General features: G+C 51.9%; 3 protein-coding genes and 1 pseudogene across 10 annotated transcripts; 1 reads left to right on the top strand and 3 right to left on the bottom strand.

Moving 5' to 3' along the window:
- Window positions 1–3,234: 3,234 nt before the first annotated feature.
- Window positions 3,235–6,130, bottom strand: FOXC2 (forkhead box C2). Its single transcript, XM_050773664.1, has one exon. It carries the CDS (start codon window positions 5,621–5,623, stop codon window positions 4,118–4,120), a length of 1,506 nt encoding a protein of 501 aa, XP_050629621.1. The 5' UTR covers window positions 5,624–6,130; the 3' UTR covers window positions 3,235–4,117.
- An 11,187-nt stretch (window positions 6,131–17,317) lies between these two features.
- On the top strand, window positions 17,318–42,863 carry MTHFSD (methenyltetrahydrofolate synthetase domain containing). Of its 7 annotated transcripts, none has more exons than XM_050773728.1 (8): window positions 17,318–17,387; window positions 19,323–19,429; window positions 20,778–20,891; window positions 24,555–24,668; window positions 26,487–26,577; window positions 30,914–31,026; window positions 31,336–31,461; window positions 40,563–42,863. In XM_050773728.1, exons 1-8 carry the CDS (start codon window positions 17,348–17,350, stop codon window positions 41,031–41,033), a joined length of 1,176 nt encoding a protein of 391 aa, XP_050629685.1. In that variant the 5' UTR covers window positions 17,318–17,347; the 3' UTR covers window positions 41,034–42,863. The 7 variants fall into 7 exon arrangements, with proteins under 7 accessions (XP_050629685.1, XP_050629686.1, XP_050629690.1 ...); XM_050773729.1 differs by lacking the exon at window positions 20,778–20,891 and adding an exon at window positions 20,632–20,745; XM_050773731.1 differs by having other exon boundaries at window positions 17,321–17,387; window positions 19,326–19,429.
- Window positions 42,864–45,109: 2,246 nt separating this feature from the next.
- On the bottom strand, window positions 45,110–46,042 carry LOC126944330 (60S ribosomal protein L7a-like; annotated as a pseudogene).
- Window positions 46,043–56,595: 10,553 nt separating this feature from the next.
- FOXF1 (forkhead box F1) lies at window positions 56,596–60,539 on the bottom strand. Of its 2 annotated transcripts, none has more exons than XM_050773737.1 (2): window positions 59,512–60,539; window positions 56,596–58,154 (listed from the first exon to the last, which is right to left on the bottom strand). In XM_050773737.1, the coding sequence occupies exons 1-2, from the start codon at window positions 60,491–60,493 to the stop codon at window positions 57,994–57,996; spliced, it is 1,143 nt and encodes a 380-aa protein (XP_050629694.1). In that variant the 5' UTR covers window positions 60,494–60,539; the 3' UTR covers window positions 56,596–57,993. The 2 variants fall into 2 exon arrangements, with proteins under 2 accessions (XP_050629694.1, XP_050629695.1); XM_050773738.1 differs by lacking the exon at window positions 56,596–58,154 and adding an exon at window positions 58,172–59,282.
- Between the last annotated feature and the right edge of the window lie 8,773 nt (window positions 60,540–69,312).

Below are 69,312 nucleotides of genomic sequence, written 5' to 3'. Positions count from 1 at the left end.
TGGGGGTGGGGAGGAGGAGTGAGGAGACCTTCACTAGCACACAGGGTTCATTTTCACCGGTGAGCTGGGAGCTCTGTTCACAAGCCTCCCCCTGCACCAGCAGCAACCCCCACGCAGTCACTGGGTAAAGGGAAGGGGACGGACCCCCGAAAGATTTATGAGCCAAGCTCAGAAGTTCCCAGGACCCTGTGTTTTCTTCTGTGTCTGGCTTCTGATCTTCATGTCTTGGTGGCAGGAGGGTCAGCAGCATAAGTGAGGCCCCATGGCAGCAGCCCTGGCTATGCCCAGAAGGGGAGTGCAGCGTAGCCCTGGCCGCCTGGTCATTTTACAGATAAAGAGACCAAGGCCAGGGAGGGGAAGCAGTTTGTTCACACAGAAAGATGTGACTTTCTCATTCCTAGCCCAGCGCTCCAGCAATTCCTGGACAAAAGTTACAGGAAGATTTGCATCTTCAGGGATAGGTCACCTATTCCAGAGCAGTGACGGCCTTTCGACCACAGACCCAAGCCCAGCCTTCGAGAGGCCCCGGCACGGCCGGCAGGAGGCAGGCAGTCTCTCTACCTGGAAGCTGTGAACGTGCGGTGGAGCCTCAGAGGCTACACAAGATGGCCCATTCAAGGAGGCCACTCTGGCTGCAGCCTCTCTGGGGCTGAGAATGTATGGGACGCTCAGAGGCCATGGGGGTCTCTCCGGGTAGCCCATATCTGTCATAACTGGACTGTGCTTAGAGTCAGAGGCCACTCAGCCAAAACCCGCCAGGGATGCAGCGCTAATTCAATGGGAAGGTGTCTGCCATGGTATTCGGGCGCTTTCATTTTATTTGCAACATCTTTGTGATTGGCCCTGCGATATCTTCTGACTGGGTCAGGAAGGTACAGGGTTATCAGACAGACTTCGTGCAAACTGCATATGCGTGGTCTGCAGAGCCGCCCCAGCCCAGAGTCCCTGCAGCCTGTGGCAGACACTCTGACCCTTCCATCCTCAACCTCCTTTTCCCTTCCCTTGAAAGGCCCAGAACCTCCTGAGGACCAGAAGGCAATAGGAAAAGGTGGCAGATGAGTGGATCAAGAACAGCCAATGTCCTGGGCACGTGCTTTTTGTACACTGGGCAGCAGACGAGCAGGGTGGCTGCCAAGACGCAAAACTGTTGGCGAGAACGTTGGCTGTTCACAGCATGTGCTGTGGAATCTTCCCACTCTGCTGGGAGCAACAGATGCCCCAGGAGCCGCTAAGCCCCCAGGCCTGAGGTCCACACAGGCACTGCAGGAGGCTGGAGTTGCAGGAGACCGGGGCTGCACAGAGCTCTGAGCCAGCTCACAGCACAAGGGGCTGCCGGCCTTCTAGCACTTACCGCACCTATGCCTGTCCCCACTGAGACGGAGGAAGCCTTGAGTGACAGGGTCCTCAGATGAGTCCCACAGTCCCCAGGCCGCTACACACTAAGGGCCTGGTTCTCCACTCTGCTGCCGCTGAAGACCTGAATAAAGCTCCAGATACAGTCCTCCAGCTGCCCACGTTCCCCAAGGAACGGAAAAGCCCCCTCCTGATAACCTCCACAAGGGCCACTCACTTGGGTTTCCGGCCCCCACACAGCAGGACTTCTTTAAAAAGGCTTCCTAAAGGTGCAAAAGCCCCGCGTGGTTTCAACAGCAGGGCTGGGGGCTCTCAGCCACACCGTCGCTCTCCTTTATTTTCCGTGTGTCTCTCAGGCCTCGCCACTAACAGGACACCAACGGTTTCAAAGCTTACGAGGAGGGCAAGCTTTCAGAAAGACTTCTTTAAAACGTCTAGGGAAGGGAAAAAGCCAGCTCGCTTAGGGTCTGGAATACGCTCCTCTTCTCCTGGGGCAAATAGCATGAAGCGAGCAGAAGTAAAATGAAACCGTCACGGTAGACGCGGGCAAGGAGCTTGGGCCACCTTCTTCTGCAGCTTGGAGAGGGTCTCTCCCCACCCCTACTTCCTTAACTTCCTCCTCCTGTTCACTCAACCAAAGCCCGCCTGGCCTGGGGCCTGCTGAAAGTCTAGCACCCGGACGCCCGGGCACCCGCACATTATGAAAAGGAATGAAACAGCCTCCAAGTTTTAACTGTGTGCCACCTCTGGGGCCACACATTGAAAGAGTCTGTGTTGCACATATGGGGAAAATTATTATGCTTTAAGCTTCCCCTAATTCTGTTTCAACACAGCGTAGAGATAAAGTACCATGCTTAAAACAACAACAAGAACAACACCCGGGCTACGTTCAACGCCACGGCATCGAGCAAAATCGCCTTTAGCAAAATCATCAGGTCTTGAAACGTTAAGCTCACAAAGAACTTCAGCATTGGCAAGGTACAGCTCACCTGCCGGGGTGGGAATTGATGAAGCTTTGGTCCCCAAATTCACACATACAGGCCAGCAGGGGAGTGGTGGGCTTCAGCCATTGAAATAGATAATAAAGCCATTTCCTCAGCTACTTTTCACAAAATCTATGTTGCTATTAAAAATGTAAAAGATGAGATATTAACATTGAAAAGAAAAATAGTCTCTATTATTTAACATATTGAAAAACTTGAATTTAGAACTCTAAAGGCATCATCAATTATTTTTGAAGGGTAATGAGATTTCAAAATTTTTCACTGCGATGAGGGTATAGATTTAGACATGACATTGAGAAGTAACGAAGTCTGAAATTCCCCTCTGATCTGGCTGCTAAGAGGGACGGATATTAAATGCTGGAAAATCCATCCCCTTCAGACCTTCATTGGCCCAGTTCAAATTCTCTGGAACACCATAAAAGCAGGCAAAGAAGCTCGAATTTTATAAAATCGGGGGAAAGCAGGACTCACCCTGGTTTGCAGTTAGCAAATGGGAAATGTTTATTCTTCCCCTCCTTCACCTCTTAAATTGGGGACGGCTGGACACTGAGATGGAGTGGCACTGTTTTGACAGTTAGCATGTTTTTCTGCATTTAACAAAATGCATCACAGCAAGCTCACGGTCCGGTCCTTCAGGCAGCCCCCTCCAACTGGGCGGTTTCTCGAAAAGAAAAAAATCCTAGAGTGGGATTTTAAAATTAATCAAAAGCCTTTTTCTGTCACTAAACAAGACAGCAGGTGTGTGCTCCTATTCTCTGGTCATTTTTATGTGTCTACACATATACCCACCTGTGTAACAAAAATAATCAAAGCAGGCGGGTTTGCAAACACACCTCGTTTTTAAAAAATGCAACAACACAAACACTGTCCAAACTTTGGGCAGAAAAAACAACATGGGTTTATTTTAAGGTAAGTACAACAATTAAGACCACATAAGACAAACATAGATGAAGTTAGATTTTCTAAGTGTTTTTTTTTTTCTTTTAGGAATACTCAGGGTGGAACCTACTATACAAAACCATCACACTTTGTAAATAAAAAGTATCAGATACTTGACTTCTTTATCCACCAACAAAAAAATAAATTATTTTCTTGTTTTGTAAAAGACCTACAATGGGAAAAAGAATTATATCTCATAATTGTACAGGAAACAAAACCCACATCGGTTTCTTGAATTCAATTTGGCAGTTAGAAATGATTGGGCAAGATGAAAAAATTATCCAGTGAACTCAACTTTAAATATTATATTAATGGCTCTGAACAACAACAACAACAACAAAATAGCCTGATTACAAATCCACACATTTGTACAGCACGGTTGGAGAAATTTAAAATTACACACAGCACATACATTATCTATAGACACCCCCATACACCTATGGGGACCCCTACAGAGAGTCCCCAGGGGCTCGCTGTGGGATTTGGTCCATAACTTAACTTTTGAAAGCTCAGATAGAGCACAGCACAGCCGTCCTGGTAGGGGAGGGGGATTTTAAGACCAATACTCATTTTTGTTGGGCTGCGTCCCTTTGGAGGGGGTTTTCTGGGATCCCAGAAACGGGGCGGCGAATTAAAGTTACCTGCGCGCTTCACAGATGGCTGGGGGCTAGCGTGCCCGCTCTCTGCTCCCGGGTCTGAGAAAAAGTTGGAGGACATGTTTTGTTTCTTTTTTGCGTGTCTGCAACCCCTTAATTGTCTGGTTGGGTCGGGGCTGAGAAGCGAAGCCGGAGCGGGCCGAGGAGGGGAGGTTCCGGGACAGGTCAGTATTTCGTGCAGTCATAGGAGTAGGGGGCTGCGTGGCGGTAGAGAGACGGCGTGGATCTGTAGGGTAGCTGACAGCTGGCATTGCCACTCACCTGGGACTCCCCGAGGGTCGAGTTCTCAATCCCTAGCCGGTGGGAGTTGAACATCTCCCTCACGTTGGGGAAAGTTTGCTGCTGGGCCGCGAACGTGTGGCCGGGGAGGTGGTTCAGCTCCCCGCTGTGGTTGAGATACCAGGAGGCCGCCTGGGCCGCGGCGGCCCCGGGCTGCGGCGTCGGCTGGGGCTGGGGAGCCGGCGGGGGCGGCGGCGCCTGCGGGTGGTGGTGGCCGTGGTGCTGGTGGTGGTGGCCCGCGGCGGCGAGCGCGCCCTCCTGGCCGGCGGCGAGGTTGAGAGCGCTCAGGGGCGACGTGGGGCCGCTCGGGTGGTCCGAGAGGGCCTCGTCCAGGGCGGGCGGGACACACATGTGCGCCGGCCGCTCGGCCCCGGTGTACAGGCTCATGGCTCGCATGCTGCACTGGTAACCCCCGGCGGCCCCGGCCTCCAGGCCCTGAGCGCACGGCTGGCCGTAGGCGGCGGGCGGCGCGGCGGCGTAGGGCAGCGCCAGCGGCGGCACCACCAGGCCCGCGCGTCCGGCCCCCGGGCTCAGCTCTCCACCCGGCGGCGACGTTCGCAGGGTCATGATGTTCTCCACGCTGAAGCCAGGCAGCCCGTTGGGCGCCGCGGCGTGGTGCTCGGGCAGCGAGCCGTCGGGGGAACCGGCGGGCGTGGAGGCCGCGCTGCGCGGGCTGCCCTGCAGCGCGCTCTCGGGGCTCAGCGTCTCCACCTTGGTGATGACCGGCAGCGCCGGAGACGCCGCCTCGCTCTTGATCACCACCTTCTTCTCGGCTTCCTTGGGAGCGTCCGCTAGGTGGGGGGCGGCCGGGGCGCCCTTGGACGCCGCCGGGGGCGGCTCCTTGAGGTGGGCCCGCTCCTCCTTCTCCTTGGACACGTCCTTCTTTTTGAAGCGCCGCCGGCGCCGCAGGAAGCTGCCGTTCTCGAACATGTTGTAGGAGTCCGGGTCCAGGGTCCAGTAGCTGCCCTTGCCGGGCTTCTTGTCGTCGCGGGGCACCTTGACGAAGCACTCGTTGAGCGAGAGGTTGTGGCGGATGCTGTTCTGCCAGCCCTGCTTGTTCTCCCGGTAGAAGGGGAAGCGGTCCATGATGAACTGGTAGATGCCGTTCAGGGTGATCTTCTTCTCGGGCGCGTTCTGGATGGCCATGGTGATGAGCGCGATGTAGCTGTAGGGCGGCTTCACCAGGTCCTTAGGCGCCGCGGGCTGGTGGTGGTGGTAGGGTGCGTAGGAGCGGCCCATCCCCGCGCTGTACTGCTCCGGGTGGCCCGAGTAGACGCCCATGGGGCTGGCCATGCCGCCGTAGCTGCCCGCAGCCCGGTAGTAGTTCTGCTCGCTCAGGTAGGGCACCACTCCCAGGGCGTTGGGGTCGGACACGGAGTAGCGCGCCTGCATGCTGCTTCCGAGACGGCTCGCCGGCGCCCGCGCGCACGGACTGCGGCCGGGGGAGCGAGGGGGGCCCCGAGAGCGAGAGAGCGCGAGAGAGCCAGAGGGGGAGAGGAGGGGAGCGGGAGGGGCGGCCCTGGGCTCCTGGCAGCCTCCTGGGCGAGGGGGCGCGGGCGGCGGCGCTTGAGCCGAGCAGGGGCGCGCGCTTTCAGCGGACCGGGCAGATCGGCATCCTGGAGGGCGCGCCCCGGGCGAGCGCAGCGCCAGCCCCGCTCCTCGTTGGCTCCAGGACCCGGCGGCGGCAGCGCGGGCAGTCGGGCGGCCGCGGACCCAGCGGAGATGCCGCGGCCGGGGGACCCAGGTGGACCCTCGGCCCGCGCGACGAGGGGCGCAGGAGGCTTTCCAAGCCCCCAGCGAATCGGCAGCCCCGAGGGTCAGCGCGCCGGGGTCCGAGCGGCGGCCCAGCCGAGCCCGGAAAAAGAGGCCAAGTCCCTTTTAGGGATTGGGAAAAGTTTCAAAAGTCTTCTTGCTGAAAGCGAGTTTTTACTTTCCTCGGGCCACGCCCCCTCCCGGAACTTTGAGCCAATCACCCGGCAGCTGAAGGGAGTCGGCGCCAATCAGGGCGAGGAGCGCAGGAATCCGTCGGCTCTAAGACCCGGCCGCCTATACCTCCGCTGCGACTCCGTCTTCACTTGAAAAGACTTTTTAAAAAGTTATATCTTATTAAAATTTATTTTATGATCACATTTTGGTGAATGGACCCACATGCCCAGAACAAAAAATAGCCACTTTCCTCTGTTAAAAAAAATCACTTTGAAATATAAAATAGAATGGATTGAGTAAAATATCTCCCCCAAAGACCTTGTAAGTAGCAATGATCCTGGGACATTTTTCTTATTAATGAGTGATGAAGCGAATAATTAGATTTCCTAATTATGGGGGCCCAGGTGTAATGGATTCGAAGCAAACGCGCTGGTTTGGAATGGCAGGGCCTCCCCTGGATGTTATACTTATTTAATCAAATAATTAATCATCAGCAGGGAGTTTCCAGGCTCGAGGTCGTCAAGGATAACCTATCAAGGTTTTAGAGGCAAACCCTAGAAACTAAGTTTCTCTCGCCCCCCGCCGAGGAGCCAGGCCGCGGGGTGGATAGAGGGGAAGGTAGCAACGTGCTGACAATCTAATCCTCTGAATTTGCTGTGAATTCGGTAAATCATCCGCTTCACTGCGAGCAGTTTTGTGGGGTTTGGGGAAAAGGGTGAAGTGACTCTGCTATTTCCCCCTTTCGTCTCCCGCGTGGACACTCGCAGCCCACCGACTTCAGCTTCGAAGCTCCTCTCCCTTTTCCCAGATAGAAATTCCCTCTAACAAGCTGACCCCGCGCTCCCAGAAGACCGGGACAATGCAGCGACCCACGGGGGCCAGGCAGAGCCGAGTTCCTGGGCCCTGCGAGGAGAAACCCGAGCCTGCTTTCCGCGGGGGCTTCGCTCGAAGACGCGCGCAATGAGCGCCGCGCGCCGCGGGCACCAAGCGTGGACGCTTTCCCCGGCCCAGGCCGGCGCCGGCCGCTAACACCGACCCCAGGGCGCTGTCCCTGCCTCCTGCTCCTGGCAACTTCCCCCTGGGAGTCTCCAAGTTGATTTTCTATATGTTAGCCTTTTTTTGTTTTGTTGGGTTTGGGTAGGCTGAGTTGGGGAGCGCGCTCCGTGGGGAGACTGGGTGAGCGATTGATTGCAAACGGTTCAAGATCTCTTGGGGATAATATTATTCGGGAGGCAGACCTGGAGCGACTTGGATCTCCTTCAAGGATTTCTCCTTCCCTCTAGGAATCCCGGACAGTTTGTTTATTTGTGGACTGATTGTTTATTTCTTCCACACCTCAATAATCAGATCCCCTTTTCCCACTTCCCCTGAAGGAGTGAGACACTCCTTTAAAAGGGCTAAATACGGGCAGAATTTTGGAATTTGCTTGTCTGGTTGGGCAGTGAAGAGGGCTTCAGACAGAACATTTGTGTTTCGGGTTTCCTTGTCCCTTCCCGGCTGTTCATCGGCTGCGTATTCGATTCTCAGCAAAAGGATGTTAAGAGAACCCACCAGGCCTCTTCGCTTCGGGGAGGTGACTAGAAGGCAATCGGGGTGTGCTAGTCATTTCAAATAAAAGAACAGAAGACAAAAATGTATATGCATTATCTTTGTCTCCTGATCAATTCAAAGCCAAAGGGAAGCTACAAATCAGGTTCCTTTACCTTGAATATTCCACTTCTAGAAACATTGTTTTTATGAGTATTCTGGGCTTTTTTTCTAACCTGATGCTTTTTCTTCTTTCTTTGAAACAAAGTGAAATAAAGCTGCCCAGTTCTCAGCTCAGAGGCAAATGATTTGAGCTTTCTGCCCCAACCCTAAACTCCCACCATGACTTTATTATTTTTTAATACCGCTAGTATTTCCGCATGTAGCTTAAAAAAAAAAAAAAAAAAAAAAAGGACTCCAGTAAAAAGTGCCCTTCTCCTGCAGCGTACGACAGGCACACTGAGTTCGTGTCACGATTTTACTGGAAATGCAAACTATTGATCAAGAAACACTCCTCAGCCTGTAGGCTTCCTGGAGGAATATTATTTACTCTGCTTTTACGAGGTGTGTGTGTGTTTGTGTGTGTGTGTGTGTGTGAGAGAGAGAGAGAGAGAGAAACAGCTTTATCACAGCAAAACCTAAAATAGCTAAGGACTACGAAAAAATAAATTCCAAAATGGCAGTTGCTGCCTGCGTTTGTATTTACAAGGATGTCCAGGTTTAAACCAATGTCGTCTGGGGAAACAAACAAAAAAACCCGCCTGAATCGAGTCGCCCAATATATTAACCATCCTCCCCTGCCCCAGAGAAATGAAAAGGGGAGAGGAAAGAAATTCGTACAATCAAGACTGAAAAGGTGAGAGAGACACTTCCCTTTGCCCCTGGAATTAGGTTTCTTCCCTGCTCAGAGGGACTCCGGGAAAGATGTTTGTTCAGGTTATTAAAACAACGCCTTTCACACACCTGGACTTTGCAAAAACCGTATTTCCGAGCTTTTCTTTAACCTGCCAAAGTATTTTGGATGGGGGGTTGCTACTTTCTGGCTGACTTTCCCCCTTCTTGACCTCACAAGTCAGTGAGCCGAATGCGGAATCGGGTCCCAGAGGGCCTCGCGTGTTCCTGGAATAATAAGCGGCGATAAAGACGAAAGGTATTTAATTCGCCTTCCACCCCCACCGCGCTGCGCTCCTCCCGGCCCGTGGCCGCTGCACCTGGAGCGGCTGGGCGGACTCCATGGGTGTTGGCGTCATCTTGTGGCCAACCAGGGAACTACAACGATAAAAGGAAAAAGAAAAAGACCGCCCGGTCCTCCCTGCTTATCATGAAGGTGCTGACACCTTGTGGATACCCCTGGGCATTGCACGGCAGGAATGGAGCCTTCAAAAATCCGTAAAAGCAAGGAAACCGGATAAACTGCGCCGCGTCGATTAAAACTATTTCCCATAGCTTTGCAATCTGTCAAGAACACGATCTGTTGGGAAACAAAAATGTCTTTGCAACTGCTCGGGGAGCAAGAAATTTTCTCTAGGGAAACTTGCTGAGGTTTTCAGCAAATCAAACCTATGCCTCTTAGGTGGCTAGAAATGTGCATGTTTTTCCCCCAGAGCTGTTGAACAAATTGCCTCGTCCTTGTTTTCCTGCTGCAGCTGTCCTTCTGCCCGAGGTGTGGCGTGAGCGTCAGGGAATTCATCAGAAAGCTATTTGTGCTGGGCGTGTGTTTAGAGGGTTGTCTTGAACAAGAGGAAGACTTTGAAACTGGCAGCAGGCCAATTCCGCTTTTGCGGCACAGCAGAGAACCCAAAGAGGGGACAAGTGAAAGGAGTTTTGTTTCTTCTCTCACGATTTCCCATTCATTCATTTCAATATCCTTCAAACATGTCTTTTCTGGGGTCACGAGGTGCCTTGGTTTTAGGGAAAGGGATCGCGTGGCAGAGGAGTCCCAGGCTTCCAGAAGGGGCTTGGGAGGAGCCCTTGGGTTACATAAAGTCAGCGCCACCTCCTAAAAATCCATCGCAATCCGGCTTCTGGAGATTCTCTTTTGTGAGACAAAAAAAAAAAAGTGTCTTTTCTAAAACTCAGTTCAAGCTCATTTTACTGTGCGTGAGTTTTCTGGTGAGTGAAAGCCACACGGTCCCATCGACAAATGGCAGGGCCAGAAAGGACTACAAAAGCGGGTGGGTAGTGAGGACCACTCTCGGTTAAAAGGATTAAAGAAACTCAACAACTAAACACAATCCTCAATCCTAGGTGGAAGAAAATTTTAAACAGCAATCAAGGACAGGTTTGAGGATACTTGGGGAAATTTGCATCTGGGGTGTGTATGAGATAATAATCTTGTATCAAGGGTAAGATTCTTGCGTGCGATAATTATACATGGTCAAGTAAGAGCGTGTCCTTGCTTTTAGAAGGTATGTGTCAAAATATTTGGGACTGATATTCATCATCTCTGCAACCTTTAAAAAATTTACCCTGCTGGGCGTGGTGGCTCATGCCTGTAATCCCAGCACTTGGGGAGGCTGAGGTGGGAGGATTGCTTGAGCTCAGGGTTTCGAGACCAGCCTAGGCAAAATGGTGAGACCCTGTCTCTACAAAAAAAAAAAAAAAAAATTAGCCGGGCATGGTGGTGAGCATCTGTAGTGCCAGTTATGTGGGAAGCTGAGGCAGAGAATTACTTGGGCCTGGGAGGTGGAGGCTGCAGTAAGCCATGATTGCACCACTACATTCCTGTCTGGGACAGAGCAAGACTCTGTCTCAAAATAAAAAAAAAAAAAAAAAAAAAAAAAGAAGGAGAAGGAGAAGATTCAAAAGATTCAACCAAGGTGGGGTCAAGGGGAGAAGGAGGGCAGAAGGCCATGAAAAGGTGGTAAGATGAGAGCAGTTGTTGAACCCATGGTGCCTGGGTATTCATTGTATTGTTCTTGCAATTCTGTAAATTTGAAATTTTTCAAAATAAAAAATGGGAGTAAAACACCTTTCTTACTCTGAACACTTGAAAAGAAATGTGACAGTAAAGAAAGGTCTTTCCATGGAAGGAATTTGCAAAATGTTTAGCGAGGGCCTAACTTAGTCCAGTGTCTGCTCTCCTCCTTTCCTCGAAGTTTCTGGAAAACTACCATCAATAGCTATGGAGTTTATCACAATAATTCGTGGTTTAAAAAAAAAAAAGCACATTCTCTGAGGAACTTATCTGTTTTATAATTCAGGCATTGCCACAATTAACCAAAGATGCCAGACATTCAGTATTATAGATGTTATAGGATTTTTTGTTTTTGTTTTTGTGTTTTTTGAGACAGAGCCTCACTGTGTCACCCAGGCTGGAGTGTAATGGCTCATGGCTCATGGCTCACGGTAGCCTGAACTCTTAGCCTCAAGCAATCATAATATTAAAGATACATATATGTTTCTTTTTAAAGAAAGTTAGTCTCAGTGACTTCATCCTGAGCCAACCCCAGCTTAGCAGGGGGCTCTGCTCATCAAAGTCATTCAGGAGCCTGAGTTTTCAAAGACCACCGCTCATCATATTGGTTCCTGTCATTCTGGCAGGGGAGAGAGGTGATCTGGCCCTGGAAATTAAGTCTTCCAGCCTGGGAGTGACATGTATCACCTCTATTCACAGCTCATAGGCCAGAGCTGGTCATATGTCCCCAACACACCCAGGGGACAGGAAGATCAGTCTTCCCTGGGCCCAGGCATCTGCTTGGCAGCCTCATATCCTGTCTTTCCAGGTGGGTAACCACTGTCCTCTGTTCTCTGGAGCCCCAGTGCACTGCCCAGTACCTCAGTACAAGATGTATGTGCAAGAAGTGCTTATTGACTGAGTGTACGACCATTTCCAAGATTTCTCTCCTTAGTAGATAAGGGGGAAAGTGATGTATACAAACCATGTGCCATGCACTGTGCTAAGCATTTTGGCCACGACCTCTCATTTACTCCTCTTTTAGGGTAGGTACTATTAATACCATCATTTTGCAGGTGAGGAAACTGAGATCTTAAATAATAAACTAAGTGTTGCCGCTGCCAAGTGATGAGATCGGGATCTCTTAACCCACTCCTTTGTTGCTTCTTTGAGATTAAGAATTAGGGACTTGGGCCCAGGCACAGTGGCTCACGCCTGTAATCCCAGCACTGTGGGAGGCCGAGGCGGGCGGATCACCTGAGGTCGGGAGTTCAAGACCAGACTGACCAACATGGAGAAACCCTGTCTCCACTAAAAATACAAAATTAGCCGGGCATGGTGGTGCATGCCTGTAGCCCCAGCTACTCGTGAGGCTGAGGCAGGAGAATTGCTTGAACCCGGGAGGCGGAGGTTGCAGTGAGCTGAGATCATGCCATTGCACTCCAGCCTGGGCAACAAGAGCAAAACTCCATCTCAAAAAAAAAAAGAGAGTGAGAGAGAGAGAGTTAGGGACTTGGAAATTAGAGGAGATTTAAAAAGTTAAAAGAAAAACTTCTATATAAATAAACACAATCTATATGGAAACCTTGTAACTATATAGACACAGTCAATGGTGTATCCATGAAGCCATGACTTCTGACCACACACAACTTAATGTGTATGAGATCTGAGTTTTTTATATCACTCACTTGAACCCCTGTGATTAACCTTGTGGGGTACATGGACTCACTGTAAAGGCCTGTGGAAAGCAGGCTGCCCCTGGGGCGGTCACACAGGACTTCACTGTTTGGACAGGGACAGGGTGAGAAAGAGGGGAGGAGGACGATTTAATTTTCACCAAATGCGCAACCTGTAGGATGGGTGTTCTGAGCCCCAGGGAATAAGCCAGGCTCAAAAGCCATAGTCTGGAACAGCTTCAGCCAGTGCCTCCAGTAACCACTGGGACTAGGGCTGGGGCTCACAGTGGCATAACTGAGTGGGACCCCAGTGGGTCTCACTGAATAAAGCCAAGAATGCAGAGCGCTGCCCCAGGGGAGTCCAACCACCACTGTCACTGGGTGCTGTCCACCTTCAGGAGCCCGTGAAAGCCAAGAAGACGCCTGGCCCCGGCCCCCACCTCTGCCTGTGTGCACCCCGACACGGGGCCCGCGTGGCCGGCCCAGCCGGGACCCACCTCTGCCTGTGTGCACCCCGACACGGGGCCCAGCCTGGACCCACCTCTGCCTGTGTGCACCCCGACACGGGGCCTGCGTGGCCAGCCCAGCCTGGACCCACTGCAGGGCCTTTGTGCCTGCTGTGCCCTGGGCCTGGTCCCTCATCTCAGTTCTTTGCCCCCTTGCCCCCTCCTCCGAGGCCTCCCCCAGCCACCCGCTCACCTTGCCCCCATGACCTCCCCACTTCTCCTCGCTCATGTTCTCGGTGGCACAGGCCCCCCGCCTGGTGTGGTCTCATTCGGTCTTCTGTCTGTTGTTCGCCTCACCACGCCCATACAGGGAAGACAGGCAGGGGCCTGGTCCGCCCTGTGCATGGCTCTGCTTGACACAGACTCCATGTTCTTAATTATACACTGAACAAATGGGACTTCAGAGATAGGCACCCCCTCCCCGGCTTCACTGCCTCCAGAACCGGAACTCACAGGCCTTGTCTCCCATTTGTGGTTCAACCCCAGAATTTGTTTCAAACATTTACCGGCACTTATTTTATAAAGGCAGACACTGCATAAGAAATGGGGACTCATCGTCAAGTGCTCCCTGGCTCCCAAGCTGTGTCAGGCGCACGGGTGATGACAGGCTGAAACTTTATTTTAGGCCATTGCACATAGAGAGCTCTCCCTGCCTTCCACGTGCTGTTCTCTGGGCTGCACGGATCCGGCACTTCACCATCACCAGTGTGGAGAGGCGGATGCCAACGGTGCTTCTATCTCCACCCCACAAATGAAAAGCAAGGCACGGAGACGTTCAGTGACTCCCCCAGCCTCACGCAGCTGGAGAGCTGCAGACCTGAGATTTGAACCGCTCAGGCAGCACGGTCAAACCTCTACCGCGGTGCAGTCCCTGCCACAGGACGGTGCAGGGAGGGAGGGGCCAGGCTGAGCAAGCCCAGAAGAATCAGAAAGGGGAGGCGGAGGCTGTGTGAGTTTCTGGAAGAAGTTAGTAACAGACTGGAGGCCCTTTCAGGTTCCAGCTTGAGCAAATGAAAATAACAATACCCACAGATTGCATGGAACATGCTTACACTAAAAATGAAAAAAAAAAAAAAAAATCACTTTATCTGAAGTTCAAGTTTAACTGGGAAACCTGTATTTCATCTGGCAACCTCTAATTTGAAAAAATTCTTCGAATATCTTTTCAGTTATCAGCTTATTAAACAATCTTACATTTTGTTAAGTTGGTTGGTGCAAAAGTAATTGCGGTTTTTGCCATGACTTTGAATGTAGATTGAAAGTACAATTGAAGCCACTAGATGTAGTTTCGGAGAACTGTGATGTTTACAGTAGACCGTACAAGCGAACACAGCTTGGAGATTCACAGCCACGCTCTTCATGCCTAGGGAGACTCCCCATTTCCACGCTATTCCTTCCAGCCAGGTTCTAAAAGAGGGCTGAGGATTCATCAGATGCCTGTGACAAGCTTTGCAATCCTCCATGAACCTGCACAGGAATAGTTATAGCGGGTTTATGTGTATTTGCTAAAACATAGGGGCAACTGAGGGGTCCTGCAGTGGATGAATGGATAAATAAACCGTGGGACACCGAAATGATGGAGATTATTCAGCACTAAAAAGAGAGGACTGTCCGGCCATGGAAAGACATGGAGGAACCTTAAATGCATATTACTAAGTGGAAAAAGCCTGTTTGAAAAGGCTACACAGTGTATGATTCCAATTATATGACTTTCGGGAAAAGAAAAAGCTATGGAGAAAGAAAAAAGACCAGTAACTGCCAGGGGTTAGCAGGGAGGGAGGGAGGGAGGGAGGGAGGGAAGAAGAGGCAGAGCACACAGGATCTGTAGGGCAGTAAAAATATTCTGCATGATACTCCAGGGATGGGCACATGCCATTATGCATTTGTCAAAACCCCAGAACATACATAAAGCCTGAGCTCTAATGTAAACTATGGCTGTTGGATGGCAACAATGTATCAGTGTAAGTTCATTGATTGTAACACATGTACCATTCCACTGCAGGATGTTGATAGTGGGGGAGGCTGTGTAATAAATGCAGTGGCAGGGGTGGTATATGGAAACTCTCTGTACTTTCTGCTCAATTTTGCTGTGAAGTAAAACTTTTTTCTTTTTTTTGAAACAGAGTCTTGCTCTGTCACTCAGGCTGGAGTGTAGTGGCGCAATCTTGGCTCACTGCAACCTCTGCCTCTTGGGTTCAAGTGATTCTCCTGCCTCAGCCTCTCGAGTAGCTGGGATTACAGGCGCGAGCCACCACCCCCAGCTAATTTTTTGAATTTTTAGTAGAGATGGGATTTCACCATGTTGTCCATGCTGGTCACGAACTCCTGACCTCAAGTGATCTGCCCACCTCGGCCTCCCAAAGTGCTGCGATTACAGGTGTGAGCCACCACTCCCGGCCGAACCAAAACTTTTCTAAACGATAAAATCTACCGAAAAAAAAAAAAATCCTGAAGTGCCCAAATGCAAATTTACATATGTGACTGAGTTTTAAGTATTTAAGTTAAAGTTCAATTGCGCCTTCTTTTTTAAAAAAAATTTATTTTAAGTTCCAGGATACATGCGCAGGATGTGCAGGTTTGTTACATAGGTAAATGCGTGCCATGGTGGTTTGCTGCTCCTGTCAACCCATCACCTAGGTATTAAGCCACACATGCATTAGCTATTTATCCTGAGAGCATCTTCCTTGCATAAAAGAGCCCGTTGATTTTTTCTAAGGGATCTTTTATTACTATTTATTGTTTTTATTTATTATTACGTTTTTCAGAGAGGAGTTCTCGCTGTGTCACCCAAGTGGAGTACAGTAGTGCCATCATAGCTAACTGCAGCCTCAAACTCCTGGGCTCAAGTGACCTTCTGCCTCACCCCCTCAAGGAGCTGGGTGTAAATGCTTTTTGAGGCACTTCTAACTCGAAAACATGGTACAGAGGAACTGAAGAGAATGTCCTTCCTAGCACCACCTGCTTTCTAAAATTGCCACTGGCAGATTGTCCCTGGCGTCTTGTTACCCTCTGGGGGCCGTGCCAGGCTGTCCATCTGGGGAATGGAATCCTGCACACACTTCCACCGCTGGGACCAAGGCTACTTGCATAAAAACACTCTCTGCAGATCCGTGCTTCCATGAAAGGGGGAAAGGACATCCAACCTCTTTGAGAGATTTTATCACCTCCAAAATGAGGTTTGCACTCCTTTTGCCAGCCTGGTGAAAGACAGACCCACCCACAAGCAGAACTAAGGGTCCTCGGTGTCTCTATATATTAATGTTGCGGACACCACATAGAAAGAGAGAGAGAGAGTTATGATGGGACCCACAGGAGTTGCAAATAAGCACGTTGTCAGGGCTACATCACTGCTCTGTTCCTTCCCAGCTGGGAGACTCAGGCCAAGCTTCTTGAACATGTCTGAGCTTCTGTTGCCTCCTCCGTAGAAGGCGGGTCACATTTGCCTCTGACGGTTTGTTGTGAAACATATTTAGCTATGACTTTTAAGGCGCTAAGCTCAATGCCTGGCATATCGTAGCACTGCTAATTACCATCATTAATTATGTCCTAAGGAGGTCAAACGGCACAGTACCAGTTACCGGCAGACGTGAGTAAGTCGCTTGAACACGGAACACCATTTTCTGTATTGGTCAAGTGGGCAGGCATTCAGACGCTTTTGTCTGTCTCACAAGCGTGTTGTGAGGGTCTCATAAAGTTTTGGGCATGTAATTTCGAAAGGTGGCAGCCACGTTTCGAGTGCTTGTGATGTGCCAGGCACGCGGCTACGGGGATGCCTTCATTCGCTCAGGGAGCGGTTCCTAGTGGCTGGTCCCTGACGTGTGTGTGTGCTGGGTGGGGCTGGGGGATGTCTTCTTCCTAATAAGTGAATGCACCGCCAGGATGAACGCCCTCGTTTTCTTCCCGCTGGACTGGGGCCTGGGAGGGCATGGACGTGATGGTCTGTGCAGCCTGGTCTCCTCGACCCTTAGGGTCTTCCCGACCCTTAGGTTGGCAAACATGAAAGACATAGACGAGCAGACGCAAGCTGCCACGTTCGTTCTTTCTCAGGGTATGCAGAGGTCAGGGTAAGAATCCCTGACCTCTCGGGCGTTTCTCAAAGGATGGCCTCTGGCCGTCCGCAGCGCAGTCGCCGGGGCTGGGCTGGCTTCGAATCTCCATCTGCCTGACCCTTTAAAGAGCTGCCGGCTGAGTCCAAGTGTGAGCACACAAGGGTCTGCAGGGTCTCAAAGGAGGGAACCGCGTCCTGCAGGAGGAGCAATCAAGGCCGGCTTTCCGGAGGAGGCGGCCTCTAGGACTGGAAGAGGAGGTGGGATGTGTTTCAACCGGCAATGGGCCCCGAGAGGCCAGGGACTTGTTCTTTCAGTAACTCCAAGGCTTGGCAAAACGCCTGTCACGGGCGGCGCTCGACAATGACCAGCTAACAGCACGAACGACATGCCCGGGAGCGTCCCTGACGGTCCCCGGCACGGGTTTTACCCGCCCGCGCATGCGCGCCCGGGCCACGCCTGCTCAGCCTCCGCCCCTCCCGCCGTCGCGCAGGCGCGAAGCGGGTGACGTCACTACGCGCCAGACTCGGCGCCGGGAGATGTCGCGCGGTGACTGCGTCGCCATGGAGCCAAGGGCGGGTGAGGGGCGCGGCGCGGCGCCCGGGCGGCTGGGAATGGGGAGGGACGGCCGGGACCGGTGAGGGTCGAGGCGGGGCCACGGGGGCTGGCAGAGGATGGCGCAGAATCACCGGAGGCGGGCGAGGGGATCGGAGAGGGTCTGTGCTGGGTTCGGGTCCAACCAAATAAAGATAACGGGAAGACAAGGCGGGAGGGACACCTGCCGTTCACGTCGGGGAGCCTGTGGGCCCCGTGAGGTCGGGGAAACTGAGGTTCAGGGGCAGGATCGGAAGCCGGTTTGACTTACACGCGGGGGTCGCTTAACTGCTGTGGTCTTAACAGATGGTTGTGGAAGCCTTGTCCGCGCGGCCCTCTCTGGGCACTGGCGAGGCTTCCTCCGGTAGAGCCCCTGGCCTGTAGGAAGTCACTCGCTAGTGGGGGAAGGGGTGGATGATTGCTCGCAGGATTGCCTGGCAGATACCCATACTACTAGTACAAAAGGTGTGCCAGGGTCTGTTAAATGCCGGAACCCCAACTGTGAACAGGTCCACTCCCACCCATACTACGTGTGCAGGATGCACACAATACATAGACGGAGGGTGATCATATGCCGTCATGGTTAGAGTGACTTTTGGGATGCCTGTCCTGTGCCAGGACTGAGCTGGGACTGGAGACTTAAGGGTGAATGAGACCCACGCTGACCCAGCAGGGCCCACAGCCTGCTGGGGGAGCAAACAGACAATTACAGAATAGGGTTCAGGCATTTCACACATTACTATGTGTCACCTTTTATTATTTTAATTATTTCTCATGTTTTTGTAACTTTCCAAAGGAAAGGCCCTGCCCTTTTCTTTTGCAATGACCCCTCCCCTTACCAGTTAGCCCATTGCTTTATTAGGGGGAATCACTGTTATGGGATTAATTGACTCCAGAGCAGGGGTCACAGTGTTACATTTCTTGTGTCCCACAGGGTACCCTGCACAGGGCTGGGGATATTCCAGGCCCTCTGGGATGTTAGTGAAAGTGAGGCATGCGGTAACCTTGTAGTAATTGTTCCAGTTTGGGAAAAAAAAAAACCCAAATGGTATGAGTACTCCTTAGATTTCTAAAGGAGGGTCATCTGCCTGAGACAGCACTCAAAGAGTGTTTCCTGGGGGAGGTCGAATCTAAGCTAGACCTGAGGGAGAGCAGAGGAGGTACAGGCCTGAAAGGGAGAGGGAGGTAGGCAGGTATGTTGGGGCCAGGGAAGAACAGTCCTTGAGCCACTTTTTGGATTCAGAGTGAGGAATGACAAGAGATGAGGCCAACATGGTCATCTAATTATTAAGCCCACACTAATAAAGGGGATTGCAGTCAGTTATCCAAAATAATAGCTGTCTTAGAGATCACTTAAAGGCAAGCTTACCTGACTTACGGCAAGAATAAGGGAATCATAGTTATGTCAAGACTGAACAGACTGAGAGGACAGTTTCTCTACATCAGCAGAACCTGAGTCCCCAAGCAGGGACTCTAGGAGGGCTTGGTTAGAAGGTTTGAGTTGTATTTGGCTCCCCTACTGCTTCAAGGTTAGTATAACTGGATTAAATATTAGAGCTATGTTTAATTTACTGTGAACTTTAATAATTGTTCGTGAGTATGTGGTGACACATGCCTGTAATCCCAGCTACTCAGGAGGCTGAGGCAGGAGAATCGCTTGAACCCGGGAGGCAGAGGTGGAGGTTGCGGTAAGCCGAAATCACACCGTTGCACTCCAGCCTGGGCAACGAGAGCGAAACTGCATCTCAAAAAAAAAAAAACTTACTACATTTTTCAATGTAGAGACCAAAAACCCTCTCAATCTGGTCTGGCATAGTCATGAACTCCTATGTGGGGAGCTGAGCGTGTAACTGGAGCAGGCTTTCAGCATGGGCTGTGGAATTCCTTTGTTTGTTATTAAGTGGGACTCTTCTGTTGCAGTAGGTGTCTCCAAACAGGACATTCGTGAGCAAATTTGGGACCACATGGAATCACAAAATTTAGCTGACTTTCCCCGACCTGTTCATCACAGGATTCCCAACTTTAAGGTACTGACACATTTCTGGAGTCTGGAAAAGGAAAACAAGATATTCCGAAATGACTAACACTCGTAATAAAATTCTCGTACTGCATCATGGTGGATTAGAATGTGGTGAGCAGTGAGCAGTGGTGTGAAATCAAAACCATTTGGCCAGGGCGTCCTTAGCGTTTGGAGACATTGTTTACCCTTCACCTGGGGCCTCTTGCCTCTCTGTGCAGGGCGGCTTGGTTGTCTCTAGGTGAAGTGGTGCTACTTGCTATTTTCTGTATGATACAAAGTAAAATATTTATCCTGGCCAGAAGCATGTTATTGTTGTGATGGCTTTTCACAAAATTGACCCTGCTAAGAGCGTTAGGGAGTGAAGGGTACTGAACTGGAAGTCCAGGCTCTAGCGCCTTTGGAAAGAAATGAATGCCTTGCCAGCCTAATGATGCTGGGCCTCAGTTTCCCAGCTAATCAAAATGTAAGACAATCAAAGATGGCTGTTCCTAACAGGGTTGACAGAAAAAAAAAGGTTAGTTGAAAGAGGCAGTGCAACAGTTCATAATCTTTGGCATGCCTGTTTTCCAAGAGAAAAAGACAGCGCTTGTCAAAAATGCTCTCTCTGGCCTGAAGGACTTAGCTGTTTGCTTGCTTCACCCCATTTTGTCGGGACTGTCTCTCCCCAAGCCTGGCTTCTCCACAACAAGCTCCACCTTCTCTGGTCCTCAGCTGAGGTGGTTCCAAGACTGTCCTGTCCCTTTGAAAAACTGCTCTTTTGATGATTTTCTGTTGTTACTGTGTTTTGTTTTAATACTTCTGACCCCAGAGAGAGAAAGGTGTCTTGGCAGAGGAAAAGATGAAGGATGTAGAGAATCATGTAGAAATCTTTAAAAATGAATGAAACAGGAGAGAGGTGGGGCTTCCAGGTCATGCTGTTGCTTGATTTTGGTGGTGGTTACACAGCAGTCTTCATTTTGTGAAAAATCATCACATTTTGCACTCGTGATTTGTATTCTTTTTGGAGTGCGTGTTTTATTTCAGTTAAAACTCAAGTGGGATTAGGCTCCTTTTCTCAAATCCCTTTCCTTACTTAGACTACTTCCTTAGATGTTTCTTTGAGTGACTGTTAATGCCTGTCTGGGTGAGATTCTGGGCCAAGCTGCTTGGGCTGCAGTTGGCCTGAGAGCGTGCTGTCATTTCAGTAACGTGCGATTGCATTGGAAACAGGGCGCTTCTCATGCTGCTGAGCAACTCCCATGCTTGCAGGCGTTCAAAACGGCCAGGACCATTAAAGTAAATCCTGACGCCCCCCAGAAAAATGCTCGCTTCTTCGTCCTTGAAGTAAGTGCACCTCTGTCTATTTGCCTAACTAGGGGTCTTATCTGGCCTGCCAAAACATCAAAGACCTAGACGTTTTTGCCAGAACACAGGAAGTTAAAGTGGACCCTGATAAACCACTGGAAGGCGTTCGGCTGCTGGCGCTGCAGGTAATTCCGCTTCCCTGAGCCGAGCCGAGACCTGGCCGCCAAGGGGGACACCTTTTCCAGGTCGCTGGTCAGCGCACACGTCTGTCTTGTATTTAGAAAGTCGGTGCTTCTGATTCCCTCCAGTAGAGAAAGTGTCCTTGGTGGTGATTTTTCCAAGAATAGTTCAGAAACCCTTTAGCTGTTTAGCATTCAGTCAATCGGGAGTCCCAAATGTGTCTAAATTCAGAGATAAAGGATGTTCAAAACAATGGCTTCCGCACAAGAGAGGGAACGCAGGCAGAACCTGTGATGGTCCAGAATTGAGGAGCCGGCGCTGAAATGGTGACACCACTTTGCCATTTGAAATGAGCATGCTGACAAGCTGGCTGAACACAGAATCATTTGCCTCTGGATGACAGACGTCACTTGTCATGTTCTGAGACTATGAAGACCAGGGGTAAGAACTGGAGAAGTTTCTTCTCAACACTGTTGAACTTTTTAAATTCAGGCATGCTCTTATAATTTTTATTTTTTTTCTTCCTATCCAACCAAACACAGAAACTATGGCGTGGAAACATTCTCAGTTTTGATGTGCTTCATCAGAGGAGGGAGATTACAACATATTTAGTTCTTTTTGCCATAGGTGTAGTGTTATAATTCTTTGAAACATGATCCATCACTAGTAAGAAGCCTGATGTGCCCTCAAAATGTATCCATTAGAGCACTGTTTCTCGACGGAAAACATAGAGGCCCCTTTTCAAGGAAAAAAAGAAAACTCCCCCAGGGTTGGTTTAAATTAGTTTATTATAATCTAATTCAATATGATAAACATAAAACTTGATATAAATTTTAACGCAGATAGCTTTTATACAACTATAAAACAAAATAAGCATATAAGTTAAATACAAACAAAACTATAAAATCAGTAAGATTCAAATCACCCCATTAATGTAATGTAATGGTTAGTGTGGTTTTGCTGAAGCAAATCACAGCTGATAACATGAGTATAGTACTGGCCATCTCACGGCAGCATCGTCGACATTCTGCCTTACGCTGCCACGCGTTGTGTGCTGACACCATTCTCCCACCCAAGTGGTCAAGTCAAATTCCTGAGAAGCCCTGGCGAGAGGAGCGCTTTCCACACTGCATGGCAAAGAAAGGGGAATGGCAGAGTGTATTCTTGCTGGAGCTGAGAGAAGGGGCCTGCCCTGGGTCCAGGCTCGTGTGGGACATCGTTTTGTCTGCTGATGGCGGTTCAGTCCCAAGAGAGACTTCTATGTAGGCTCTTCTGGAAGCGTAGCTTCCTGTCAGCCTTATTTTCTCAGTTAATGAATCATTTGAATAAGCTAGAAGTAGGAATAGCAGCAGTAGCAAGGAAGGACAGTAGTCAGCAGTCGCTGCATTCGAGGCACAGTTCTGTCTAAATGTTTTCCCTGTGTTATGTGGTTTAGCTCTCCAGTAGTCCTGTGGGAGCCATCTCTTCTCCTCTGTGACACTTGAAACCACATGCAGAGAGGCTCCACCTCAGGTTACCACACGTCAGTCTCGGTACAGCCAGGATTCTGACCCAGCCACCTGACTCCAGAGCCAGTCCTTGCAGGTGTGAAGTTCAGGGTGTTCTCAGCTGTCAGCCCCTCAGAGCAAAAATCAGAAACCTTGACCGTGTGGAGGTCAGCCTTAGCCAAGACGGCCTGAAAGAGGGATGTAGACCTGCGCAAATCCCTGTTGCTTCATGCCATCGTTTATTCAGGCTGGAGAAACAACTGCATAAACAACTGACCTATCTCCCAGGCTGCCTGCTGGGCACAGGATGTAGTGGTGAAAGACACCAACACACATGTGGTCCCTGAGTTCTGGTGCTTACAGGGTCCTCAGTGGTTTTTGGAAACTTTAGGGACTTAAGGATCAGCTGGGATGCAGGTAAAAATCCAGGTTCCTGAGCCCCAGCTGTGTGTGGGCAGGCAATGGTGACATGCACAGCCTCAGGCCACACCTAGAGGCACAGCGGCCAGTATCTGACCGCACAGTCCCCAGTGTGGGAGGCATGCACAGCTTCCCAGGCTCAACCCCAGACCTGTGAGTCTCTAGAGTGGCATCAGATTCTGCTTCATCAATACTCTGGGGGTGCTCCAAGCACGCAGGCTTCAGGACCACTGGCTTAGGTGCCACTTGCCAGCTCTAGCCACATGGTGGTGTCACTCAAGGAGGTTTGAAGACTGTCTGTTGGCCATGCCAGGTTCCAATTGGTCTCTGGAGTGAGGTCTAGACCTCGGTAATTCTTAAAGCTTGCTGGTGATTCTAATGCACACTAAAGGCTGAGATCCACTGAGCCAGAGGATGAGCAGCTTCTAGAAAAGAGAGAGTGATCCCCATAATGTGGTGCACAGGACTCCAACACTGCCAATGAGGGGAGCCACACTCCACCACTCACAGAAAAGCAGCACGTGGCAGTTAGAGTGCTGTGTTGAAGTCCTTTGCTCTCGTGGTTGACAAGCCTTTGTTGAAATAGGCCAAACAGATGTTATGGGTCTTTTATTGGTCTTGCGATGTCATCTCCTGCTCAAAAACTAAAATATACTATTATTTACATGAAAGATTTCACAGATCTTGTGATTGCCTTGTGGCTTACCCTTGCATAATCTATGAGACATCTCAGCCAGCGGTTTTCAAACTTCCGTGTGTATGAGAGTCACTGGAAGGCTCATCAGAGCTCCCCCAGAGGGGCTGATTCATTTCGAACAGGTGCCAGAAGCACTGATGCGCTGGCCCAGGGCCCTCCCTTTGAGAAGCCCTGTTGTAGAGGTTCTCACAATAGGCATTTGAGAACTAAGTAGAAGTAAAGGGCTATTGGCATGTGTCGGTGTATTGATTATCATGACTACTGGTCTCTTTGACTGTGATTTGCTGAACAGCCAAACTGCATAGAAACGTTTGAGTAAGGTAGCTATGCCTTGCCAGTTTCCAATGACAACATTACTGTAACTCTGTTGCTCTTGGTGCTGAGCGCAGAGAGGGCACAGGAAAGTTGAGGTTGGGATTTTGTCAGAACCAGCCTTAGTTTGGATTTCTTTTTTTTTTTTTTTTTTTTTTTTTTTTTTGAGACGGAGTCTCACTCTGTCGCCCAGGTTGGAGTGCAGTGGCCGGATCTCAGCTCACTGCAGCTCCGCCTCCCGGGTCTACGCCATTCTCCTGCCTCAGCCTCCCAAGTAGTTGGGACTACAGGCGCCCGCCACCTCGCCCGGCTAGTTTTTTGTATTTTTTAGTAGAGACGGGGTTTCACCGTGTTAGCCAGGCTGGTCTCGATCTCCTGACCTCGTGATCCGCCCGTCTCGGCCTCCCAAAGTGCTGGGATTACAGGCTTGAGCCACCGCGCCCGGCAGTTTGGATTTCTGTTGTCAATTTTTACCTGTAACGATTTTGAATGGCAAGTGAAGTCAAATTAGCAAGTTTAGTAAACACTGTGGCTCTTCAGGGTAAGGAGGTGCCGAGTGGTGATTCTAAGAAAAATCGACCCCACATATTATTTAATTAGGTTTTCAAATAAGTAATTTCCTTGGCACACACCAAAAAAAGAATGCAGATAATAGTAATTTGCCTCTCCTCCTGAAATGGTAAAAGCACATATAAGAAAGTCCTATGGAATAATTTAATTTTGTAATTTATTGATTGTCTTTTCTTTAAAAGAGCAATAAAACATTGTTGGTTCCAACACCACGACTGAGAACGGGGTTGTTTAATAAGATCACACCACCCCCTGGGGCAACTAAAGACATCTTGAGAAAATGTGCCACCTCTCAGGTAAGCGCCAGAAGCACCGTCCCCACCTAGGAAAGAACTGTACCCTGTGAAGGCTTCTCACAAGTTAGCATAAGATAGCATCACGCAGTTGGAATTCATTTTTAACAGGGCCAAAAGAACAGAGATATTAAAGTATTCAAGAATTCTGTCATTAACGGAGCCAAGTAGGAAGACTGAGTAAACAGATTCTATTTCTGTAATTCAATTTCTATTTTGCACCAAATTGGCAAATTATAAATTCCTTATTGTAAGAAAAGGGAAGACGAGTGATCTGGTTCTCGGCGCTGCCCAGTGTTAACCTGCGATGTTTAGTATTGTGGAGCTTTTTCTTATCCCCAGCCTGTTCGTCAGATGCCGCCAGAGCGACTGGGGAGATGGGATAGAATTTCCAAAACGTGCTCCACTGGAAATTGCCTCACCAGTTCTGAATGAGTAATTGCTGACAATTATAAATTTAAGATTTTCTTGAATGCCTCGCAATTTAGTAAAACCAAGTGTACAAGTATGACTTTAGGGTGCATTATAATACAATTGGTCATGTATTTTACAGTTAAGGAAGTCGAATTTGGTGGCTTTTTTAAGAATCCTAAAGTAAACTCCAAGTCATTTAATTTCTAATCTACTGAGAATAAAAAATAAGGCAATTCAAGATACCCTTTTTTATGGGATTCGCCACTTAAGCCTAATGTATAAAACTGGAATGTTTTATTGTTTACTTATTAGCACCCTGCTTATTCCAAAAATAGAATTTGATATGATTTATAAAAATACATACGATAAAGTAAAAATATATATATAGAGAGAGAGAGAAAGGAGCAAAGGAAAAATAAAGGTAGAAAAATGGGACAAAACCATGGTGATGGTCAGCATTCACAAATGCAAGCCGTCTGCTCCTCTGCAGTCGGTCAGTGCCTGCCCCCGATGGCTCCTGTGAGATGATGAGAACACAGGGTTGCCTGCAGTGGAGGTTTCCTGGACTAGGCCCCTGTGTGACTGTCGGGAAACCCCAAGCCACCCGTATGCACTGATCCTTACGGAACTTGTCATAGCTCTGCACTGACAGACAGAGCCCACTGCCACACTGAATGATCAGTTACTGCTGGATACAGGACTGAAAATGGCTTTTTCCTGAGATTTACATAAACCATGTTACGAGAATCATGAATGTATTCAACTTCCCTATTCTTTACATGCAGAACTACATTAATATAAAGCGATACACTTTTGGAACATTTTGGGTGAAGGGATAATTTTTTAGAAGTGAGTATATCGTACATAAAAATAGTGCCCTTCAGGATTTTATATTGAATAAATATGTCATACAGTGTTTACTGACCATGTCTTATGTGCTAAATGCATATGTTTTGTTATTTAATTCCAACACTGGCCTGACAAGGCAGAGGGTGGTGTCCCTGTCTTACAGGGGAAGAAACTGAGGCTCAGAGAGCTCCAGCCTGCTGGGGTCCTGTGGCTCAGAGGCCCTGAACCCAGTGCCCTGGGACTCTGCCCCTGTGTTCTCACCACTGTGCTTTTCTGCCTTATGGGGAGAAACGATTTGTTAAATGTTATGAAATTGGCAGCCTATGAATTTGTGCTGTGAGTTCCCCTTGGCCACCTTTCTGGGAAAGAGACGGGAACTGCCCTAAAGCGGTTTCTGGAATGCGGCTTCTCCTGAAACGCCACATGCGCGGTGCTGTGTGTGCCTGCGTCGGTTTTGTCCGAGAGGTTGATTCAAACCCTGAGCGCACTTTGATCATGAATTACAAAATGAGGAAGCAGCTGGCGTTGAAGTTTTCCGATCCATGTCTCGGTGTGCAGGGTGTGAGGAACTACAGTGTCCCCATTGGCTTGGATTCCAAGGTCCTTGTGGATTTAGTTGTGGTGGGATCCGTCGCCGTTTCTGAAAAAGGTAAGACTAGCAAATGGGAACTCTTGAGTGTGACAGCTCTGCCTGAAGGCGGCTGCGTGCCAGGCTGTCAGTGCCAGGCTGTCAGTGCCAGGCTGTTTGTCTTTCAAAAGTCGCCGGTGATTTCTGCTTTCTGGATGCGCTTACCTGGTCTCCGAAGCCACTGCATTTTTCAGTGGTGAATTGGCTCAGCGCCCCCACTCCTGGCCCCAGCCCAACACATGTACAGCATTTTCACTTTTCTTAGCGGGGAAAACAAAGTGAGATAGCTCTCTCTTCAGGTGGTGAAATGTTTTCTGTCTGTTCTTAAGTGAGCTGGAGCTGAATTTCTTTTCAGTGTGTCAGTAAATACTTGGTTTTGGAGGGACTCCAGCAAGTGGAAAAACAGTACCTTCCAAGCTTTGTTTTTATGATGAAGCAGCAGACCCCTGAACAACGTGGTGTGTCGCTGAGACTTCTGAGGCCTGGTGCTTTGCCGTGCTGCGTGCGAGGCAGGCTGCTCTCGGTCCCCAAGGCCAGGGGGCCCTTGCCAAGAGGGCAGGGTCACCGCACCACTCCTCGCTATCTCCAGCTTCAGGACACCCTCTTTTCCCAGCCACCACTGGAGCTGATGTGGGGACATTATTCTTTGCTTTCATTGCATTCCCGTTTCCGGTGCTTTGTCTGTGTCATCAAGGCTGGGGACTCAGGAACACACTGCTCTGGTGTACCTGCTGCACCTGCTGTGTACCAGGCAGGCACTGGGTGGTCTACCTTAGTACACGGTGTGTGGGTGGGGCAGACACGAGAGCTGGACCAGGACAGGACTTGACATGATCAGTGCTTGACACAAGCCAGGACTGACGGGAGTGGGAGGGGGAGTCTGAGGAGGGACCTGCCGGCCTGGAGGGGGCATCTCCTCAGTAGTGGCCTCAGGGCTGGCTCCTGCATGCTGGCCACTGTCCAGGCAGAGAGGGCTGAAGGGTCCTCAGGCAGCAGGCCTTTACTAGGTTGCGGCCCCTTCTCAGAAGCCTTGAGGCCAGATGATGGGACTTGGGCTCTAGGTGGTGGGAAATCAGCAAAGGTCCCGGACCTCTTGAAAAAGATCATCAGGTTCAGGGATGTATAAGAAGAAAGCAATGCTTTGTAAGTTTCATTGTTCACCGGACCCCCTGTGTAAAGTAGTGAAGTAGTCATGTGTCTGCTTCGAAAATTGAACAGCACAGAAAGCTCTACCATACGTCTTCCCTGTTCCTTCCCCAGCTGCCCCATTAGGAGTTCCTAGTGTAGATGTCGTACATAGTAGCATGCGTGTGAGACACAGATCTCTTTTTTTTTTAAGTTCCGGGGTGCATGTGCAGGATGTGCAGGTTTGTTACATAGGTAAACGTGTTCCGTGGTGCGTTGCTGCACCTACCAAGCCATCACCTAAGTATTAAACCCAGCATGCATTAGCTATTTTCCCTGATATTCTCCCTCCCTCTGCCCCTGCCCTGACAGGCCCCAGTGTGGGTTGTTCCCCTCCCTGTGTCCATGTGTTCTCATTGTTCAGCTCCCACTTATGAGTGAGAACATGTGGCGCTTGGTTTTCTGTTCCTGTGTTAGTTTGCTGAGGATAATGGCTTCCAGCTTCATCCATGTCCCTGCAAAGGACATGATCTCGTTCCTTTTAATGGCTGCATAGTATTCCATAGTGTATATGTACCACATTTTCTTTATCCAGCCTATCGTTGATGGGCGTTGGGGTTGATTCCATGTCCTTGTTATTGTGAATAGTGCTGCAGTGAACATACATGTGCGTGTGTCATTATAGAAGAATGATTTATATTCCTTTGGGTATATACCCAGTAATGGGATTGCTGGGTCAAATGGTATTTCTGGTTCTAGGTCCTTTAGAAATCAGCACACTGTCTTCCATAATGGTTGAATTAATTTACGTTCCCACCAACAGTGTGAAAGCTTCCTATCCCTCCACAGCCTTGCCAGCATCTGTCGTTTCTTGACTTTTTAATAATCGCCATTCTGACTGGTGTGAGATGGTATCTCATTGTGGTTTTGATGTGCATTTCTCTAGTGATCAGCAATGTTGAGCTTTTTCTCATGTTTGTGGGCCGTATAAATGTCTTCTTTTGAGAACTGTCTGTGCAGGCCCTTTGCCCACTTTTTAATGGGGTTGTTTGGGTTTTTTTCTTGTAAATTTGTTTCAGTTTCTTACAGACTCTGGATATTAGACTTTTGTCAGACAGATAGGTTGCAGAATTTTCTCCCATTCTGTAGGTTCTCTGTTCACTCTGATGACAGTTTGTTTTGCTGAAACACAGATATCTTATAGCAATGGTCCCCAACTTCTTGGCACCAGGGACCGGTTTCATGGAAGACAATTTTTCCATGGTCCACGGAGGGGATGGTTTCAGCATAATTTAAGCACATTACATTTATTGTGTACTTTAGTTCTGTTATTCCTGCATCGTAATAAATAATGAAGTAATTACACAACTCATAATGTAGAATCAGTGGGAACCCTAAGCTTGTTTTCCTTCAACTAGACGGTCCCATCTCAGGGTGATGAGAGACAGTGACAGATCAGCAGGCATTAGATTCTCATCAGGAGCATGCCACCTAGATCCCTGGCACGCACAGTTCATGCGCGGGTTTGCACGCCTATGAGAATCTAATGCCGCGGCTGATCGGACAGGAGGCGGAGCTCAGACAGTAATGAGAATGACGGGGAGCGGCTGTAAATACAGACGAAGCTTTTCTCAGTCATTGCCCACCTCGTGCTGTGTGGCCTGGTTCCTCACAGGCCACGGACTGGTACTGGTCTGTGGCCCGGGAGTTGGGAACGGAACCCCTGTCTTATAGTTTATAGGTATAGATTCATAGACATCCCTTTTCCACATTCACAGAAGGGACAGTGGCACACACAGAGCTCCGTGCCTCGCTGGAGAATGTGTCTTAGAGCCCCTCCTGTCAGCACAGCAGGCCGGCCTCCTCGGCTGGTGTTGAGGAACTGCACGGTGTTCTCTCGTGACTGCCCCTCAATAACTGAAGCCCACCCCGGCCGATGGATGTATACTTTATGAGTTATTTCCAGATTTGGCTTTGGTCTTTTCCCTCACAGATCATGCTAGAGTGAAGTATGTTCTGGGGGATAGTCTAGGTGCGTGTTTGAGGCTCTCCATGGGCCAGGGCCTCGGAGGGGAGTTGCTGAACTGAAGGATGGATTTTGTCAGCCTCGATGTTGCCACCAGAAGGGCCGCTCACTTTCGGCCCCAACAGTGGTGCCCGGCCTCTGTCTCTGCTTCCGTGTTCCGAGCTGGAATGAGTCAGCTTTGACTTTTTGCAGTCTGCTAGTGAGCAGTGAATAGTATCTCCTTTGCCTTTGATTTGTACCTAATTAGGAGTCAGTCAAGAATTTTGTATGTTTGCTGCTTATCTGCCTGTCATTTTCTGTGAACTGTTCATATCCTTTGCTATTTTTTCTGTTGGATTTTCTTTCTCTTGTTTCTTTGCATGCACAGTTGGAGGTTTTGAAGTGTCAAAGTAGCACGATCAGATGTGAGTCTCAGGCACAGCGGCAGTAATGCAGGTGTTCTGCGGGTGATGCTGGTGGTGCCACACGCAGGCCTCCGTTTCTGAAGGGCCTCAGGCTTCTCACAAGAGGAATTGTAGCTTCTCTGTGAGGGTCAGAAGGCATTTGATGTCTCCTGTCTTCCTGCATTTTTGTCTCTGAATAGCTGATTTGGCTAGAGAGGCTGTTAAACCTCGATTTCATCTTAGCTGCTCTTTTAGGCTCAGATAATCCTTTTGTGGTGCCACTCATTACAAATTTGCAAAACACATTAGTACTGCTTAAACCGTCCCTCGGGACCTGGTGTCCAGTGGTGACTATTCAGTGTTTTTAAAGAAACAAGGCCGTGCCGTCACGGGCTCCTGACTTCACAGCGGCAATTCTCCCCCGAGGTAAGTTGATTAAACCTATTTTGCTTTCAGTAGGAATTTGTTTTTAGTCTTTTTGAGAACTGCTCTTTTCATTCTTTTTAAGTATGAGTCTTGCTAACATAAAGCTGACATGAATGTGAGCTGTTTCCCTTTGTGACACGGTGAAACGGTCCAGTGTTCACATCATTGTATTTTCACCACCTGACATTTGCTGTGTTGTTATTCCTGTTTAATGCCCAGAAGTCCATCTTCATGGTGGGCTGCTTGTGGGCATTTGGTGGGCATTTCTGTGAAAATTTCTATAGATTAGCTCGGGATATTGAGTTCAAGCTTCTCCTTCCACTGGACCTGATGGAAAATCCACTTCTCAGCGATGCCCCGGACCACACAGCGACACTGATTCTCGGTTGTCTCTCAGGCTGGAGAATCGGGAAGGGAGAAGGCTACGCTGATCTGGAATATGCCATGATGGTATCCATAGGTGCCGTCAGCAAGGAGACGCCGGTGGTCACCATCGTCCACGACTGCCAGGTGCTCCTTATGAGTGGGCTGAGCAGAGCCACTGCCACTCTCTTCTGAGGGAGCAGGGGGTGGGGAAAGGGACTCGTCTGCTTCTGAACCATGCTGTGTCATGAGTGGTGTGGATCAGCCAGGGCTGGACTTGCTAGTGGTGCAGTGGCTAAGCCTCAGCACCAGAGTGAATGTGGGGGTGCTTCTCTAGCCAGCCTCACATTCCCACTGGGTGGGGCAGTGTGCACGACTGCAGTGGCATTCGTACCAGCCCCTTTATCCTGCAGTGGCGTTCCCACCAGCCCCTTTATCCCGCCTCCGTTCCCCTAGGTCGTGGACATCCCTGAAGAGCTCCTTGAGGAGCACGACATCGCCGTTGACTACATCCTCACTCCAACCAGAGTCATCACCACAGGTTGTGAGCGCCCACAGCCAATGGGAATCACCTGGTCCAAGGTGGGTCACGGCCGTGGCCAGCTCTGGCCTGTAGCTTAGCGGCCCCTCCTCTTTTAAGTGTTTTCTGTCCGGCATGGGAGCTGTTGGCAATCCCAGCGTGGCTATACGTTAGAATTACCCAAGGAGCTTTTGAACAATTTGGCTCCTGAATGACAATCTCCAGGCCCAGGCCCAAGAATCTGCTTACAGATCTCTGGCATTCTAAAAAGCAGCTGGGTTTAAAATCCGCCTCTGTGGATGGCAGAAATGGCCACATGGGCTAGGAGGGCGAATGCCTTGAAGCTTTACTTGCCCACTGTTTTTCATTTTTAAGAGTTGTTTTCTGCCATCCCAGGTGCAGCAAACTCTGCCTGGCATTATCTCATTGGTCTTCCCTTTTTAAATCCGGATTTTTTTTTTTAACTGAAGATCTCGATCTTCAAGCAGATCTAGCCTGAGTAGAAGGCAGTACCAAGCCTTTGTACATTTTATACATGTGTGGTTTTTATTTCCAGATTAGGTAATGGCACACGTTGCAAATTAGTCTGCAGTAGGAGTTTGACCCTGAGGCAGCCTGTAGGCTATGATGCTGTGTCTGCTGGCAAACAGCCAGAATTACTGAGAAGACATTTGTGCTTCGTGTGGACAAAACTATTGGTCAAATAAGCATATGTGTCCACGTCTCCCATTCTTTAAACCCAAGTCATTCAGTGTTTGAAAGTATCCTTCCTTTGGGCATAGAAAATCAACAGCATCCACCTCTAAGGATGAACACAAAATACCTGCTACTTTCACCACAGCCCAGCAGGGACTTTCCCTGCAGGCGTCCTGGGCAGGCACTGTTGGGGCCTCTCAGGTGTGCACTCCTTGGTTGGTTGCTGATGAAAGCAGAGGGAATAGCCTGTGTGACCCAGAGTGGATGGGCGGCCCTCCAAGCGCACCAGGAGCACTGGGGAGAAGGCGGTCACTGCTCTGCCAGGAAATGAAAATATCCCTTGGTGTCTTTCTTCAGAGTCTTTCACCTGGGAACTCTGGTCCACAGCTTCCTTGTAAGTGGAAGCCAATGCACTAGACAGAGCGCGAGGCTGGTGGCTCCTCAGAGCCAAGAACAGGGATGGTGGGAAAGTTGCACAAGGGCATTAGCCACAGTGAGGCTGCTGGCAGTCCCTCCAGGCCAGCACGTTAGAGAAGGGGCCCATTGCAGCCATATTAGGGGGAGCCTGGACAGCCTCTCCCGGAAGAGAGCTAGGAACAGCCTGGTTACTTTCTGAAGATTTTAACAAGAAAAGTAGAAAAGTAGCAACAAATGAAGTCATCGGACATGTTAGGTGAATATATCCTCTTACAGAAAAGCAAACCAAGGTTCCTGAAACAGGGTCAGCACTGTGGGGGAGGGAGGGCATTGGGGGCGTCACTGTTTGTCCAGACCCTCTTCCAGGAAAATGGTCACTGTTTATGAGGCCTCAGCAAGAATCTCAAACTTTTAAAAACATGTCTCTCATTTTAGGTCCTGTGTTCTCAGTTTCACCACCTGGTAATCCCTTTGCATGGTCAGAGGAAATCAGTCACTTTCTCCATCCCCCAGCGTTTCTGTTTTAGTCTCACTAACCATGCAGCTCAAATGAGTTTTTATCAACATTTGTTGGGAGAAAAAAAAAATCCCTAAATTCCAGGAAAGATTTTGGATGTGGAAGGGGGGACTGTTAAGTGCTAAGTTATGATATCATTTCAAATGGACTTTTTGGCAAATATTTGGTATACCCCTCCATGATATTATAGTGGTAATGATTTATCACTATAGGTTTGTAGGTCTTAGAATCCAAGAATTTACCTCTTGGCCATCTCACTGGGATATCTGCGATGCACTGTCGATCGCTTGTGGAAGGATGTGAAGGAAGCACAAACTGCCTTGCCTTTACTCACTTTCAAAACACAAAGATAGTTCAGCATCTGATTCCCTGGCCTTTGTTCCACCTTTCCAATAGTTGACGTCCTGCCCTGTCTTACAGAGCAGTCTAATACACGCTCCGTTTGAGTGCAGTTACTGTAAACAGCGCATCTCCTTGATTCACCGTCAACATACACGTGGACTCTTCTCAGCCTGTGTCTCATGATTTTGAAGAAAGGAGACCAAGTGGCCAGTGAGCGTATTGCTCAGTTTAGCAGTCAAGAGTTTCCCACTTTGTAGCTCTGTCTGTAACCTCCAGCACACCCTCCGAGCCCCTCGTTTGTCTTTGAAATAGGAGGGTGCGCGGCAGTGCACGTAGAATGCCCAGGACGATGCTTGCGAGCATGGCCACAGTCTTCATCATTGTCACAAATGGGAGGTTGGTTGTTAAAGTTGAGAAATCTTCCTGGACGTCATGCATGTTTCTTCTTTCTCTGTGCTGCTGGTAGAATCCTTAGGATGGTCCTTCTGGGTAGCTCACTGAGCCAAGATGGGGTCCTTCACGTGTCTCCCTGTGGCCACGGGTTGTCACGTGGTGCCCTGGTATGCCCTTTACTACCTCTCAGTGGAGGACAAGGAGAGAAAGGCACTGACCCGGCTCTCCAGCCCTTCGGCTGCTCCATACCGCCTGTGACCGTGCAGGTGCTTTGCAGAGACCCCCCACGAGGAGCCATTGTTCCTCCTCCATCTCCTCTTCGACAAAGGAAGCCTGGTAGGGTTGGGAAAGGGGCTGAAAGTGCATTCCGGCGCTCTGCACCCTCATCAGAAACTTTCTGGCAGGAAGAGAGAGGCACAGAGACGTTCCCCAGAAGGCTCTGCTTTTACTCCTCCTTTCTAGAAGGCACATTGTCTGCTCTGTCCTCGTGGGCTCTTCTGTCTCTGGGGGCGATTGCCTCACCCACAGACCCGTGAAACTCAGGGTGACTTGGCCACATCCAAGCCACAAGATGCATAGCCACTGCTGCCCCATCTCCCAGTCACCGCACCCTGAGAACCCAGGACTCCCTGAAACCCCAGCTACACCAAGGATCTCTGCCAGGCTGGAGATGGTACCAGAGACCTGGGCCTGAAGCTGGAATGTGGTCCTGAACCTCTGGGCAGTTCGTCCAGCTCCGGTGATCTTCTGATCTTGGAGACAGTCATGCGATGTCACTCCCTGTGACAGCCATGTGTCAGGTGATCTGCAGTGGGCTGAGAGCCATTTGGCTGCCTCAGCTCTGTGCAGTAGCAAACCGAAAATGGCTGAATTCCCGGACCCGCTAGTGTCGAGCCGCCCCGGCCACTGACCAGTGCCTGCCCTTGTGGGGCAGAGTCCCAGCCAGCTTCCAGGACTGAGTGGTGTCCTGTGAGTCACTGGCAACAGAAGAACAGAACTTCCTGTTGAGACCCACGGTCACCTGCTGGACCCAAGTGAGCACCTGGACAGCAGCAGCGGGTGGAGCCTCTCTGGGGAGACCCGGGTCTGCCACCACCCTGGAAGCCCCGTTCTGCCCAAGCCGCACCTGGGCAGTGGAGACGCGCCACACCATTGTAGTGTTTCCCTAGAGCTGGCCTGAGCTGGGGAGCCAGAAAGATACATGTTAGAATACCTCGGAGATGGAGAGGAATGGTAGGGCATGGCTACAGACTCCAGAACCTCACCTGCGCCGAAGGCAAGGCCAGCCTGACTCTAGGAGACTGAGGGCTTAGGAGAAGCCACTCGGGCACCCACAAGCCTATGGTCCCTGTCACCAGACCCACAAGCCAGAGGACCTTTTGGCCTTTGCCAGGTGGAAGGACTGTCAGTCACACACATCTTCTCACCCGTCCTGTGCTCTTCACTGGAACTCCCATCAGCATATGGCTCCTGATTACCACGGGGGTGGCGAGGATACCATAGACCAAGGTCTGTGCGTCTGACTTTCCCGGGTCAACTCATTTGCTCCTTAATGAAGGAAACTGGATTCTTCCAGAGCCACTCTCGTGCTTATACTGAAGGAAACAATTCTGTAGCTTTCAAAGCATGGCCCGTTCTTCCCCACACAGCCTGCTGGGAGAGTGGTCTTCAGATGGCCACAGTATGCTGCCTGATCTATAGACACTTCAAGAAAAAGGATTTGAGGACAGTCTCCTCTGTGACAGCAGTCCTGGGACAGCAAAGCCCAATTTCAGATCCCACATAAGACGAAATTGTTCTCTGCAAATAATGCAGCTAACTGTGAACCAACCCCTACCCACAACTGGGCCAGTACGTTTAGAGGGCTGAGAGAGGCTTTCATTGAAAAAGAATTACTATATTTGACCTAATAATTTACCTTCTAGGAATCAGTTCTAGAGAAATATGTAGAAATTCAGATAAGGATTTATTGAATTTCTATAGAAGACTTGCAGTGCCTTAAAATGGGGATGGGGGGAGACCATTTAAGTGCATACAGCTTTTTAAAGAATATTTAGTGGCATGAGAAAATGCATGTGGTATAAAGTAGAAAAGGTACAATATGATATTATACATGCTTGATAATGAATTTCATATTCTGCTCATGTTAAAAGGCAGAGAGAAAAGACAGGGAGGAAATACAACAGAATATTAACAGTATGTATCTCTGGGAGATAGGATTTCAAATGTTTCTACTTTTTTCCCAAATTTCCCACAACAAGCATATCCTAATTTTATAATCAACAATATTTAGGAAAAAAACAGTAAATTTGTTCAACATTTTCCAAGGTAGACATTGTGCCCAGGTGCATTTGAACCCAGTCACACAGCAGTAAGGTAGGTATCTGTTCCCAGTGTACTCAGTTGGTATAAATGAGAATTTAGAAACAAAAATAGTTAAAGATGCGCCAGTCCTTAAAACTCACGCACACACGTGGGTAGGGTGACACTGGAACAGCCAACACGGAAAGCTCAAGCATGTCTGTGTGAGGCGAACCATGCGGCTGCTCTTCTCCCAGGGCCCAAACTCCAAGTGTGAAAGTGAGACAGGAGCTGCTGGTCCCATGCAGGACTCTGTGCAGAGCAGGCGGAGGGAGGCACGTCACTCCCACGGGCCTTGCAACGACAGCCAGGCAGGAGCCAGGGTGTGCAGATGGAAGCTGGCATCTCGCAGCATCAGTTTTAAGGTGATCATGTATACCAGAAAACAGAAATGTTTTTTTACTAAATAGTTCTTAGTGACTTCCATACCCCTCCCAAGTTGAGCCATCCCTTCCCGATGTTGGGGTACAGTCGAACGCAGTGCTGCCTGTGGTCAGGCCCCTGTTGGGAGATCCAGGCCTCGCCCTTGCTGTCCGCCAGCACTCCCAGTAGAAGCGTGATTGTAAAGGGGTGGCCCTATTGAGTCTTTTTCTACCAACTGACATAGTTGATCAAACAACTATGAACAAAAGGGTTTTCCGTGAGCCATGTTGAAGAGATTCTGCCTTTAGAGAGCCAGCAGAGGCTTCGAGGCCTACCTGGCGTTTATGTTTACGGAAGGCAGCACATTCCGTTGGCCTTCCCTGTGCTCTCCTCTGACCATACCTTCCATATGGTTATTTCACTGTGGCCATTTGGAAGTATCTTAAGGCATTTTCATCAGTGAACAATCACATTTAGTCTCGGGCAAGAGAACTCACTATTTATGGAGGTTGAACTTAGTATTAGAAATACTTCTGATGTCTGCTTATCTTGGCCAGCATGGCTCACGCCTATAATCCCAGCACTTTGGGAGACCGTGGCAGGAGGATCACGTGAGCCCAGGAGTTCAAGACCAGCCTGAGAAACATAGCAAGACCCCATCTCTACTGAAAATAGAGGACTTAGCTGGGTGTGGTGGTGAGTGCTTACATGGAGTGCCAGCTGCTTGGGAGGCTAAGGCAGAAGGATTGCTTGGAGTTGGGTATTTAAGGCTGCAGTGAGCTATGAGTTGTGCCACTGTACTCCAGCCTGGGTGACATGGTGAGACCCTGTCTCTCAAAAAGAAAAAAGAAAAGGGGGAGGGATTCAAAGATCATCCAGTTTCCTTATCTCCAGGTCAGGTAATGCAGGAGTCAGAAAGAAAAGCAGTTTATCCAAAATGGTAAAAGCAGCATGTAGCTGCCTTAGGATTAGAGCCCAAGTCTCTGCTTTTTGAGCAATTTCTGACTCTCAATCAGATATCTTAAAAGTCAGATTTCAGATTCATATTTGACTTAGCATGTCTAGGGGACAGGTTTTTAAACTTTATTTTAATATGATAATATAATAATATTTAATATAAATACAAGTTCTATTTTTTTGAGAATAGAATTAGTTATAAAAAGGCAAAAATGTTTTCTCATGTTTGATTAACAAGCAAAATGTTTCACTTCACGTGCCACATTGGCAGAATGTAACAGCTGTTCCCCGTTGCCAGCCGGGAAACAGTAGCACTGCCATGCGCTCATCCCGACCGTGGCGTCCAGCCACCCTGCTGGCTGGTGCACAGGAGGCTTTCTTGTCAGCTGTGGCAGGGATCGGCCCAGTCCTCCAGCAGCTGGCAGAGTGGCAGAGCCGCCCCACAGCCAGGAAGATGTTTCCATTAGAGCTTGAGGAGGAGGGAGCTGATGCGAAGCCTTGTCATCCTTTACCCAAAAACACTGCTCGTGAAAAGAGCGATTTTACTTCAGTGGAACACACTTGCGCATTTCCATTCTAACGGCCCCCCTGCGGATGCCAGTGTGTCGGTGCCCTGGCCGTCCAGTCAGCTCATAATGTGTGGTTAAGATGTTTTCATTATTCTTCAGCCGATTGTATGTTTGCTGGCTCAGAATGGAGGAGCTCCCTGTGATGTGCATGGAAGGATATATTTGTCTTTCCCACCGCGTGTTTCAAAACAGATTTCTGCTGTAAAACCCCAAGTGTGAAGCCTCGCCCGAGAATGCTTGCTTCTGCCATAGGGAACCTTGAGGTGCTACTGGACACAGATGGGAGGGGAAGTAACTCGGGGGGCAGGAAACTGGGCTGGCGCAGCTCCCGATAGACCCCATCAGAAGAGCAGTGTTTACCCGGAGGGTGCAGCCGGCCCCCGAACCCCTATCCCTTACTGCACTCCTTACCTCACCCCCACCCCCAGCCCACTTGATGCTCTCACCTCAAGGCTTCTGGTGCTGTCCTCAGAGCCAAGTAACTTTCAGTTCTTCCAGATAAATGCATAGTCACACTTTTTCTCTCATTGTAATTGCAGTTTTAAATTTTATCATCTGTTCTCAGTACTAAATCTGGTCATTTAAAAGATCCTTCAAAATCAAATGATGACCAGTTTATATCTATTTTTAAATACTTCAGAAGAACACAAAAGCCTGAACTTTCTGAGAAGGTGGAGTAGAGGTGTGGAAAGAGGTTGGGTTGGTTGGACTTCAGTCCTTTTTGAGATTCCCTGGGCCCCAGAGCTTGTATGATACTGCTCTATGAGTTACGTCTCCTCGCAGTCAGTCAGTTGAGAAGGATGGCTGAGGGCCCAGTGGAAGGGAAATGCCTTGTAATTAGAAAAGAGCACATCGCGGATATGTTCATGACATAGACGTGAGTTGTGTTCCTTTGTGTCTGAACAATGGGAAATGTTGAAGCAAGTCTTTGCAGAGTCTTTCTATGACAGCCAAGAGTCTGTTTGCCATTCAAGACCAAAATGAGGCCTTGTGCCTGCCACCTGCCAAGGCTTCTGATGTGACAGTGCCAGGGAGCAGAGTGGCATCCCACCACAGAGGACTCTGACCAAAGCGAAGGTTTCGCCGGGAGGGGAGGTTACTTTCCACCCAGCACTGGGAGACAGAGCCAGGTACTAGATGAGAGAGGACTGAGAGCCTCTAGGTTTGCAGGAACGCACTTGGCTGTTCTTAGGTGTTTATCTTTAACTATTACTCTAATTTATTGATGCTTAACTTGGGGCCTGTGCACCTCTTGTAGCTTGGAGGCCCATGAATAGCCTTTATTGACCCTGGGAAATTGTACAGAAAATTGTGGGTGAGTCATTCCTGGGAGGGAACCCCAGCTCCTCACAAAGGTTCCTCTCTCACCCTGCCAAGGATAAGAACCATTGCTCGAAATTACATATTATTCTGAATGTAATGAGAGCATTGATACTAGTTGAACTGTTTCATCTTGTAGAACAATTTATAGTTGTCTAGCTCATGTGCTGCCTCATACCGTGACATACTCACTTCTGTTAGAGGCCTGCAGGTGACCACGGCTTGCCTCTTGGTGACCATGCTCATGTGAAAGCTTGGTGCCCAAAAGAAAAATAAAAAACATCTCTAAAGAATGAGAATTGTCAAAAAGGACTACACAGTGTCTGTTTCTTTTCTGCACAGGGCACGGTGGTCCAGGTGTCACCTGACTTGTCCTGACCCACAGGCAGCCCCCAGTGCAAACTGCCCCACAGGACGGAGCCAACAGGCCTTCACTGTTTAGGCTGCCTCAAGCCAGTTCAAGTCTGTTCCAAGGGGCCCGCTGCAGTAGCTGATTGATTAGAAAAATCTGGATAAAGCCAAAGATGTCCTTTGTCTACAAATCCCATACAATTGAGACTTAAGCTTTTGCGTAGTATTACTGATTTCATAGTTTGGTGACCCGTCACTAGGAAGTGTTTTCAAAGCTGTGTTTCAGACTTGCCTTGTTTTCTGCATTTTTGGCTCTGCATTGAAGGGGATGATCCCTGACAGATGTTCCCTCAGTGGAGAGGAGACCCCTGTGATCCTATTAAAGTCCTCATCCCACCCAAAGGCACAGATAGGGGGCAGATACAGAGGCAGCTCCCCGTTATTCTCGGGCGAGGGGGAAGTCATTAGGGGAGCTGCCTTTGGTAACCCTGTAATCCCATTAGTAGCAACCTTAAGTGCCTCTTCTGGGTAGGAGGCCTGAGCAGAGAGCCCTAGCTTTACTTTCCTGCTTCTGGGCCTGGAGGAAAATGGAGGCCCAACCTTGCAACCTCCACAGCGTGTGGGCAAACGCTCCAGAGAGCCCCCATGAGCGCTGATTTCCCTTAAGCCAGGGGCAAGGGGCAGAGCTACAGACTGGTGACATCGTCTGTGTGAGACAGTGGGTGGGACAGTGGGAGTCCCGTCCCTAGGGCTGAGTTAGACCTCGGCATCCAGCCCACGTGTGTAGCACAGCCGGTAGTCAGAGGTGTGGACGCGTGTGTGGCAGGCGCCCTGTGAGTCTGTCCCTAAGAACAGCTGCAACTGCTTTGCTTTTCAGATCAGCCGGGAGATGATGGAGAAAATCCCAGTATTGAGGAGCCTCCGCGCCCGAGAGCAGCAGGCTGGGAAGGACGTCACCCTCCAGGGTGAGCACCAGCACCTTCCGGAACCAGGCCGCCAGCAGGCAGTGCCCCTGAGTGCTGGCAGAAGGCCCCCGGACACACCCGGGCCAGAAGCCAATTCCATGGAGGCAGCCCGTGGCTCCCCAGCAGGGGAGGGTGCCCCGCTTGCAGCCGACGTTTATGTTGGGAACCTCCCCCGGGACGCCCGTGTGAGTGACCTGAAGAGAGCCCTGCGTGAACTCGGCTCCGTGCCCCTGCGGCTCACCTGGCAGGGCCCACAGCGCAGAGCCTTCCTCCGTTACCCAGACTCAGCCGCAGCCCAGCAGGCCGTCTCCTGCTTGCAGGGCCTGCGCCTGGGCACCGACACCCTGAGGGTGGCGCTGGCCAGGCAGCAGAGGGACAAGTGACCTTGTGGAGAGCCACAGAGCTCACTGCAGACTCACCATCCCCATCCCCTGCTGCTCCGGTTCCCATGGCACTCGAGAGGCCTGTGTGGCAAGACATGGCAGAGCCACCGCGTGAGCTGCTCGGGTCTCGGTTCTTTCCAGAAGTCACCACTCAGTGAACGCCCAGGGCCTCCTGTGAGTGGGGAAGCGAGCCCACAGTCCATCTCACAGCACACGCAGACTTCAGCCTCCCGTTCGTGCAGGCTCAGGCCTTGAGCCAGTTTGTGTTTCTCTGGAGGGACAGAGCAGAGGGGCCGGGGACTGAGTGAGTGGCGAAGCAGGGGTGGGTGATGTGAAGATGATCTCGGGTTTGCCAGGGGTGGGCTGAACGGGAGAAGATGGACAAAGGATCCGGCTCTCAAGAGGCCCTGGCCGGGACTGCATGCCGGGTACAGAGAGCGCCCTTGGACTTTAGGGTCCTGAGCTGGCAGCATGGCAGAGAGAGCTCCATCCACGTCACAGGAGCCCAGGGAGCTCAGCCCCTGGGTAAAAAGTGCTCACTGCAGCTCAGATCAGTCCTCAGGTCACACTTTGGGGAGCCAGCATCCCTTCTTCCCCTCCCCAGCCCACTCCTCCCTCTGCGGACACACACTCCGGGCCCTCAGCCAGCTGGCTGCACGGGGAGCAACTTGGTGTTGTGGGAGAGACCGGCTCTGGGAGAACGGGTTTCATCCCAGCCTACGTCACATTTGCCCAGTGCCTTACGTTTTCTGGTTTTTTCCCTCCAGTTCTGTTTCTAAAAACCAGCTGGAGTTTGGCTGAACTGTCCTTTCTCAACAGAAGCGCTTTTGCAATTGATCCCGGGCAACAAGTCAAAATAAGCTTTTAAGTGGAGATTTTATTTTCTTCAAATGTATATGCTTTGGAAATTTTGATTTTTTAGCCAGAGGGTTTTACCAAGTGTTATTTTAAGCACATTATTATGCCTCAAGAGGGCAGCCCTTGCACGCACTTTAAAGAAAATGTTTTCAGGACACTCAGTCTTCTCTTTGAAAGGGCATTTTCTCACTGGTTTTCCCGTGAAAATCCCGTGGAGACTTTGGAAAGAAAACGCGGCCTTAGATTTGCTCATTAAAGACTGATTTCCTTCCCAAGTCGCCATGAATAAAATGGGGGAGTAGAAACGTCTGGAAGCACCACACCTGGCCCTGGGCCCTGGGCCCTGGGCCCACTGTGTCCTTGGCCTCCCCGCCACCCGCACGGCTGGTCACATTTGTCACTGGGCATTCAGCTCAGTGTCAGAGGCCGACTCAACCCCCAGTTCAGAGTAGTCACCTGGTTACACTGAAGTCCTCACCTTCTTTTCTCTCTTTTTTTAAAGAACACTTCTCTTTTTGAAAGATTCTCATTTGTTTTTTTGTTTACCTTTTTTCTGTGGATTTGCTGCCATTAGAATAGCAACTCGAGGAGAAGAGCAAGTGAGTCATCCCTGCCTTGTCCGCTCCCTGTCCGGCCGGCAGTGGGCACAGCCCTGCCGACAGGAGCAAGGGCTTCTGGGAATAGACCCACTGGAGCCGGGAGAGGGAGAAGCTGGATTCTGACCCCACCACTGAAACTCCTGTGTCCAGCCATGCCTGATGACCACCCCACCCTCAGACGGCGGGATTAAACCAGTCACTACAGGCTCACTCAGGGAAGCCAGACTGCTGGGGTTCCCTGACACTTTAGCCAGAATAATCCAGGTGTATGGATACACAGATAATCTGAAGGAGTTTCTCATTTTTATATTTGTGGAACATCGTGTAAGAAAAACCAAAGAGCAAGTGCGTGAAATAAAATCCCCCACATGTATCAGCCTGCACACCTTTGACTGCCCTGTCTTTTGCAGGGAGAACTGTGGGTACAGTTCCCAAGGACTGTGGTGACAGGTGGTAGTGAGGCAGGTACTCAGCTACCCAACTTCTTGTTCCCACGGTTGTTGCGTGCTCATCAGCATCGGGATTGTGTCACTCACATGTGATAAGGGAAGAATGAATGGAAGACAGTCACTTGACAAGTGCTGAGACCATCCCTTTTGTTTTTATATCTATTATTATTTTTTGAGACAGGGTCTCACTCTGTCACCCAGGCTGGAGTGCAGTGGCATGATCACTGCTCACTGCAACCTTGAACCCCCAGGCTCAAACCATTCTCCCGCCTCAGCCTCCAAGTAGCTAGGATGATACAATTGAATAAACAGAAAACAAATCAATGTGGGGCCTTTGAGGGACTCAAAGTGAAGGAACCACATCGTGAAAAAGCTTCACTGCAGGAATCGAGAAAATCTCAGGCACCATCCGCTCCTTAGTCCTGAGACATTTGATACGGTTTTGCAGGAAAAAAAGTTGTGTCAATGAAGTGTCCTCGAAACTTTATTAAGAAAAATGTTTTTCAAAAAGGAAAATGTGTCAATTTTTGCTCGTATCTGCTCTGATCTTACAATATACAGGAAAACATGAGCTCTAAAAATAGAAGTCCTGTGAGGTGGGTGAGGATCCTAAACAGCCTGCGGACAGCGAGCAGGAATGAAAAGCCCAGCAGGAAGGCTGGTGACACTTTTAAGAGTACAAATCCCTATTCACAACATTGACATTTGTATTAGAAGCCGGGCTGTGGCGGGAGAAAGAAAATCTGTGAGTAGTAAGACCAAGAGTGCTGGAGACCAGGCGGTGGCAAGCCACAGCCAACCCCGGTGTGGAAGGCAAGACCGCACCGGCATTCAGAAACAACAGGAGGACTTTCCTGGGCTGCGGAGGCAGCGTCTGAGCCAGGGCTTCTCCACACACCTGTGGCGGGAGTCTGGGCCTCGTCTACAGATATGAGGAGGCAACAAGTAGCTGCCATACAGCTGAGGACATCGGCATCTTGAGACACGCGCTAGCCGTGGTGGACATGTTCATACAGGAGTCACAAAGGGACTCGGAGGCCATCGTGTCCATTTAAAAGAGAATGGACTGGTAAGAAAAAGCTCCTTAGAAATTGAAATCACAGGCCGGGCACGGTGGCTCACACCTGTAATCCCAGCACTTTGGGAGGCCGAGTTGGGCGGATCACTTGAGGTCAGGAGTTCAAGACCAGCCTGGCCAACATGGTGAAACCTCGTCTCTACTAAAAATACAAAAATTAGGCAGGCATGGTGGCATGCACCTGTAATCCCAGCTACTAGGGAGGTTGAGGCTCAATAATTGCTTGAACCCAGGAGGCGGAGGTTGCAGTGAGCCAAGATCACACCACTGCACTCCAGCCTAGGCGATAGAGTGAGACTCAGAAAAAGTTGAAATCACAAAATACAGAGACTTAGTTGGGCTGAAGGCACAATGACGCAGACACAGGTAGTGCAGAGATGGAGCCGGGTGATTCTTCCCCACAACACTGCAAAATGGGATAGGGGTGGAAGAAGCGTGAAATGGAAACAGTCGCAGTAAAACTTTGCACCAGCTGAAGAAATATTTGACTTCATAGTGAAAAGGTCTGGAGGGCCAGAGCAAGTCACACGCATTTCCACGACTCACTAGCAAACGTTTAAGGCAATAACAACAAAAACTAGTCAGTTCTTGGGAAAACACCTGATCAGTTCCCGACTCATCTGGGTAAAATGGTCACACTTTCCTGAGAGAGAGGAAAGATCTGAATCAAGAAACACGTTGTGTTCCAGAGAGAAGAGTTTGATACTGGAAAGATGCCAAGGCGTTCTATACTGAACAGCAAAATCTCACCAGGTGTTGCGCATGGAAATCGACAGGGTGGACAGGAAATGCTCAAGAACAGTCCCGGGCCAGGAAAAGGGACTGGCCTCTGGATGCAGTCTGATGATGGAGCTTCCCGCCTCCAAACAGCAGGGTGTCTGTGGATCAGGAGAGCGGAGGACAGGGTCTCCAAGCAGCTGGGAACCTGGGACATGACAGTGATTTCAAATGGGGGAAGGATTTGCCTTGTCAGAGACAGACTGAGCTGCTGACTGTTGTTTTGAAGGATGGAAAAAGCAACCTGGATTTTTTTGAAGGAAAATTTGTATTATTTTAATTATTTTTATGTACAGAAAACTCAACAGTGTACACTTAACCCGGTTTAGTGGCAAGTTCTTTAACCTTTGCCTTTTTGAGCTTGGTGATGCGAGCCACAGACTTGGGACCCAGGATGTTGCCTCCCCGGTGACGGTGGATCTCATCATATCTGTCATTGTAATTGGTCCTGATAGCTTCCACCAGCTTAGCCAAAGCGCCTTTGTCTTACGAATTCACCTGCGTGAAGGCGACGGTTGTACAGGTCTTCCTGTGGACTAGACGGCCCAGTGTTGCCTTCCCCTTGATAATGCAGTAAGTGACTCCATTTTACGACACAAGGCAGGCAGGAAGACAACCGGCTCGATGGAATCCACATCGTGTGCTATCTCCACCAGCTGAGCTTTCTTGTTCTCCACCGAGGTGGTGACAGTGTTAACTCCTGCTCAAAGGACAGGTGGTCTCTTAGTGGGGACGTCCCCTTTGCTGGTAGCTTTCTTCTCGGCCCGAGCCAACAGCCTCTGCTTCTTCTCCTACTTTGTCTCAGGTCTGTACTCGTGGGCCAGGCTAAGCAGCTGAGGAGGTCTGGCAGTCCAGGGCCTGGGTGAACTGGTTAATCACAGGAGGCACTTCTGGCCGCTTGTAGAGGGTGGCTCTCTGCCGCTGAAACCTGATAGAGTGGGGCCATTTCACAAAGCGGGTGAGGTCCCTTTTGGACTGGATGTCCTGTCCAGTGCCAAAATTCTTAGGCCTTTTCTCAAGCAGGGGATTCACCACTTTCTCGGCCTCCTGCTTCTTCACGACAGCAGTGGCTGGAGCCACCTTCTTCCCCTCAGCCTTCTTTCCTTTCGGCATCTTAGGCAGCGGGAGGAGACAGCGCAACTTGGATGTCTAAATTGTGGCACACATAAAAATAAATCCCAGGCTAATTCAATATTGTAACAAAATATGAGAGGCAGCCAGGCATGGTGGCTCACGCCTGTAATCCCAGCACTTGGGGAGGCCAAGGCAGGCGGTTCACAGGTCAGGAGTTCGGGACCAGCCTGGCCAACATGGTGAAACCCGTCTCTACTAAAAATACAAAAATTAGTCGGGCATGGTGGCGGGCACCTGTATTCCCAGCTACTCAGAGGCTGAAGCAGGAGAATTGCTTGAACCCAGGGCGGGGAGGTTGCAGTGAGCCGAGACCGTGCCCTTGCTTTGGAGACAGTAGGAGAGAAGTCTTTATAATGTTGGGATAGGCAAGGGCTTCATAAGCAAGACCTTGAATTTCAAGAGGAATGTATTCCTTTGTCCCCCTTAGAAAGTCAGGTTTTGACTGGTGCAGAATCCAAATGAACCCACCAAGATGAACTATCTGAAGAAGACTTCTCCAAGCAGCAGAATTAACCAGGCCAGGTTATGTAGTTATTCCATGTCAGCCTTTTTTTTGTTTTTTTTGAGACGGAGTCTCGCTCTGTCACTCAGGCTGGAGTGCAATGGTGCAATCTCTGCTCACTGCAACCTCCGCCTCCCAGGTTCAAGTACAGGTATGTGCCACCACGCCTGGCTAAATTTTGTATTTTTAGTAGAGACGAGGTTTTACCATGTTGGCCAGGCTGGACTCGCACTCCTGACTTCATGTGATCCACCAGCCTCGGCCTCCTAAAGTGTGGGGATTACAGGCATAAGCCACTGCGGCCAGCCCCACATCAGCCTTTCTCATGCTGCCAGGTGCAACAGATAAAGCACCTTTCAGCATCAGCCATGTGAAAATAAGGCCAGTGAGCCCAGCGCTCCCCAAGGGCAAGTTGAGAAGGTATGGAAGAGTCTGCCTCTCCCAATTCACATCTTGTTAATATGAAAAAGGAAGAAGAAGTCCGTAGAACAGCCCAGTTCTACCTTCTGGAAAAGCATTCTCAGCTTCAGGATGAAGCCCAAACCCCTGGCTCTTTTTCTCTCCCACCTTTCATAGCTCCTCCCTGCAATCCCACCACACTGCTCAGGAAAACGGATGGGACACACCTGGCTGCCAGCCCCTGGCATCTTCTTACCATGGCTCTGCACCCTCAGCTGAGCGGCAGGCTGTGACACAGGTGCCGGCGTTCCTGGAGTCTATTGACATTCGCAGGGTTTTTTCACATATGGTTTCTGTGTGAAGTCAAGTCTGAGTGATGCAAATAGTTCCTAATTATTTTTCAGTAAGATAATAGAGAACAGCAGTGATGGGTGTGGGAAGAAGCACCTCTGAAACCTTCTGTTCTTCATTCAAAGTGTGACAAGTCTAGTTCTGCAGTATGTTGAAACTGATGTTTGCACAGGGTTCCCTCCATGCTGCAGGATGGCCACAGGCAGGCGAAGGTGCAGTGGGACTCCAAAAGCCAGCAGTGTGGGCTGGCCAGAAGGCAGCAGCAGCAGAATCATCACGCCACCTTAACCAAAGCACCACTGGGATTTGCACGGGTTCTTTTCTCATGCTTGGCACTGTGCATAGGTGACTTTTTTTATTTTATTTTATTTTTTTAGTGTTACTTAAATCATTTTTGGAACAGTAGGATAAAAACCTTGTATAACATTTGTCTACTTCTAAAAGCAATTTCTAGAATGCTCAGGGCAAAGGCTTGGTGTTCCACTTACATAGGCAAATGTGTCTGTTCTTGAGTCTGGCTGCACAGGTAGGATCAGCACCCAGGCTGCCCCGGGGGCCAGCCCCCAGCACACACTCCCCACTCTGTAAGGCGGAAAAATGCTCTCCCCAGTTTTGCCAATGAAAAGACTGAGGTCCCAAAGGAGGAAGTGACTTTCCCCCAACCTGGTCCCACAGCCAGTGCTGGCAGAGCTAAGCCCAGTAAAGGTGGCCTCCCCGAGCCAGTGCCGGCTGCCTCTGCCGTTCTCATTGCTGTCAGGCCACGCGTCCTAGGCCGGGCCCGCTCAGCCTTTGGAGAAGGATTCCGTGACTGTGGCAAAAGGAAAAGGCTTCGTTCAGGAGGCCTAAGGGACTTAGGTCCAGGGTCCCAGACCTAGGCAGGGGTAAAGTCAAGACTTAGGCCCCAGTCTCCCTGCCCCCAGAGCTGTGCCTGCCTCTCTCATTACTTCGTTCTCAACCAACCAGATGGGCAAGGCTGGCACCTGTCCTCCCAACCCACTGCAGCCCCTCAGCTCTGGCAGAAGCTACCCCCTGCACTCAGAGGAAGCATCCTCTGGGCATTTTTGCACACCCCCACCCCCGCCACCAGCTGTCAGCCAGTGACCCCCACATACTTCACCTCAGACACCCACATAGAGAAGGAAATGGATGGAGACACAAGACAGCAAATCAGAAAGGCCGAGAACAGCAGTGGAACAGAATCGCCGAGAAAGGGCCAGTGCAGAGACCACCACAAAGAGTGGCATTTTAGCAAAGTGATGGTGGAGAGGATGAAATGTCAGATGAGAACAGCATTTAGAACAGGAAGCAGTAAGCAGGTGTAGGAATGGCGGTAAATTTAGGGTAAACATATGGGCCCGTCTGGCACCCGCAGCAGACATCAGTAACGATCCCTGCACTCTTGCTGTCTGATCCACAGTGCCTTCTGCAGCATATTCAGCCCCAGGACCTGCTGATATGGACAGGAGATGTGAAGCTTTCTGCATTTTTACCAAAGGAGCAAAAATGGGGATTCCCTCCCCTCCCCTCCCCTCTTCCCGTCCTATTTGGGATGGCTGGGCAGTATCTTCTCCCTCTCCCGCAGGCCCCCAGGAAGCACCTGGCTTGCAGCCAACTCAGTTTCCAAAATTTTAATTCTCACACCCCCTCCCCCTCAGCAAAAATAACCAATCGAGGCTTGCTAAGCCCACTTCCTCCATTCCGTTCCCTTTATAGATTTATAAAGTACATGATGTATTTATGTATAAAATACATTATTAAAGATATTAACTATATACATAGATACACACATTTTTATCATTTCACATAATCCTCGCAGTCACTTTTGAGAGGCCTCCTATGTCACAGCCGAGGTTACTGAAATGCAGAGAGGAGTCAGTTTCCCATGGTGCCCTGTGTGCAGGGAGTAAAGCCTCGGTTGCAGCAGCAGCTGACCACAGGTTGAGCCACCATCACCCCTGTGCCTTCCTTCACTGGGGATTGTCCCCTGCTTGCCACCGGAGGTAGGAAGAGGCAGACAAAGCCAGGGATGTTTCCTGGAAGAGAAAAGCAGGGTCCTGTGGAGCAGTGGGGGCTTCTACCAGATCACACGGTGCACAGTGCAGAGGTGCTTTGGGGACCAGGGCTGCTCAGTCAGAAGCCAGCAGGAGTCCCTGTTTTGTGTGCCCTGAACCCGTCAACTCTGATCTGCACATCACCACCCTGTGACCTGTGGCCAGCCCACCATGCGACAGCTCCGCACGACCCTGGTCCTGTTGCTGGAAGTAGCCCCATATTTGATTGCATTTGTAGATGAAGAAACTGAGGCATAGAGTATTGGCTGCTTGTTTCCTGGTGCATTGCAGAGCCGCAGGTTCAGGGGATCTGGGAGCCCCTCTTCGTCCACCTCTCCCTGCCACCCACTGCCCCAGCAAGTCCCCATGACTTTGCCAATCTCAGTGGTCATCATCTGGGCACTTGTTCAAACAAGCAGAGACGTTTAGGGAACCCACACTCCCATTCCCGCGAACACGGCAGCACTCCTTCCTGTGAATGGAACCTTTTATTTTTGATGTCCATAAATTGCAGGGGTCGGAATGGAGCTGACGTGTGACCATGTGGTTTGGGCGTTTTGCACTCTGCATGGTTTGGAAGCAATGAGCTCAGGCCCTGAGTGCCAAATTGTGAGCAAATTAACCATCCCTGCCCACCTTGGAGGGTGAATTAGCTCACTTAAGTCTTAGAATTCTGAGTCCCAGGAAGCAGGTACTACTGTTTCCCAGATAAGAAAGGTGTGGCTCAGAAGGGCTTTGTGACTCCCTGCAGTCTCACAGCAGAGCCAGTCATAGCACCAAGCCCCTCCCTGCAGGGCGGAGAAGATTGTCCTCCGGAGAAATACCAAGTGCTCATCTCTTGACCACAAGCCGGGCCTCAGGGGTAACGAAGCCACCACAGCTTGTCAGAACAGAGAGACCATTTAATGGTCGAAGAGTGCCGTGCTGGAGCCAGGCACACCAGGGTTTGCACCATGTCCTGGCCGTGTGGCCTCTAAGTGCTTGCCCTCTCTGTGCCTGGTTTCTTCACTGTAAGCCTTTCACAGATTATTATTTATTTAAGCCTCACAGCAATGCTGTGGGAGCCCTGCTCTCACCATCGTCCCCACTGTACCGATGGGGATACTGAGGTGAGCAGGAGACACCTGTGCAGGCTCACGAAGTTGAGAAGAGGTGGAGCCAGGACTTGAACCCAGGCCCTGTGACTCCAGTGCTCTGACCCACCACCTCCCTTATCTGCTCCTCGTAGAACCACGGGGTCCTTGAGGGTGCAGGAAGATGTCTCCTGTGGCCACCGGAGCATAGCTGTCTCACTCAGGAATGGGGTTGGAAGTCACTTTTACTTTCTTCGTTTCACTTTAATAAAGTTTTATTTTTTTTATTTGGAATAAGCCACATCATTTGTGTAATTAGAAAAAGACTACATTAACTGACCCCCTGACCAAATAAAATAAAATAAAAAGCCAGCTACCCTTGACAAAGATCAAGGGGCCTGAAATAGGGCAATCAGGTTCATTCCTGGCATCCGCGGCTGCCCAGCCTGGTGAGATCAATTTTCCTGATGGGACTGATTTTTTTAGGGCCCAACAGCATCTGCGCGAAGTGGACAGCAGGTGGCGCTGCCTCCTCGTAGAGAAACAGCCCAGCGCGAAATCCCTGGGGCGGGTCAGAGGCTGCCCTGCAAGAAGGACCCTGCTGCCCTGGGTCCTCTTTCGTTTCCCAAAAGGTTTCCTGACCCTGAGCTCTCTCTCTGGGGCGGGCATCGCGACGAAGGCCCCTGCGAAGTGAGCCAGGACCTCCTGTCTCTCCTGTCCCCATGGCCCACATTTGCTATGGCCTCGCCCAGCCTCCCCTGGCTGCCTCCTCTTGCCCTGCCCACTTCGCTGGCCCGCCTCCTGCACCTGGACCGAGGCGGCGCAGTCCTCTCTGCTCGCCCAAGCTGGTGACCCTGCCGAAGAGTCACAGCAGAAAGCCCAGGTGGGCCAGTGCTTCCTGCCTCACGGAAATGCCATGCGCTGATAGATCACGGCCTGTTTGGGGGCAAGTGTCCAGAAGAGAAATGTTGCTATCCTCTTCCAGGGACATTTGCAGACTCAGCATGCTTCCCGGTGGCCCAGACCCCAGACCTGCTGGGGAACACGGGGTGGGAGGAACACGGGGTCCGTGCCTGCTTCCTGGATGCTGGTGGTGGTTTCCATAAGATACCTTCAGCGACTGGTCACAGCACTACAGCACTCTCAAGAGCCCTGCGTGTGGTATTGCTCCTCCCTAGGCTGCCACCCCACGGACGTAGAACATTGTCCAAAATAAGTCAGGGAGGATGCCTGCACCTGGCCCCAGCGACCCCCTGCCCCTGCTCTGCCAGGCTTCCTCTTGGTTGTGTCGCCAGCAAGCGTCCTGCGCCGTAGGATGAGAGAAAGACCACCACAGGGACCCTGCAGACGCCGCATCTGGCCAGCTTTCTGCCTCTGCTCAGGACATTTGTGGTCATCCTGGCCTTTGTGTCGTTGTCTCTTCAGGGTGTCCACATGACCCCAGGTGTCCTGATGCCGGAAGCAGCCGGATAGTCCTGCAGGGCATGGCCCTGTGTATTCAGCTTCTGGGCAGCGCATGACCTGGACATCTGCTCCAAAAGGGACTGCACACTTTCCTACCTCAATGCCAGCTGCTGTGCAACCACCACATGCTTGCTCCCCTGCCAGTGGGTTGGGTCAACAGGGCACTGGGCGGTCCGTCTGTGATGACAGGTATGTGTCAACATGTCCATCACAAATCTAGTCTAGTGTGGTGGTGGACACACAGCCAGGGCCCCGTGTGGAGAGGATAGTTCTGCAACGGTTCCCCCCTGTCCGTCTGTCATTTCATGCTGACAATGTTTTCTTTTATTTCATTTAAGAGCTTGATTGAGCAATGAACAATTCGCAAACTGGACAGCCTTCCAGCCAGAGTCAGCTCGGAGACCCCCCAACTGCCACGATGTTTTATGCTTATAGATAGTAGGCGTTCCTCTGCCCCTGCCCACCCCCAAAGCACATGAAGACATAGAATTGTCAAAGGCCCGTGATTCCTCTCGGCCCTACAAGGATGCCTCTCGGTCAGCATCCTTTCATGGATGGATGCGACCCCTCCCTCGCTGCCCCACCCTGCCGGCCACATGGCCCAGGACACTGCCCCTGGGTTCAGCTGCAGAAGACGCTGGAAAAGGGCCTTCCTCCTTAACACAGAGCCCAGAACTCTGAGGTATTGGTCCCCAGAAGTTTCCATAAACAGTGTGGAAGCACAGTGCTGTGCAGCTGGCCTCGTCTGAGCACCCACTTCCATCTGAAGCTTTTCTCAGCTGGTCTAAGGGGACCACAGGAAGCAAAGGAAGCTTCCATGGCAGGCCATGGTGGAACCCGTGAATCACAGTCGGAACCCTGAGAGGGGGTGAAGGTCAGGGTCTGAGCTGCGCTGGCTGCTAGGCCAGCCCCTGCCCCACCTGCATGCGCCCTCCTGGCTCAGCTGGAAGGCAAGAGGGGGTCTGACAGCATGTGTTCGGAGACTCCGACTCTGTGGTCCTGCCCATTGCCGCCTCTCCTCTGGAGGCTGGAAGCCAGCAGAGGCTAGATCACGGACCCCATGTAAACTTTCCTTTTTCCACTAGGTCCTGTGGATGCAGGCAAATGGGTGTCCAAGCGCCGTGTGGAATAATGGCGAGGGACACAGGCTTCCAGGTCAGAAAGTACCGCGTCTGAGTCCAAATTCCACGTCTTACCCACCATGTCGGGAGCAATCACTGACCCTCCCTGAACTCAGGGTCTGCCTCCAAAACAAGTAGAGTAACAAGGGCAGAGCTGAGGCAGGAGCAAGCTGGGGTGGACTGGGATGCCCATGTGGGAGGAAAGCCTGCCCCAGCCCAGTGTTCACATGATACGCCTGCAAATGTGGCCATGGTGCCTATTTGCCTGGCCTCCAAGTTCTCTCAACCCGCTGCTGCTACAGACACATGGGCCTGATCCAGCAGGCGGGCAGGAGGGGGCAGCAGAGGCCGCTCAGAGCAATCTTGACCAGCGTGGGAGAACAGACCCAAACTAGCGCTCTCCAGGACCACCCGGCTTATCTGTGAACACCATGGACTCCTGGGCCTCCCCTCCGGAGATTCCAATCAGTAGCTGTCAGGGACCCCTCGAATCTGCTGTTTAAACAGACACCCCAGATATTTCTGATGAGGGTGATTCCTGGGCTGGACTCTGATAGTTACCATCAGAGGTGAAGCCACTGGGTTCAGGGGGCTTCTGATCTCCCACTTTCCCGTGGGGTCATCCGCAGGACTCAGATGCCTAGGAGGGGTCAGTGAGGTTTGGGGAGATTCTGGTGGCTGGTGTATGTTGGCATCCCAAGCCCTAACCCACTGTGAAAATTCTCTGTCCAACTATGTGAGCCATCTTCCTTATCCCTGGGAAGGGAGGGCAAGTCCGTGAAGATGGGAATTTAGCTGTCCCCACACTGGGATCAGAAGTCCCTGAGCAGAGCGCCTTGTAAAATATGGATTTTTCCACCTCTTATGGTTCTCACACCCCCCACAAGCAGACACACGCACTACCACCACTCCACACTGGCCCCACTAGATGTCTCAGAGAGAAAAGCCAGGTCTGACCGGCCACTCCTGTCTGGGTACCAAGGAACCAGGCCACCCCTTTACTCCTGAGAAGCACCTGCCTTCTTAACCACGGCCCGCGTGGGTCCACCAGGACTGTACTATTAGCCATAAGGAAACCGAGGCTCAGAGGCAACTTGTCTTGCTCAGGTTGGGGTGGCCGCAGAGGAGGAACCCTAGCTCCTTTGGAGCTCCTTTGAGCGAAAGCTGCCTGCTGGCGGGTGGCTGGAAGGCCTGGAGCCAGGCCCTTGTGGCCACCAACCCCCTCCAGCCCCAAAGAGAAAAGAGAACAGACAGAGCACACCTCTGTGACCCAGGCGCCTTCCCATCAGAAGCCCACACCCCAGGCGCCTTCCTGCCGGGCGACTGGCTCTGCTGGCCTGGACGGGCCCTGGGGGTGAGCTCCAGGAGGCGAAGTCCCGCTTCCTTGGGGCTAAGGGGCCCGGAGGTCCCGCCCAGGCGCTTCTGCTGCCCGGGGCTACAACTGGAAAGCCGCTGAGGCTGAGTGCGTCCAAGGCGTCGGCCCCGCACGGAGACGGGCGTCCGCGGATGTGTAATCCACACGCAGAAACCCTGCTCCAAGCATCTCCTACCCCTGCTCCGGGCTTTATTACAGAGGGGATTTCATGTCAAGGGGCATCTTGACTTGCCTGTTCCAGCGCAAAATCCTTAAAATAGATGAAGAGATTGTGAATTAATTCTACGTTATTCCAGGACAAAAACCCCTAAGATAATACGGAGCGATTATGAATTAATTCTACCTAGGACGCCTGTGTGCTAGCGGATCCTAGGGGTCCTTTACGCACGCAGGGCGCATAATTTCGCACCAGCCTCAGGAGCCGTTCGCGATTTAAGCTTGTGACTTGCACATGCTGGGCGCGCTTTTGTGGCGTCGCGCAGCGGTGGGAGCTTCACCCGCGACCCCTGTGCCAGCCCAGGACGCAATGGACTCCGAGGAGGACACAGCCCAGCCGAGCGCAGTCTCCGCGCTGCAGCAGCGGCGGCGCGAAATCTCGGACGTGGCTGTGGAGGCAGTTTCGCCTGCGTTATCTGGCCCTTCCGGGCTTGCCTGGAGCCAGGATCTCCTTGCGGGAAGGCTGGACTTTCCCTCTCATTCCCAGGCCGCAAGTCAGGCCGGAAGACCGAGGCCGGTCACCGTCCCCGGGCCATCCGTACCGGTTTTCCTACACAAGCCCCTCTGGGTGCCTCCCGCCCCGCTAGACCTCGACATGGGTGTGCTGGGAGATCCCGCTGAAGCGAAGGCAAGGAGATGAACAGGCAACCGGGCTTTGCTACCGCCCTGGACCTTCGTCCAGCGGCGCCAAAGCCACGCAAAACCACCGCGCACAGGGGCCTCTGGCCCGCCAGGGCGCCAAGTGAGTGGGTGCAGGGACTGGAGACTCCGCAGAAGAAAACCTGGGAGCTCGCGGTTGGGTTTCTCCTAATCAGCCCCTCTTCCCCGGAGCCTCTGCCCTAACTGGGCGGCAGCCTCTGCGGGAGAGAGGAGGGGCTCCCAGCTCCTCTAGCCTGCAGAGGCTGACCGGACGCGAGCGCAGCGTTGCCGCGCTAGGAGGCCTGGGGACTCTTCTCAGTACTGGTTTTCCGGGCTCTGGTGGGAGGCGGAGGGTGCAGAGAAGACCTCCGCCCCAGGAGGACCGCCTTCTCCGCCTGCTGTGAACCTGCTCTCGGAGCGCAGGGCCAGGCGCGTGCGCCCGGCAGAGCCTGACCTGACGCTTCGGCCCGCCCGGAGACCCCAAGGATGGAGTCGCTGGCCTTTTCTTGTCCCCTTTATCTCGATTTTATAGACAGCTGTTAGTTCGGGACATTAATTGCCCAGGCGAGTTTATTGATAATTTTGATGTAACAGAGCACCGGAGAAATTACCCCCACGTCCAAAATGTCAACTCTGAAAAGAACCAGGTTCAGAGACTCACGACCCCACGACGCAAGACACTGCGGTGGGTCTGGAAGGGCCGCACCAACAATGTGACTTACTGTGTTTGTTTTCCTTCCTAGCCGGGAATTGGAATAGGAAGAGAGTGGTCAGTGGAAGATACAAGCGTCAAAAAATATTTTTTCCCCAGAGGCGACGAACGGTGACTTAGGAGATAAACGTTACAGGATGGGAAAGGTACCTGTCACCCGGCCCACCAACGGCCCTTTTGCCTCATTTAGATTTTACTTGATTTACTATGGGGGAAAACCAAGAACAAGCCACCAAATAGCCGAAACAAAACAAGACAAAACCAACAACTACAAAAAACCCTTAAAGTTGATTCATAATTTTTAACAGCTACAGCAAAAGAACAAGAAAGTCTGAAAGCCAAAGTAAAACTCTCATTGGTCTTGTAGTGGCAAAAAATATATATATTATGTACATGGACACATATACATATATGTACATATATGTGTATACATATATATGTGCACAAATATGGTTTAATTGGTGTTCCCTAGGGGAAGGAGGTCTACAGTGTTCTTTAAACGTTTGATTATTTCTTTAAAACGATCAATGACATTTAGAGGGGCAAAGGGCTCTTCTTAAAAAACAGAAGCCAAGAAAAATAGTTCCTCTTGTCCAACATTTACTTCAAAGTGGAATGAAGAGTGAAAAGAGGAGGATTTGCCAAAAAAGAAAACAGTATTCAGAATCACCCACAATTTTTAAAAGTCTAGAGATCCAAAGCCTGTTTTTTTCCCCCACTCTATCTTTGGGAGTCTGTAAGGTATTCTGCAATCTCAATCCCAATAAAATACTCATGCAATTTTATTTCTAGTTGATACAATTTTAAAGGCCATGTACAAATGTTATACATTTTTATTTTTGTTCTTTTTTTAGGAAAAAATACACAAAAGGCAAAACATCCTCAAATGGTCCTTTTCTACAGTGCAGAAGGAAATTTCAAATTTCAAATCCGTGTCACAAATGCTGCACTCTAGCAGCCAAAATACAAAAAAAAAAAAAAAAAAAAAAAAAAAAGGAGGGAGGGTAGTCCTTCATATTATATATATATTTATATAAAACATATGGAAATTTGTTTTTACACAGATCGGTCTTTGTTTCAAATTTACAATGGATATCTAAAAAAAATTCTACACGGCAAATATTGCCAACAAGTTACACCATTAATACTGATAAACGGAGGAGCCTACGCGGTGTTTTGGTTATTAGGGAAAGAAAGTAGAATAAATAAACAGGAGCCTTGCTATAGTTTTTAAAAGTGCCTTAACCTTTCTGCGTCCCCGCAATCCTGAATCCGCGCGGTCACCGGGCCGTCCTAGTCCCTGCGTCGCGCTGTGTTCGGCTCGTTCTCGGACCAGAAAGTTTACAGTAGAGGTTGGGAGAGAGAAAAATACTCACTGAAAAAGTCTAAATAAAATTCAAGACAAAACGTAACAGAAAAGGCTGAAGCGAAGGAAGAAGAGGAACGTGGAAGGGGACGGAGGCAGACGCCCAGACGGCCGCTTGCTTCGTGGCTCCTTCAATTTTCTGTTTAAAGACGGACAGTGGCTTCCGAAATGCAAGTTGTTCGCACAAAGATCCACCTGCGGTCCAAGGAGGAGACTTCCGAGGTGGGGAGGGAGATCGGGAGGGAGATCCAAGCTCTTGTCCCCTCCCGCTCCCCGGAAAAGACAGCTCTAAAGGGAGACTTGCGTATTCCAAGACATTCTTTCAAAAAAAAATAAAAAATAAAAAGATAAATACTCAACCAAAAAATAAAAGTATTTGATAATGATTGGTCTCACATGTTTGCCTTTCTTCTAAAAATCTTCCTCCCCTTCTGCCATTGGCCGGAAGGAGGGGGGACCTCAGCAGAATTCCTGTGTGGCTGCGGAAGGCCTTCCCCTGCACAGCACCGTCTCAGCCGGGTTCAACAGGATCAAAAACCTTTATTTACCAACGGCTGCAGTCGGATCAGACCCACCACTACCATTTCTTAACAATTTTGAGGGAGTGAGGAAGGAGGTGCCAACCGCAGCGCTGTGTCTTTGCGTTGGGGATTCCTTGCCAAATACTCCTGTTGCGGAGGGGTGGAACCCTTTTTTTCTGCCGACGGTTATACCTCGAGAATAAAGCAGTTTCTTGTGCCGGTCCAGGGTCCCTGTGACCCGCCTGCCTGCACCAGGAGGGCCGGCGGCGGCAGCCTCACATCACGCAAGGCTTGATGTCTTGGTAGGTGACCTGCTGGTGATAGTAGGAACCCCCGCCGGCCGAGTGCATGGAAGAGGACGCCATGGCGTTGAAAGAGAAGACAAACTCCTTTCGATCACACATGCTGGGCGACTGCGAGTGATACCGCGGGATGCCTGCAAGGCGAGGCGACAGGAGGGGTTGGGGGAGCAGAAGAGTTAGCCACGGTGGCTCAGAGTTCAGGCGGAGGAGCAGCGCTCCTGGGGCGCACAAGGCCTGCCAGCCTGGCTCCGGAGCATGGCGGCCTACCCGCCCTCCTCCCGGCCTTCCTGCTGCGCACCCAAGGAAAAGACTCCAGAACACTTGCCACAGCCTCGCTCCCCGCAGTGCCTGCCTGCTGCGTGCCTGTCCAGCCTCGGACCCCGTGCAGGGGCCCAGGGGGAAGTGGTGAGGGAGGCTAAGTGGAGGGCCCCTAACTCTCACGGCCGTCACCGCCAGGGCAGCCCCCCCCCCGCCCCCCGCCGACCTCAGAGGCTCCCACTGCCGGCCGGGTGGAAGGAGAGGCCAGTGCGGGGCCAGCCCAGGCCAGCAGCAGGGGTGAGAAGAAGCTTCTCCAGAGAACAGGCCCCGGAGCGGAGAAGTGCGCCGCAGATAGGCTGCCTAAGGCCTCCAGGCCTGCCTCCTGCCTCCTGCCTCCTGGGGTTGCTGACAGCTGACCCTGGATGGGCCCTGGCGAGCTCACTCCAGCTTTTACCAGAGCTGGGCCTGCAGGCTGCGGGGAGCCTGGGGCAGAATCAGGAGGCGAGGCTGCCGCATCTCCCTTGGCAGATGCTTCTGTATGTTTGCGGTGTTGGGGTATCAGGGGTGTTGGGGGTGTGGAGGCCTCAAAACTTGGATCCTAAAAAAAATGGAGCCCCCATGGCCCAGCCTGCAGCTCTGACCCTCTGGGGCCTGGCCACGCACCGCCCTGCCTCCCTCACCACAAAATGCCCCTGGACTCAGCTGTGGCTCTGCCAAACCCGGTCCCCTGAAGGCCGGGGCTGAGCCTCTGAGCGCTGGCCCAGCGGCTTTGGGCCTAACTCTTCCGTTCTGCCCAGCCCCAAGCAGAGGCAGCTCTCCAGGCAATGTGAGGGCCACCCCCGGGAAGGGAGGGCCATCTGGCCAGGGCTGGGAGCCTTAGGTCCATCCCAGGACCTTTCCAAAGTGTAAAGGGACTTAAGGGACACAAAAGGACTTAGGGCACTGGGGTCTGGGAAATCTTGCTAAGGACCGGCCTACCTGGTCAGGCCTGGAGCAGCCGGCAGCTGGAGTTGGAACAGAAAGAGAAACAGATTGGCCCAAACTAGGCTCAAGAAAGGTAGTCACTCTTCACAGGGGGAGAGGTGGGGCAAAGAGGCACCTTGGGGAGCTGGTGCCTCCCCTCAGCCTTGGGGTTCCGACCACAGAAGTGGAGGGGCTCGCCCCTGGCTGGGTCCCGCTGCCACTCAGATTCGACTTCCCGGGAACCAGGACGCCCTCGGCCTCCCCACTCACCTTGCAGCTCAGCTGGGGCGTTGTGGCTGTTCTGGTGCAGATACGGCTGCTCCAGGGAATGCGTGGAGAGGCTGCCGGACAGGGGGTTGGCCGCGGGGTTACAGGGGGACAGGGGCTGCTGCTTGATGTAAGAGGCGCCGCTGTTGAGTGCCGCGGAGGCCGAGGGCGGCCAAGCCGCCGCCGAGCCCGAATAGACGGCGTGCGGCTCCATGACCCCGCCGGCGCCGGTGGGCAGCAGCGGGGAGGCGGGCACAGAGCTGTCGTGGTGCGGGTACTCGCCGGCCGCCGCGCCGCCGCAGCTGCCCATGTACGAGTGGCCGCCGTTGGAGGGCAGGTGGGGCACCGAGTGGCTGGGCAGGGCCATGCCGTCCACGTTGCCCGGCAAGTGGCCGTTCATCATGCCAAGGCCGCCCTCCAGCGCCAGGCTGTTGGGCGGGCACGAGAGGCCGCCGGCCGAGCCCTGGAAGCCGTAGGTGTCCGGGAGGTGGTTAAAGCCGAGCCCGTTCATCATGCTGTACATAGGCTTGAGCGCCTGGCATTTCCTTCGGAAGCCGCGCGGCCGCCGCCGAAAGGAGCCCTCCTCGAACATGAACTCGCTGGCTGGGTCGATGGTCCAGTAGTGGCCCTTGCCGGGCCGTCCGAGGCCCTTGGGTAGCTTGATGAAGCACTCGTTGAGCGAGAGATTGTGGCGCACGGAGTTCTTCCAGCCCTGGTAGGAGCCGCGGAAGAAGGGAAAGCGGCTCTGCAGGAACTGGTAGATCTCGCTGAGCGTCAGGCGCTTGGTGGGCGAGCTCTGGATGGCCATGACGATGAGCGCAATGTAGGAGTAGGGCGGCTTCTCAGGGCGCCGGATGCCGGCGTTGGTCTTCTTGGCCTTGGACGGGCCGGACGACGCGGGGTCCATGGCCGCGCCGCCTCCCCCGCCGCCGCCGCCGCCGCCGCCGCCGTGCGGTGGCTGCTGCTTCTCGGGCGCCGAAGACATCGGGTGGCTGCTGCCGCCGCCGCCGCTGCCGCCGCTGCTCTGCGCCGCGGACGGGCCGGGAGGAGGAGGAGGAGGAGGAGGAAGAGGACGAGGGGGGGGAAGAGGGCGAGGGGGAGGGGGCTGCGCGCGCGGGGCTGGCTGCACCTCTGCCGTCATCGGCGGCCACTTCTCCCGAGCGAGCCGCTGCGCGCCCGCCCCCGCGCTCCCGCCCGCCCTCCCCAAGGAGCTGCTGGATCCGCCGGCGGTTGGCTCAGAGCCCCTCTCTCTCCAACTCCCGCCTCCCCCACCTCTCTCCTCCCTCTTTCTCTCTCGCCCTCCCACAAGGAAAGAAGCCGAGCTGAGGCAGAGGGCAGCCCAGGCGGAGGCCGTGAGGAGGCTACCCCCGCCGGTATTTTTGTGGGGGAGGCACCACCTCCAGGGCTTACGGCCGTGCGCCCCAGCCGGGAGCAGCCCTGGGTCCCCGCCGCCCGCGGCGCTCGGCTGCGAGATTCCGGCCGAGAGAGCCTTCACTTCATCTCCGCTCGGCGGCGTCTCGAGGTCGGCGTAAGACCCTCCCGGAGTTCCCTCCCTCCGTCCCTGCCCCCCTCGGGCCCCCGCGTTGGTGGGCGCTTAAAGAGCCCCCACTCTCGCCGCCCCGCGGCCGCCAACAAAATCCGCCCCGCCTCCACCAACCTGGCCAGCAAGTGTTAATGTGCCCTCCGCCCGCGGTTCAGCCCCGATGCGCGCTGGACCCCGCCTTCCCCGCCCGGGCGGCGCGGCGGGAAACGCGCTCTGGGCCAGGGCCTTCCCCGACGCGCACAGCCCTGTGGCAAATCGCAAGTGCGGTGGCCTCCCGGTCGTGACCATCGCGGGCACAGCCGGCTCGACTCCGGTCCTCTCGGTCGGCCGGCCGGCGTAAGTTCCCGCGAGGGACCGCCTACCCACTCTCCCCGCCCCGGGAAGGACTGCGCAGCGCCCGGGATTTTTCGGACTCGCCCAGCAGCTTGCGAGCGGGCGGGCAGCCGCCGGGGCAGAGCGCAGGCGGAAAACGAAAGCGCAGCACGAGTCGCGGCCGCTTTGTCTCGGGTGCCGCGGGCCTGATGGGGGTGAGTGAGAACCCGCTGGCCCAGCGGCGACCCAAACCGCACAGGCCCCGGAACAAGCTGCGTGCTCAGTCACTCACCCATGCCCGCACACCCTCGCGCTCTTGTGCACACGTTAGCACACACATACATGTCTTGATAAACATGCAAACCCGGTAAATTACGCAAACAGACGTGTAAACACACCCATGCGTGTGTGCACACTCATGTGCAGAGGGCGCTCAGGCATGTGCGCACCCACTAATGCGCTCGCTGACACAGAAGCTTAAGGCCCAAAGGAGCTTAAGTTCGCACTCACTCCCACTCACGCGTACACACGCCACACTCGAATCTGAACTCACACGTAGTTCAGTTGCCCTCCCCCACTCCCAACACACACTGAAAACCCGCCTATTTGGCCCCGCGGCCCCCATTTTCAAAGCACCGGTTCCGATTTCCCGAGAGATGGCAAAGGCCCTGGCAGGAAGTTTACAGGGTTTAAAGTAAACAAGTTCTGGGGGATTCTTTAATAATAATAATAGAGAATTCTGCGTGCGCAGCGCGGGAGGGGGGAGTTGGCCTAATGCCCCTGTGGGCTCGGCCTGCCGCCGCCGCGGGGGCCTCTGACACTGCGCGCCAGGCCAGGTTCCTGAGAGCAGACAGCGCGGGCGGGGAGCGCGGGCCAGGGCGGCCCTCGCGTGCCTGGCTGCCAGCCCGCAGGGGGCTCGCACGCAGACCTGCCCTTGCCACCTCAGCCCTAGGGTGCGGGCTGGGGCGGTGGAGCCAGGGAAGGTGGTGCGGAGAGCCGAGCGCAGGACTGCGCAGGAGCCCCGGCGCAACGCTGTGCGCACAGACCCAGGTGAGTGCTGCTCCTTCGCACCGACTGCTGGGTGCCGGGCCCGGCCTCTCCCTCCAGGGTTCCCGGTTGGGAAGAGGGGGGTGAGGGGTGTTTTCGCGGGTCATCGCGAGGAGCCTAGAGGCCAAGCCCCGGCGCGAGCTGGGGTGAGAGGCGTGTGCCGGGCTCGCAGCACTGCCCGCGGCGCGGCGCGTTCAAAGCCCACCCGCCTCTCGGTTTCTCCGGATTCCTTGTCTTTCGCTAACTACCCGCCCCCACCTTCCTTGCTCGGACGCCTTCATTTTCGGCGGAAGACTCCTTGTCGCCTTCGGGGCGCCTGGCACGTCGGTGCGAGGAGCTGGGGGGCTCGCCGGAGCAGCCTGCCGGGCTGTCGCCGCCTCCTCCCCCAGATCCGCGCTCGCGGGAGAAGAGAGCCGCCTTCGCGCTGTCCTTCCGCTGGCCTCTCTGGGTCTCCGCGCTCAGAGAGCCTGGCCCGCCTAGGGAAAGAATGAGTGTGGGACGTGACCCGTAGTGTGTGGTTGTGCATTTACGCAGGTAAACGCTTTCTGGCAGACCCGCTTCCACTTCACACAATCAGCTCAGCCTCCGCGGACACAGATACGCTCCACACGGCCCACGGCCTCGAACACCCTTCCCAGCGACCCTCACAGCTCAGGCGCCCCCCAACCCTTGGACCAACACACAGGCCTGCCCAACGGGGAGGGCACACTTTGGTTTAAGTGCACACCTCATGCACGCCCACGTGTTCTGCACTGCGCATTCGCCCACGCATAGCCAGACGCCGCGCTCAAATAATAAGTACCGCCACTCCACACGTGCACACGCGCCCACGCACACATGCATTCTCACATTCTCTATTCTTTCTTTCTTTCTTTTTTTTTTTTTTTTTTTTTTGGTTGGCAAATGGCAGTTGCAGATGAGGAGACCCTGGCCTCCGGAGGAAAGTTCTGTTCCCAGGAAGGGGTCGCTACTGCCGACTGCCAAAGCACATCTGGCCTTTAGCAGAGGGGAGCAGGGAAGCTGCACAGCTCTTAAGCCAGCTAGGGGTGCAGGACGCACCCTGGGGCTCTCTGCAAGTGGAAATAACATTCTTCCTTCCCCTCGCCCCTCCCCCACTCATGGGGCACCTTCAAAGTGAGGGGGTCTCTAAAGCATGAACTTGGGGAGCCCTTTCCCAGCAGCCTCCTTCACTCTTGGGCCTTCTTCATTTGGGGAAGGGAAGCAGCAGGTCCCATCTTTGGCTAACCCGGAGATCCTTTTTTTCTCCCTTTCCACCCTTCTTTCTACCCTTTCACCCGCTCTGACAGTAAGCCAGATCTTACAGGCCAGCCAGCCATGGAGTCCAGGGTAAGAGCCGGCCCAGTAGGCCTGGGAGTCTCAGGAAAGCCAAAGATGGAAGCTCTCCTCAACTGCTAATCTCTACTGCTGGGTGTGTGTAGAAGTGGGGGCGTGAGAGAGGAGGGTAATTAGCTCCCAACTCTGTAATTTGGAGGGGACCCCCTGAATTCTGGGGAAAACCACAGTCGTAGCAAGAAGGGCTTTCCTTCATGCCCAGAGACTGCATTCTCGGCTCTTAAAATGTCCCTGAGAGGTCTCCCTTAATCCTGCATTTTTAGGATGGAGAAACTGAGGCCCAGCATGGACTTGGCACTCATCAGCCAGCGCTGAGAGGTGAACATCTCTCTGTCTGCCCTCTGTACGCCCAAGGACAAAACATCCTGGCTTTTCACCCTTCCGGGTGCCTCTGTGTAGGCTGGGAGTGGAGAGAGTGGGGCTTAGAAAACAAATGCTGTCACCACACAGCCCTGGCTTCCCAGGCCCAAGGGGACAGAGAGCCCCATTGGAGAACTGATGGTGATAAAATAGCAATGACAACTACAAGTACTGTGATAATAGTAGGCTCATCCACTGCTGCCCAGGCACCAGGCGCTGCTCCTCACTCCACAAACTGCCCTTGTCTGCTCCTAACCTTCCTCTTGGCTGTCAATTCTTTGAAAACTAGTCAGACCTGCCCCCACCCCCAGAAGGTGCATATTTGTGACATTCATAGAATGATTTTGAAGGTTTCACCAAATGCCTGGAGCCCATCTGGGAACCTGTGAGGCACCAACCATGAACACAGGACCCCGGTTAAATGTCCCTAAGAAACTTGCTTAATATTCCCCGATGCCCTACCAAGTCAGTATAATCTCCCTCTTCCCTCACAGATGGAGCTCGGCGAGGTCACTCCAGATCTTAGGTCACCCTGCAGAGCCAGTATCCAAACCTGGCCTGATTGCAGAACCAGGGCGTTAAGTGTCCTGACCACGGGGTGAGGTCCGGCGGTGCCCAGGGCAGAGGGGTCCCTCTGCCGTGAACCCCAAAGGCAGGGGAATTTGAACTCGCCCCACCACGTAGGGATGATGCACACGCTCTTTGTGCCTTAGTTTCTTTATCTGAAAAATGGAACTCATCATGGTTCCTATTTCTTAGGGTCATACGGAGGGTTGGACAAGACCATGCACGGAAGGCTTAGGTTGTGCAAACAGAAAGAAAAACCCCAGGGGCTCAGTTCCAGGGACGGAGGAGAAAATGCAGACAGGGACAGAGATCGCCGGCAGCCTTTTGCTCTTGGATTAAAATCCATGAAGGCCGGCCCCCTCCCACCCCAAAACAAATCTGCGCCCCAGCTCCGGCCCCAGGAATCCTGAAATTGGCGGAGAGGGGTTGGCGGGGGTGTGTAAAAACAGACACGCCTGCGACGTCTCCCACTCCCCAGGCCCAAGGTATTTTTACTAGCTAATTGCTTAAGTGAAGCCGCCCGGGCCGAGAGCGCGCCGTAACCCGAGCGGGGAACCAGATCCCGCTCCGAGGGAGCCCGGGCTGGCCGCGCGGGCGGGGCAGGGGGCCGCCGACCACCCACCGCGAGGGCAGCCGCCCCGCCGGCCGCCGCCGCCCCTGCTCGGCATTAACGCAGAGCCCGCGCCCTCCTCGCCCCCGCTCCCTCCAACCCCCTGCGAGGCGAGGTTCAAACGACGCCTCAAGGTAGGGCGGCCAGCCAGGACCCGACGCGGGAGCTAGGCGGGAGGGAAGCGGCCTGTCCTGGGGGCTTCGGAAGGGAGGGAAGGAGGACCCGGCAGGGGGAAACGAAACTCCACGGCCGGCGGAGGGGAGCGGGAGGTATATTTGTGGGTGAAAGTGCAGCCCTGGGGACTAGGGGACTGTGGGGAAATATCAGGTCCAGCGGGTGGATTATAAGATGATCTGTGTACAGATACCTGAGATACTCCTCGCACACTCTAGATGTGCATGCGTCATGCTGCTGGCGTGCAGAGGACTGTGGCCCGCACAGCCAGCACAGGGAAGGGAAGAACCTAGGTCTCCCTTGGCAGAAGAGTGTGAGGTGGGCGTCCAGTGTGAGTGGCTGGGCGCACAGAACAGCGAGAACTGTGCAAATATATCAGCCTCTGTGCGGGACAATCCAGAAGGATGTCGGTACCATGCGGCGGTTTCACGCCTAATGAATATTTTAAGATGTGAGCAATGCAACTTGTTATGGAAACCGAATATTTGAGTCACAAAATGAGGTGCTTTCTACACAGAATATGAGCAAATGTGTGCACAGCATAATAGTGTTATGTACACAGAATCTTTCAGATGTGTGCAGGATAGTATGTTACACACACGTTACATGTTGCTCTGGGAGGTGTGCACCAAATAACGTATTCCAGACACAGAGTCCTGCAGGCTCTGTGAGCATAATACCTAGGGTACTCGTACACTGTGTGTGCCCTGCAATGGGTTCCATGCAGGGTGCACTTAAAATTGTATACAGTGCAGTGCCTGAGGGAACAGAACTCCATGGGAGACCCGTGGATGCAAAACGAATTCTGGCTACAGCACGTTGCAGGGACAGGGTCCACGTGGTGACCAGTACTCTCGCCACCCAAGCGTCAGGGCATGGGTGCACAGTAGCGCATGGCTATGTGAAGGGAAGACTGTCCCAAGGTTTCCACACCACCTGACACGCAGTCGTAGTAAGAAGGCAATAATGCAGTGACCACACAGCGAACGGTTTCCGAGCCCTGGCTGTGCCCTGGCTAGGCACCTCAAGGTCATCATCAGCTCACAAAATCCCACCGTAATGCTGTCAGGAAGATTCTCTTTTGATCCCAGGTCCCCTGAGACACTCCGACTTTATCTTTGTAGACATCAAGTGACATTTACCGGCTTTGTGGCTCTGGGAGGGGAGTGGTGGCAGCTCTTGGTGTGGAGATGGACGGACAGGTGTGGTGGGTTCCCAGTGGGCCTGTGAGAGGCCATGTGCTCAGGCACAGAGCCACCTATCTGCAGTGGGCAGAGGGAAGACGCAGGGGCAGGTGAGATGTACGGAACCTGCAGCAGAAAAGGCCCCAAATCCTGGGATCCCCCAGTGTCTGGGGGTGATGGCACTATCAGGAGAGCTCCTGGCCTGAGCCACACGTATTAGGGGGGCTGTCTTCACTTGTGCCTGCTGCTGCCTGATCAATCTCAAACCAAGGTAGTCAGTCAGTGTCAGGTAGCGAGCCAGGCTCTGGGTTCCTCCCCAGACTCTTCATGGGGGTACCCCAAGGTGAGCAGGAGAGAAAGGCAGCACCCCCTGGTCTACCCAGCCCTGCCACATCCACTTAGCACAGAGGGGGCTGGGAACCCACCTGTGGGGACCATCAAGGTCAAGTTTGGGGAGCAGCTGTGATGAGGGTGATCCCTGGCCCCAGGCCCTGGCAGTGAATCTCCTCTCAGCTGAACAACATAGAGAGGTTCATAGTTTGGTCATGAAAAAAAAAAAAAAAAAAAGGAAAAAACAAAAAGAAAAAAGGGAAAAAATGAAAGGAAAAAAAGAAAATAAAAGGAAAAAAAGAAAAGAAAAAAAGTCTGGTGCTTGTGCTGCTGTGGCCTGAGCTCGCCCCTTCCACCGGCCCTTTTACCCAAACGCACACATTTACCATGATGTTCCTCAAGGAAATATTTGACAACATTGCAGCCCAGGAATCTCCAGCCCTCTTCCCGGCGAGATTTTCAGATTTCTTGCATCTGCAGTACATGTGGCTCTCAGAAGCAGAAAGCGCCTCAGACAGTGAGCTTCCCGGTGTTCTCTTGCTGGACGCCCGGCCCATCTGCAGCTCTGTCTTCCCACAGAGGCAGTGCCTGAAGCATCCCGATGGATTTTTAATCTCTGCTTCCTAGACAGTTGTGCTTGGAAAGATGGCAGTAATATTTTCCTTACAGCATGAATGTGTGTGTATGGGGCGTGTAAGTTGAGGGGTGTTGAAGAGGCACCAGAATTTGTTCCTGAGCAAAGGGTCCACATTGAAGGAGATTGATGACCAAAAGGGGCAGCAGAGAAAGAAAGGGAGCGGGCTGTGACTCAGTGGCTCTCTGTGGAATTATAAGTCCTCCTGAGACAGGGAGGGAGCAAGGCAACAAAGAGAAAATAGATTGGAACGTGAATGGGTTTCTAAAAGACAAACAAAACCAAAAGGAAAACATAAATTAAATTTCAGTGCGCAGGTGTCGTGTAGTTTCCGATTTGAAAGAGAGAGGTGCAATAGACGTGCATGCTCACTCCACAGGGAAGAGGAAATCAGAAACCAGGGAGACCCCTGGAAATGGGGACCATGGAAATAGAGGTGAAAGGGGAACGCGCTCAGGTTTATTTCTTAATCAAAGGTAGCAATTTGCTCCCAGAAATTTGCTAATGTGGACACTCAACCTGTGCCCGTTGGTCTCCATTTACGGCTTGTAATGCCCTGTCTATTCCCGTTTAGAAGTTGTTGAAAATGATGCAAACAAGTTTTTGTTTTGTTTTATTTTGTTTTAATGGAGAAAACAAAATCCACTCAGCCAAGTGATGGCAGGCTTGGGAAGGGAGGAAGGGGCTTTACCGGCTCAAAGATGCTGCCCACAGTCCCTGAGAAAATGGAGGCACCTCCCTCTTCTCACACCCTCCTCCAAGGCTAGTTTGGGTCCTTTTTGTCCCAGCCGGGTTGTAGTTGAGCCACTCCAGGAACCCCTTGAAGGATTTACACTTGGATGTGTGCAGACATGTACAGACCCACCGGCCTGTTTTGTTTGTTTGTTTTGCAAAATCGATTGGAGAGCCAGATCCTGTGTGCCTGGCACAGGCAAAGGTAACACAGCCCCTGGGAAGTCAGTAAAGAAGAAAAGTTCAGGGTGGGAGCCAGGTGGGTTGCATACAGAACAGAGGCACAGTGAGGCAGAGGGACCCCTGCCCACCCCAGAAAGAGACCGAGGATATTCCCTCATCAGAATTCAGAGACATCTAGAGGCTCAGGGACAGGGGCAAGGCCCCAAGAGACATATACAGAGATTGTGGGACAATCAGGGACTCAGCACAGTGAGGGAGGCGTGGATGGAAGGCAAAGACGTGCAGAGAAACAGCAACACACACAGGCACATACGCACACACGCACACAACACATGCACACACCTCACACAGAGAGAGCACACAAATACAGAAAACACACAAATATACAGGCACACACAGAACACACAAATGCACACACAGGCACACACACAGAACACACAAATGCACACACAGAGAACACACACATACAAGCACACGCATACACAGAACACATTCACATGGATGGATTTCCTTGGTTGGCTGTAGGGAAGTATCCTGAGAAAGAAGGGGGTTTGGGGTGGCCAGAGCCCCACTCCAGAGGCCCCCACTCCTGGCTCTGAGTTTAAAACCCTGCTTATGCAAGAGGGGTCTGCAGAGGTGGAGAAGGGTTCAGTCCTACCTCTGGTACTAGCTCTGGCCTTGAGCAAATGATTTAATCTCTCAGTGCCTCAGTTTCCTTATCTTACGGTGGGGATAACGTCAGTCCCTATCCACAGAGCTGACATGAGGACCAGGG

This window comes from Macaca thibetana, chromosome 20 (assembly GCF_024542745.1).
Source record: "Macaca thibetana thibetana isolate TM-01 chromosome 20, ASM2454274v1, whole genome shotgun sequence".
Classification (NCBI taxonomy): Eukaryota; Metazoa; Chordata; class Mammalia; order Primates; family Cercopithecidae; genus Macaca; species Macaca thibetana.
Note: the sequence above shows the minus strand (reverse complement) of the source record. Positions and strands in the feature narration are given on the sequence as shown.

Bases quoted from the DNA above. Each gene is read 5' to 3' on its own strand.
- FOXC2 (XM_050773664.1), bottom strand. From the start codon at position 5,623: ATGCAGGCGCGCTACTCCGTGTCCGACCCCAACGCCCTGGGAGTGGTG.
- MTHFSD (XM_050773728.1), top strand. From the start codon at position 17,348: ATGTCGCGCGGTGACTGCGTCGCCATGGAGCCAAGGGCGG. The intron at 19,430-20,777 runs GTACTGACACAT...TTGCCTAACTAG, and splicing joins ACAGGATTCCCAACTTTAAG to GGGTCTTATCTGGCCTGCCA. The intron at 26,578-30,913 runs GTAAGACTAGCA...GTTGTCTCTCAG, and splicing joins CGTCGCCGTTTCTGAAAAAG to GCTGGAGAATCGGGAAGGGA.
- FOXF1 (XM_050773737.1), bottom strand. From the start codon at position 60,493: ATGTCTTCGGCGCCCGAGAAGCAGCAGCCACCGCACGGCGGCGGCGGC. The intron at 58,155-59,511 runs GTGAGTGGGGAG...CTCGCCTTGCAG, and splicing joins CGCCCCAGCTGAGCTGCAAG to GCATCCCGCGGTATCACTCG.